General features: G+C 32.8%; 1 protein-coding gene and 1 pseudogene across 1 annotated transcript; one reads left to right on the forward strand and one right to left on the reverse strand.

Annotated features, from left to right (window-relative positions):
- Positions 1-12,938: 12,938 nt before the first annotated feature.
- LOC113298565 (probable DNA helicase MCM8) lies at positions 12,939-18,966 on the forward strand. Its single transcript, XM_026547334.1, has 17 exons — positions 12,939-13,219; positions 13,408-13,548; positions 13,689-13,806; positions 13,998-14,220; positions 14,454-14,617; positions 14,809-15,069; positions 15,562-15,657; positions 15,830-15,982; positions 16,124-16,194; positions 16,284-16,402; positions 16,703-16,832; positions 17,352-17,403; positions 17,477-17,636; positions 17,736-17,910; positions 18,059-18,229; positions 18,316-18,429; positions 18,711-18,966. Exons 1-17 carry the CDS (start codon positions 13,028-13,030, stop codon positions 18,759-18,761), a joined length of 2,391 nt encoding a protein of 796 aa, XP_026403119.1. The 5' UTR covers positions 12,939-13,027; the 3' UTR covers positions 18,762-18,966.
- Positions 18,967-19,039: 73 nt separating this feature from the next.
- On the reverse strand, positions 19,040-21,575 carry LOC113298564 (annotated as a pseudogene).
- Between the last annotated feature and the right edge of the window lie 50,514 nt (positions 21,576-72,089).

Here is a 72,089-nt window from a genome sequence, read left to right on the forward strand (position 1 = left end):
TGAATTCTTTTTAGTGTATGCCCGATTTTGTTAGGGCTTGGAAAAGAGATACTCTAGGTCGATTGATTAGCGAAAAACCTAGTAGTTCTTCTGATTTAAGCAGGGAGCTCGAAGATTCTTCTTTTGAGAGCCCTGTTTTTGGAAAATTCTGTTTTGAGAATCTGTCTCTTTGTGAGGATAGTACCCCTAGTACTTCTGTTGTGCCAGCGATGGCAACCTTGAAAGATTACATGTTCCCAACTAGGACCAACCGAGCTTCATGCATTAAATTGCCAGCCACTACGGCTAATTTCGAGATAAAACCTAGTATTCTTCAAATGATCCCTATATTCTTAGGAAAAGATGATGAGAACCCTTATTTTCATATTAGGGACTTTGAGGAAATCTGTGGGACAATTAGGATAAAGGACCTTACCGATGAAGTCTTGAAACTTAAGATGTTTCCCTTTTCTTTGAGAGACAAAGCCAAGACCTGGCTGAACAACTTACCGTCTGAATCCATAGAAACATGGCAGGAACTTATCGCTGCCTTCTATATGAAATTCTACCCTAAGCATAAAACTGCAGCTGTTAGGCAGAAAATTAGTGCTAGTGTGCAACAAGAGGGAGAGTCTATCTATAGGTTTTTAGAGTGATTCAATGATCTCCTATCTCAGTGTCCTCACCATGGATTTGATAATATGAAACTTGTACAGATTATTTATGATGGTTTAGACTATTCCACCAAAGCCATGGTTGAGTCTATGTGCGCTGGTGAGTTCACTAGTAAAAATGCTGATGATGCTTTTACCTTCTTAGGAGCTATCGCTGAAAAATCTCAACAGTGGGAATCTTGTGTTGAACCCCCTAAAAGACTCTTGGTCAATAGAAGTAGCACCAATATGGTAGATACGAGTTTTGCGTCAGATGCTAAGTTTGCTGCTTTATCTAGAAGGTTAGAAGCTTTGGAAATGGGCCAGACTAAAAATAGGTCCCTTGTTGAACCTAATAGAGCCGCTCAAGTCTCTAGTTGTGGAATAGAGCCCGATAATTCATTTTGGGAAGGTCAGGTTAGTGAAGAGCAAGCCCATGCTTTCTATAACAATGCTAGGTTTGAGAACCGTCAGAAGTTTGACCCATACTCAGAAACCTACAACCCTGGTTGGAGAAACCATCCTAATTTCTCTTGGTCTAAGGGCCAGAGTCAAGGCCAGTCTAGTAATTCTCAGCCTCCCCCAGGTTTTGGTTTTAAGAACTCTTCAGGTCAAACCCAGTTTCAGAACACTTCCGAGAAAAAGATCTCTACCTTAGAGGAAGCTATCACTATGTTAGTAAGTAACCATGACATGCTATCAAAGAACCACATGAGCTTTCAACAAGAAACTAGGCAAGAGTTGAAGAATAATTCCCAGAGTCTTGCCAAATTAGAACTTCAAGTAGGACAAATAGCTAAGTTTATAAGTGAGAGAGAAAATGGAAGGTTCCCTAGTCATACTGATCCTAACCCCAAAGGAGAGAAATCGTACAATCATGTGAATGCTGTCACAACTCTAAGAAGTGGAAAGAAAGTTGACAACAAGGTCGCCATGCCTGATAGTGAACATGTTGTAGTTCACCCTGCTGAGCCAGAAAATGAGGAGACTGATAGAGTCTCCAAAGAGACCAATGAGGGTCCTGTTGAGCCTCACTTTGTTCCCAGAGCCCCGTTTCCCCAGCTGCTAGTTCCGACTAAGAGGGAGTCCAACTTTAATGATATATTGGAGGTTTTTAAGCAGGTTAATATCAACCTTCCATTATTAGATGCAATTAGGCAGATTCCCTCTTATGCCAAGTTCCTTAAGGACTTGTGTACGCGAAAGCGTAAGCTCAGTGTCCAGAAGAAAGACTTCATAGCTAGTCATGTGAGTTCTATTATTCAGAATACCACTACTCCTAAGTATAAAGACCCAGGGTCCCCTACCATTGCTTGTACAATAGGTAAGTACCGTGTTGAGAAAGCGTTGCTTGACTTAGGAGCCAGTGTGAACTTACTGCCATACCATGTGTACCTTAAGCTAGGACTAGGTGAGATGAAACCTACCCAGATAACACTCCAGTTAGCTGATAGGTCCGTTAAAATCCCTCGTGGTGTGATCGAGGATGTTCTTATTGAGGTCGACAAGTTTATTTATCCAGTAGATTTCGTGGTCCTAGATACCCAACCTGTCCCCGACCCAGAGAACCAAATACCTGTGATTTTAGGTCGCCCATTCTTAGCTACGTCTAATGCGATCATAAACTGTCGAAATGGTATCTTGAATCTTTCTTTTGGTAATATGACTATTGAGATGAATATTTTTAATGTAAACAAGCTACATTCTGAGATAGATAGCACATGTATTGAAGAGGTGAACATGATAGGAACCTTAGTTCAGGAGTCATTACCAAACATCGTATCGGAAAATACATTGGAGAGTTGTTTATCCCATTTTAGCCTGGATTTCGACGATAATAGTAACATTGAACAAGTTAATGCTCTGTTGGATTCTGTTCCTATGTTAGATATTGATATATGGAAAAATAGGTTCGAACCATTACTAGCTTCTGAGTCTATCTTAACACCTTATTTAAAAGAGCCTCCTGAGTTGGAGTCTAATTATACATTTTTAGGCCCACCCGAGTCTTTCCCTGTGATTATAGCTTCCGATTTGGATAGTGATCAGGAAAGTAGGCCAGAGACCGTGCTTCAAGAAAATAAGGAAGCCTTAGAGTGGACCATAGAAGATATGAAGCAAGCTGAGGATGAACCACCTGATTATGACTTAGAGAAAGCAATTGACCTTTTTCAAGAACCCGATGGTCTAGAAATTAGGAACATTGTGACTAGTCATTGTAGAGGCACCCAAAATTCTAAGTTTGGGGGTAGAGAACTAGAAGAATCTCTTGAGTATTTTAAGGACTGGGAAGATCCGGAAATTCAAGCAATAATGAGAGGTTTGTGTGAGAGTAGTGAAAACCCTAAGTTTGGGGCTAGTAATGATTCTTGTGATCGTCAATTATCCCCATTAGAAGTCCCTATCTTGGGACTCGATCCTAGTGAGGTATTCCATGAGTCTATTCAGACTCCACAACCCGATCCTCCTGATAATGTCCAGGAAAAAATCCATATATTAGAGACCCGTTTTTCGGATAAAGCTGTTTGCCGAGACACTCATATGAAGCCCAAGTGGGCACCTCAGATAAATCCAGTTGTCTTGCTAGAAACTTTAGATCAGGTTGTGCTCTATCTGCTCATTTTTCTGATCTTGAGCATTTGTCTCCTATTCGTGGCAGTTCTATTTGGTCTTATGGAACCACAATTATTTCGACTATTGGTATACGACTTTGGAAGGTGAAAATTCTTTTTGAGGTATTTGATGTCTAGATAATGACTATAAATTTAGCATTTACTGGGAGGCTCCCGCGTTCATGTGATACGGTAATATCCTTCCTTATTTCTTTTCCCTCCAGTGGTAATAGTTTCTCCTTGTTCATGCTTTTATTTTCATCCTTAGAACATTGAGGACAATGTAAGATTTAAGTTTGGGGGTGGGGAAGAAACTTTTTGTTAGCTTTTAGTTGCAATAAATAAACTCCAGAGCCTAGAAATTTATGCCTATTGAGGATTGCACTAACTAATCTAAGTGGATGGAAGCATTTTGATTGTAGGAGTTTGAGGAACCAATCTGATTAGATGGAAACATCTAAAGAGTCTATTCATAAAAGCACAGAGCTCAGGTGTTAGAAATAACATGATAGTTTCACCATATCTCGTTGAGTCCTTTTCACTTCTATTTTTATTTTATTTTGTTTTTAAACTATGTTTCTCTAAGTGATAGGTGGGGCCCACGATTCAAGTTGTTACCAATGCTAGGGTGAATTAGAGTGATTGAGATACCATGAATTTAAAAAAAAAAAAAAAAAAAATGAGACCAGACCATTTGACCAAAAGGAATAAATTCAATAAAGTCGACCACTGGTACCCTTGTATATGCCAGTTGTCTTGACCTAGAGTTAGGTTATCGACCACTGGTACCCTTGTATATGCCAGTGTGTTGATATTAGTCAGACTAGTATCTCAATCCATTAGGATAGGTTCATTTTGGCGGAGGCCTTCAGACAGATATGGGAAACGCCGTTCGCTTAGTAAACATCAAAACCATACATGTTTTTCTATATCCATCTTCTTGATCTATCCATGTGATTAGTTTTGACTCCGAATATGATGTCCATAGTGCAACTATCTGAGTAGAGCTCTGTCACTTTATATGAATTTTAGTATGCTTGAGTGCAAACTCGTGTACAACAATTGGAAATTCGCATCAGGGTACTTCTTCCTGTAGTCAATAAGTATGCCAACCAAGGAGATTCTTTAGTGCCTTCCAAGGTTCTGCGTAGATAGCTAAGGTCTGGAGTACAGGTTTTGTGGGTATATCTCTGGTAAGCCCTCCCGAGACTATAACTCGGCCACTAGGGCCACCTAGGGGTTTAAAGGCTTATTGCATACGCTAAATGCAATCGACGATGCCTGCGACAGTGAGTTAGAATTTTATTTTGTAGTTTTGATTTGCTCGGGACTAGCAAATAATAAGTTTGGGGGTATTTGATAGACGCATTTATGTGTCTAATATAGCTCATTTGTATATATTGTTAGTGCTCAATTTTGTACTTATTTGGTTATTTTATTTATTTGTAGGTGTTTTTAGAAGAATAAGGATTTGCGGCGAAATTGGCTGAAAATGCGGCGTTTGGACCTCCGTTGATAGAGTACCGGAAGCGCCCCAGAAGTGTACCGGAAGTACCCCAGAAATACCCCGGAGGAACCCCGAAAAAAGTGCGGAAAATGCCCCAGAGGACACTTGCTATACGGATCCTTGATTTTGGATAAGGGGTAACCTAATTACTAAGGGGTGACCCATTTCCAGGCAGCTGCTAAAGGGACACCAGAAATGGATAGGGGGAGGTCTTCTTCAAATTTCAAATACTGGTTTTGGCGGGAAAGGCCATGCATTTCGCTGTTGATTTTTGATCCGATTGTTGGAGCTGTTTTAGGGAGATTAAACACCGGAAATTGATTGGGCTGGACGTGATATGGATATAAAATTCTAGTATGGATGATTTCATGGGCTTAATTGGGCTAGAATATCCGGGAGAAGCAATCAAAGTTAAAACAGAGAGACGTGTCCTGTTGTGCACTTTCAAAGATTTTTGAGAGATTTATGGAGGAATTTGACGATGGATTAACATGTACACGGTCTTATTCAAGTCTAGGGAAGAGTTTGGTAGCTATTTTATAGCTAACAACACGTGAAAAAGCTCAACAGAAGGGATTATTCTCTCAACAGCGCAGAGAAGAAAAAGTCGGAATTTATACGAGTTATTTGGGATTTGAGGGCTATATAAGAGTGGTTTCAAGTCATAGAAAAGTTTAGAGAGAAAGAGGAGAGAGTTCAGAGCCGAAACGAGGAAGATACCATTGATTGTTGCTGCTGCTGCTGCGAGGAGGAAGAACGTGAAGAACAGACTCTCCAAAGCCGTCGTTTATCAACAGTGACATCGACTGTCACTTGTGGGTCGTAGTTCTTCAACGACAACAGCACTTAAGCTTTGTCGTTGATTCTGGACGCCTTCTGTGGGTCGCAAAATTCTGTTTTACATCATTTTCTTGTCTTTCTCTTCATTGTAAAACACTTTTGAGCATCAATGAAATATTTTGAGAGGTTTTCCAACATTATGAGCAGCTAAATTCTTGGTGATTGAGGCAATGGAGGATCTATTCACTCATGATTGATTGGTAAATTCTTTTTATAATTTCTTAATTATTTATTTTATTTAATTCACTTGGATCAATAAAAAAAGAGATAAAAATGGTTTTCTTAATTAGTTGTGAATCAGTTTGATGTTTTATGCTTAGAATTAATTCTTTGATAAATCATGCTTAAGGATTACAATTTAATATTTGGACACCTTATAGATTAATAAGTGATTTAATGGAAAAAGAGCTAGATAATAATTATGAAATATTTTTGTAACCAATCAACTTGAAGTAATAGAGAATCCGGAGCCTTAGTCCATTTTAAATCTTGACATCACTCTTTGAAAATTAATTTGCTTTATTTTTATTAAATCAAAAAAAAAAAAAGGTTACCTTCACAAGTTCGAAAAGAACCCCTTTTACCACTATCTACAATCACTATTTGAAAACTATCAAATTTTTGGCGCCGCTGCCGGGGAACTGCGCTCTCGGTGGACCGGTCCTTTTGTGGTCCGTACTGTTTTTCCTCATGGAGCTGTTGAAATCGAGACACTGGATGGTAGTAGTTCTTCAAAGGTTAACGGTCAGCGATTGAAGCCCTTTTTAGAGCCTTTTCCTACAAGTGATGTTGAGGAGGTCCCTCTGGAGGACCCTGTTTACCATTGATTGACCATCGAGGTGATTTGTATGTTGTATAATTTCTATATTCAGTTTTTGGTTTCACTTCACTCAGGTACTATCTTTCCGAACTCTCTCTTTACTATTTCCTCATGTTACTTATATTCTTGGTACTGTTCTTTCATGAGAAACATTGAGGACAATGTTAGATTTAAGTTTGGGGGTGGGGAAGAAACTTTTTGTTAGCTTTTAGTTGCAATAAATAAATAAACTCCAGAGCCTAGAAATTTATGCCTATTGAGGATTGCACTAACTAATCTAAGTGGATGGAAGCATTTTGATTGTAGGAGTTTGAGGAACCAATCTGATTAGATGGAAACATCTAAAGAGTCTATTCATAAAAGCACAGAGCTCAGGTGTTAGAAATAACATGATAGTTTCACCATATCTCGTTGAGTCCTTTTCACTTCTATTTTTATTTTATTTTGTTTTTAAACTATGTTTCTCTAAGTGATACGTGGGGCCCACGATTCAAGTTGTTACCAATGCTAGGGTGAATTAGAGTGATTGAGATACCATGAAAAAAAAAAAGTTGAAAAAAAAAAGTTGAAAAAAAGTTGAAAAAAAATAAATAAAGAAATTGAGACCAGACCATTTGACCAAAAGGAATAAATTCAATAAAGTCGACCACTGGTACCCTTGTATATGCCAGTTGTGTTGACCTAGAGTTAGGTTATCGACCACTGGTACCCTTGTATATGTCAGTGTGTTGATATTAGTCAGACTAGTATCTCAATCCATTAGGATAGGTTCATTTTGGCGGAGGCCTTCAGACAGATATGGGAAACGTCGTTCACTTAGTAAACATCAAAACCATCTATGTTTTCTATATCCATCTTCTTGATCTATCCATGTGATTAGTTTTGACTCCGAATATGATGTCCATAGTGCAACTATCTGAGTAGAGCTCTGTCACTTTATATGAATTTTAGTATGCTTGAGTGCAAACTCGTGTATAGCAATTGGAATTTCGCATCAGGGTACTTCTTCCTGTAGTCAATAAGTATGCCAACCAAGGAGATTCTTTAGTGCCTTCCAAGGTTCTGCGTAGATAGCTAAGGTCTGGAGTACAGGTTTTGTGGGTATATCTCTGGTAAGCCCTCCCGAGACTATACCTCGGCCACTAGGGCCACCTAGGGGTTTAAAGGCTTATTGCATACGCTAAATGCAATCGACGATGCCTGCGACAGTGAGTTAGAATTTTATTTTGTAGTTTTGATTTGCTCGGGACTAGCAAATAATAAGTTTGGGGGTATTTGATAGACGCATTTATGTGTCTAATATAGCTCATTTGTATATATTGTTAGTACTCGATATTGTACTTATTTGGTTATTTTATGTATTTGTAGGTGTTTTTGGAAAATAATCTCTTGCGGCGAATTTGGCTAAAAATGTGGCATTTGGACCTCCGTTGATAACGTACCGGAAGAGCCTCAGAAGTGTACCGGAAGTATCCCAGAAATACCCCGGAGGAACCCCGAAAAAAGTGCGGAAAATGCCCCAGAGGACACTTGCTATACGGACCCTTGATTTTGGATAAGGGGTAACCTAATTACTAAGGGGTGACCCATTTCCAGGAAGCTGCTAAAGGGACACCAGAACTGGATAGGGGGAGATCACATTTATTCACGTTTTCAAATTAATGTTTTGGCGGGAAACTTCATGCATGTTTACTGGCAGAGTTGGATTCGATTAATGGACGGTTTCTAAAGAGATTCAACCCCTAAAATCAGTTGGGCTGGATGTGAATGGACTAAACAGATATGGTACATGTGTTTTGATCGATCAGATTGGGCTGGAATAGCCGGGAGAAGAAATCAGAGTCCAAATAGGACACGTATGGTTCTGTTTACGTTTCAAAGATTTTTTGAGGAGATTCTGGGAGAGTTTTACGCTAAAGAAAACTCTACTTGGTCATGTTAAAGTCTTGGGAGAGTTTTGGGGCAATAGAATAGCTCATAAACGCGTACAGGGAGATCAGAGAGAGATATTCTCTCAACAGCGCAGAGAAGAAAAAAGAAAAGAAAAAGTCGGATTCAGTAGAGATTTTTGGGGATTAAAAGACTATATAAGAGTTGGTTCAAGTCATAGAAGGGTTAGAAACCCTTAGGAGAGAATTGGGAGTAGAGGATAGAATAAGAAGTTACAGGAGATATTGCTGCTGCTGCTGCCATTGAAGATCCTGAAGAACACGAAGAACAGACTCGCATAGTCAGTCGTTCTTTAGCAGTCTTAAATAACAACACCAGTGTCGTTCGTTTACAGCAGTAATGGCTTATCGTTTACAGCAGTCTTAAAAGCACTTACCCCTTTGTAACAGTGGCGCTGTAACACCATTACAGCGTTGCTAATTCCTATTTCATCATATAATCATCAATAAAAACACCTATTTTAGCCATGAATTTATCTTGTGAGTGTGTTTTTGGGATGAGGAGCTAAACCCATTAGCCGAGACGACGGAGGAAGCCATTGGTAATTTATTGGTATAATTCTAATTTTTATATTTATTTGCAATATTATTATTTGATTATTTGCACGAATTAAAATTGAATTAATAGTTTTTATTGAGTAGTTGTGAATTATTTTGATGAAGCATGCTGGGTTTTAGTAACTTTTGATGTTTTATACTTTTTAATTACAATTATTACTTCAAAAAACTTATTTGAGGCAAATATTAGAATTGATTTTAAAGATAAAATTGCATAAGAACTATTTAGAGTTTACTATTAAAATGGTCATTGGTGGAATCCTAGTCTTGGTGTTTTTCTCCAAAACTTTGAATTATTTTATTTAGTTGCCTGTTTAATTTAAATCTATAAAAATTGTTTTCTTCACAAGTCTGATACGAATCCGTTTTACCACTACAACTACAATCACTTTTGATAAACCATCAGTGTGCGAGGGGCGGTTTCTCAAGTCATAGCCTCCTACAACCCCAGTTGGTTTTATTATACCCGATCGGGTTTGAGATTTCCTCAACAATGTCTCTATCAATATATGAGTCACCTTCATCTGAAAGCTCATCCAACTGTTCTTGTGGGCGTATTTTCCAGTTATCAACAGTTTCTACATCCATAGAATGTTTAGATATTGATCTAGATGTGACAGTTTCCTCAGGTGTTGGATCCAAACTTTGATCAAAATCAACTGGTTGATTCTGAAATGGTGATACATTTCTCGAGATTTCAATCATGTTCATATAGTCAGATTGTTTCAAACACAGACTTGTTAGGTCTTAAACGTGTTTGCCTGCTCTGATACCAATTGAAAACGTGGGGGGTACCAAAATACACCACCAACTTTTTCTTAGGAAATCTGCATGGACAAACACATTACAATTCCGAGAGTTAAACTCAATCAAGGTATAATATCTAGAGTTATATATCTCTCTCTCTTGTGATAATAATGTTTACAAAATCAAATTCGTGAACCTAATCACAAAGAGATTACTTGGACGGTACCAAAGACTAATGTCCAAGAACCAATCAAGTCGTATCCAACAAACTAGGTCGAATGTATCTACTATGATTGATCAACGTACAACCTATGATATTTCAATTATAAATATAAACAATATAATGCGGAAAAGGAAATAACACAAACACCAAAAGTTTTGTTAACAAGGAAACAACAAATGCAGAGAAACCCCGGGACCTAGTCCAGATTGAACACCAAACCGTATTACGCTGCTACAGACACGAGCCTACTACCAATTAAATTCGGACTGGAATGTAGTTCAGCCCTAATAGAGTCTCCCACTGATTATGGTACAATCTCGCTCCTTACACTAGCCTACTACCAATTAATTTCGAGAACTAATTATCAAGATAAACTTGACTCGAAATTCTTGTCTATGCATAATAGTCTAATTAATGCGACATTGTCTCAATGATAGAAAAGTGAATATAACTTGAGAAATTGGTGGTTCAGTCTTCACTTACCTTTTGTTGATGAAGCTCTCCAAAAGCTTTGGTTGATCTTCGCCTTCAAACGGTAGAACACAATGATGACTGTCGTGATCCACTGTTTCTCAACTACATTTCTATTCTACTCCGAGACTTAACTAATTGTAAACTAGAAATCAAGATATAATTTTGACAACTAAATTTGACAACAAGCTCGAGATAGCAACACTTGTGATTTAGACCGAGCAATGCTCTAACAGAACCCACCAAGCGTTGGTATGTCAGGTTTGGTTGTCATATTTTAGTTCCAAAACTCAAGGTCGCTGGATTAGATTACTAGAGTCAACTTTGTTAGGTTAGACTAGGAATTCTATAAATGTTGAGACAAGCTCGTGTTACTCTGAAGAACCTGAAGACGTACCAGCATCAACGAAAACATCATAATTTTGTTCGAGGTTAGTAATACAAGAGTTGACTTGTTTCCATTTGTGTCTACGTTTCTTTCAAGTCGTTTATATTAAAAACATAACATGCGAAGTTATATATATATATGAATCTCTAGTATTGAAGACTTGATCATTACATTATGATCAAAGTGTGAAGGAAGAATATACAAGTTGTATCATAACTTTTGTATATTGAATTATGAAGTATAACGACTATCTTTTAAGCTTCATAATTGCAAGCTATCTTTGTAACTTGTTACTAGATTATGCAATGAAATTTAGGTTGATTCCATGCCTAGAAAACTATGTTCATCTACATGAGTTTGCAAAACTTGTTTCGTAGTTGGAAGGAATCAATGAGATTTGATGGTCCAATTCCTATTGGGGTCTATAGCAAGACTCATCCCTACGTCGGGGATCTATAATAGGACCAATCCGTATTGGGGATCCCTTGCAGACTGGGCCCAATATCAAAACGTATTCCAGTTTGTATTCACTTCAAGGTTTGTATGAATATCGAAATATGAGTTGCTATTTAGGAAAGTTCAAGATGTCCACATAATGAGTAATTAGAACATGTGCTACAATCTTATTTATCAATTATTCAAAGATATTCCTTGATACTCAAGGTGAGATCCCAAACCGAAATATTTGAGAATCTTATTTAGGATTTTCGAATTTATATGTTCAAAGAAGCATCTAGAGGTACCGTTAGTGGGAGACTAGAGTCGTATTGTTATTTTAGTTTTTGGTTATTTATTTGACTTGATAACGGTCGTTGAACATTGATATTTACCTAGTTTGATTATTCTGAGAGCCTTTTCTTCTGACATAACGTCACTCAAACTAGATCAAGGATTGGCAAAGTTCATTTTTGCATCCAAACATGATTTATTTATAAGTTTCTTACTTCTTTTCTAATTCAACTGACTCGTCTGAATCTAAACATGACTTATTACATCATACTAAAAAATGAAAATAATAGAGTTATATAATTTTTTGAATCTTAGCATGACCAAAATACCCCTGAGTCAGACCCAAAATAACACATGGAATAAGAAAAGAAGAAAAGATTTAGCCTAAGTCAAACCCAACCAAACAAGGTGTTGGATGAGAGAATGCTAAAGTCTTGTGGTGGACATGATATGTGATGTCACGTAGATTTTTATGGAGACATTATCAACACACGCCTAGCATGAAAAGTGCATATACGAAAATAGTGGTATGCGTTACTGTTTAGCCTCTCCAGAAATGGGAAGTTTCATACTCTAGTTTATGGTAAAATGAAAAAAACTAAGAACACTCTCCACTGAACTTCTAATAATTATTACCTTCGAACTTACAAAGCATTTGTTTATTCTAACTCAAGCAATACATCAGATGTAATCATAATATTTGAATCTTATAATTATATCCGGCTCAAAAATTATTAAACATTAATTTTAAATTTTGTCAAACATGGGCCAACAATCGAGCCAAAGAGAAAATTGTACCATACACAAATATTTTGGATTTTGGTGTATGAGCGGAATCAGACCTTCACCGAGATATTAGAAAATTAAAAGTATAACGATTTTTTTTTATACCCTAGACTAGTGGTTTCAAGACTACATCCAAACTCCTAAAATTGGAGTGGATTCCGGCAATTACAGGGTTCGAACCCCTACCTTCATAGTGGGAGGGAGCATGAGAACCATCATACCACTTGATGGTTCTCAAAACGATTTTATATTTTGATTCAGACCAAATCAGATGCAGATGCTATGTCAGATTCATACTTGCACCTTGTTTGTTTACTCCTGACTTATCCGAGTCATCTGGATCTGACTGAAATCACCTGACTTGAGTCAGATCTGATTCAATATGTTTGTTTGAGTCAGATCTGACTCAAAAAATGTGAGTCGGTGGTTTGATCCCATGAGTCAGGAGTATTTTGTTACCTGACTCAAACGAGTCTGAGTTAGTGGTTATGTCTGAGTCAAAAATCGAGTCAGATCTGACTCAAAATTGAAAACAAACGGTCTGACATCTGACTCGCGACGAGTCAGGAATTGGCTCAGATTAAGATAGCGAGCCAGATGTAAACCAACATAGTGATATACATGGGGATGCGTCGTTACTATGCCACAAAATTTGGCGGGACAACCTATCCTCGAAATTCATAAGGGAATTCAAATTCACTCCACTACTTTGCCGATTCTTTGGAGAAAGATATACCATGCAATTCCAGTAATCTGAAACCTAAAATGTATCTAACTGAAGGAGCGATAGATGATCTAGGCATACAGAAGCATTCGATAGGATCAAATGACGTATCGAAGATTTGGTCCATGTATTTCCCAGAAACCGAGTTCCCTTCAAATGATCAGCGATTGAAACTCATAACCGACCTTTCTGATTTCTTCTCTTCCACAATCGGAGCAAATCTTGTTTTTCAGGTATAATTCAAAATTGAAATTCATTTTCTGAAAATAATATTGGTGTGGAATGTTCATCTAAGATTTGGGATTTAGGGTTTTAGATTACCTTTTAAAATTGATTCGATTTTCACTAGTACTCCCCTATTAAAACTAGGAATCTTACAATCTAATTACAAGGTACTGAAGTTTGGTTGCCATTTAATTAGGTAAAACATGATGAAGGACCTTTGTATTTGCCGATTGATCTTCAACAGCTTCGAAAGATATGTAGTGTGGAAAGTTTTTATATATTTTTAGAGGATGAACCAAGATTAGCCCTCTCATGTATGGGTGCTGCCGTTCACAAAGTGTGCATACATTAATTACACATATTTCTTTTCTATCTTTTTTAAACATTAGAAGAAATAATTTGTTTCTTTTCTATCTTTTGTAAACATAGAAGAAATAATTTGTTTTGAGTTTATGTATGGTACAACTCTTTAAGCAGGTTTTGCTGCCTAAGGGAATAGAAAGCGAGACAGAGGATGGTATAAAGATAAATATAAGGTTGCATAATTATCCCGAGTCAGTGATTGCTTTAAAGAACCTGAAAGCTGCCTACATAGGTAACCTCGGTTATAACTTCTAACTTCTATCATTGTTATCTTCTGTTCTCCGCTCTACCTCTTTGGGTTTTCTATTGCGCAGGCAGTATCCGATATCAATGATAATATTTAATATATGTTTTAAGTAGTGAAGGAACCAGGATGTTACACTGAGCTGTGCTAATCTATCAAATTTGTTTGTATGATGACAGGCAAACTAGTGTCGGTTCGTGGAACTGTCGTCAAAGTAAGCACCGTCAGGCCTTTAGTCGTGCAAATGACATTTGAATGTCCAAAGTGTAGCTCAAAGATTGCACGCACTTTCCCTGATGGGAAGTTTACTCCGCCAGCCGTTTGTACTCTCCAAGGTTGTAAAAGCAGAAACTTTAATCCAATTAGGAGGACTGCCATACAAATAGATTTTCAGAAAATAAGGCAAGCATTTCCATCTCTATGTCAATTTTTCATTTAATTATGATGAGGGCAATGTTTTAGTTTAACTTTTCTCGATTAGCAAAGAGATTCGTGGTTAGTCATCAGCTAAAGAAGGTGGATTTCGAAACCAAATCACGTAGCAAGTCTACAGGCTTTTCCAAGTCAGCTAGCTGGTAGTTAGGTACTTTCCACAAGTCATTTGGATCTACTAATGTTATGGTTTTGTTTTTCAGGATCCAGGAGCTGTTGAAATCTGAAAATCATGAAGAAGGCAGGGTACCTCGAACTGTAGAATGTGAGTTAAGTGAAGATCTCGTTGATGCTTGCCTACCAGGGGATGTTGTGACTGTGACTGGAATTGTAAAAGTAATTAATAACTACATGGATATCGGAGGAGGTATAGAGATTAAGAATTACTTACAGATGTGCAGCCTTTTTGTTAGTTCTACTTATATCCGTGCGAATTTACACACTTTTGCCTTGTTTGTAGTTACTTCTTATCTCTCTTGATTCCTGATAGTCTTACTTTATTCATACCCTTAATGATTGCCATTATTGGCATCTTCATGCTGATTCAAAATGTTTCAGGGAAATCAAAAAACAAGAACCAAGGTTTATATTATTTATATCTAGAAGCTGTTTCGGTTACAAATTCCAAATCGCAACCGGCACGTGATGCAAAAGATACTAGTGGTGCAGTTAGAACTACAGAGCTGTCTGATTTGTATTCCTTTTCTCCAAGAGATCTAGAATTCATTATTAAGTTCTCGGAGGAGCCTGGGTCCGATGTCTTTCGTCAAATACTTCAATCCATCTGTCCCTCCATTTATGGGCATGAGCTTGTGAAATGTGCTCTTTTTAACATCATATGCTAGAATTTATATCCGTCCAGATAAATGCAAGCTGAAGTGGAAGCACTATTCTTTACTCGTGCTTTTGTTTTATGGTACAAAACTGAAACCATAAAAAGAATTTATCGTCCCCAAAATTTTCCATGACTATTTTTCCCACACCGCAGATATTAAGGTTGTAAGACTCAAATATCGCCATGTGACTTGTGCAATTGAATTGTAACAATAGGACACATAGAGTACCACCGAACTTACTTTAGCCTCTTACATTGTATCTTCACATCTTAGCAAGTCTTTGATTATTTACGAACATAGATTGCACGATTAGCTAGGTCTGGCACTGCATATCTTTGTGATGCACCTACTCCGAGTAACTATTCTTAAACCAAACACCTTTTCAGGTTACGTCTTGTCTTGGTGTCTGTGCTTTTCAAAATTGACCACAGAGTGCATCCAGTTTACTAAGATTTTTATTTATTTATATTCAAAGCGGGAATAACAATGTCACTTTTTGGAGGCGTACGGAAGCATGTGATGGATCAGAATAAGGTACCTGTACGAGGAGACATCCATATCATTGTTGTAGGTAAGCTCCTGAGCTAAATTGTAGTTAACTTCCTCAATAGCTGCTTTTCTTGTAATTATTGTTGAGAACTTAGGTATCTGAAACTTCAAGCAACTGTGTTTAAGATTGTAATTGTTTCTAAACGTTTCGTAAGAAACAGTGACATAACTAATGCTGAATGTCATGTGGTCAGGTGATCCTGGATTAGGGAAGAGTCAACTACTGCAAGCAGCTGCAGCAGTTTCTCCTAGAGGGATTTATGTGTGTGGTAATGGAACAACAAATGCTGGCCTAACTGTAGCTGTTGTAAAGGATCATATGACAAGTGACTATGCCTTTGAGGCTGGTAAGTATGCATAAACCTTATTCCGTGTTTTTCTTCTTTTACTCTCTCTCTCCAAACACACAGATATGATATTCAATAACTGTGAGTTTTTGACATATGCATGAAATGGTTTTCTAATTGCGCTGTATAAATTGTCAACAGGTGCCATGGTACTTGCAGATCGTGGGTTATGTTGTATCGACGAGTTCGATAAAATGTCTGCTGAACATCAGGTTATTTTCTTTATCCTTTAGTACCATTTAATTCTTGAAGTTTGTAACGTGCTTAAAGATACTTTGGGGGTATTGATTACTTGGCTTAGTCACTTCTAGAAGCAATGGAGCAACAGTGTGTCTCTGTTGCAAAGGCTGGATTGGTAGCAAGTTTATCGGCACGAACGTCTGTTCTAGCTGCCGCAAATCCCGTTGGTGGTCACTATAAGTAACAACTTTAATATCTTATGTCTGTACTTTGTTACGATTTATTAATTATTCTTTTCACAGAGCACTGTGAGACTACTGGTAGCTAATATCTAATATCGTTCCCTTTAAAAATATATAAAATTGTAAAGATACTTCTGGTGTGCCACTTATAATACTACCCACCAGTACTAATATCCTTAAATTTTCTCAACTATTTAATATTTATAGTGTTATTGCTGCTGTCCCATTATTCATTTGTTTGCTTGTTCATATACCAGATAATGTCTTTAAGAGTTCACATCTTCAATTCCATTTTCAGTCGTGCAAAAACCGTCAACGAAAATTTGAAAATGAGTGCTGCCCTCCTTTCAAGATTTGATTTGGTCTTCATTTTACTAGACAAACCGGATGAAGCGTTGGATAAGCGATTGTCAGAGCACATAATGTCAGTAAGTTAACCTATCTGAGACCCTGCACATTAGCATGTATTGTGGCCAATGCTAACGCGTAATGATATGTTAGCTTTTCAAGGACTTAATCCAACCCATTAATTGGGTTGGATTTTTTTTGTTGCATGGATATCTGATTGTTGTGAAACTTTATCTTGCTCATTCTTTTCCATTTTTTAAACTGCTTCTGTAAGAGCAAATGCTTTAACTGGCTACTTTTGAGACCCTATATGCTTTGAACATTGTATGAATGGGTGACCCCAAGCACTTTGGAATTTTGTATGCATACACATAGTTTGTGGTCTTTGAAAGTATGTGGTATGCCATGTACTTACAGTGTAAGACTGTAAGTAATCGATTCAGTAATCCATGTCAGAGCCATCAAATCCTCAATCCTGAAAATTTTACATGATTATCTACATACGGAATAGGTGGAACCTAAATAATTGTTTTTGCATAACTCTATATCAATTTAATTGCACGACGAACAGAGCATGAATGTTACTGTGTCTTTTACAGCTTCATGCGGGATATGGAGAGCATTTGCCTGCCCCGAAACGGCTCTGTAGAGGTAATGTTTTGATACTTAATAGTGGCTCATATTAAAGATGAAAACTTATGTCAAATAAGATTCATCTTCCTAGGATATCCAGCTTCTGAAGGTGATAGGGACACGGCTGCACAACATGGTTCACTAGCTTCACGGCTGAGACTTGACCTTAGCAAAGACAAAGACTTTGTTCCCTTGCCAGGTCCGCTTCTTCGCAAATATATTGCTTATGCAAGGACTTTCATATTCCCCAAGTGAGTTCATAGTTTGCAACTAATCATTCTGATAACCTTAAACACGTCTATATGAACTTGAACTTTTCTTATCCTCTGTTTGATTTTTTCTCGGTATAGGATGTCTAGACCTGCAGCAGAAATTATACAGAAGTTTTACTTGCGACTAAGAGACCATAGTAATTCCGCCGACGGTACACCAATAACAGCAAGGCAGTTGGAGAGTCTCGTAAGGCTTGCAGAAGCGCGAGCAAGGTTAGAGTTAAGAGACGAAATTACAGTTCAAGATGCTTTGGTAAGTTCAAAAGCATAGAGAATGTTTTAACCAATCCTTGACTAGCTGTGCATTAGCTTTCAAAAGTTTCAGTGTATTATAACTAGATTTTGAACTTTTTAAGCTGTGTAGGGGTTAATGATTCCTTAATCCCTACTTTTTTTCTCAGGACGTGGTTGAAATAATGAATGAATCCTTGTACGATAAATATGTCGATGAGAATGGCCGTGTTGACTTCGGTCGAAGTGGTGGAATGAGTCAACAGAATGAAGCTAAACGGTTTTTAAGTGCTCTGAATAAACATTCAGAATTGCAGCAAAAAGATACCTTTTCAATTTCTGTGAGGATTGTTGTTTCTCTTAATATTTTGGCGAAATTTATTGCCTCTTACAGTTTAGCTGATGGCAGGTTACCATTATGTATCAGGAAATATACAGTTTGGCAGACAAAATTGACTTGAAAGTTCCAGACATCGACACATTAGTGGATAATATGAACACTGCTGGTTACCTACTAAAGAAAGGTCCGAAGATGTATCAGGTAATACATGAATGATCATTTGAGAAACGAAGAAAGATATATATAAGCACATATTTAAGCAATCTCTTAACGAGTCTCAGGTTTGTTCGACAAACAAATATAAATCCCACACACACACAGCAATGAAATAAGTTACCTGAATGTCTGTAGGAATCAGATTTTGAGTATTATTCCGATGAATAGCAGCAGTTTGTACAGTTCTCTAATCAAGGGTAACATGTTAGGTTTACATGTTTTGGTCCCTAAACATTTGTTTACATAGAGCAAATGTGTTCTTGCAGGTTTTGTCATCATCTTATTCTCGGAGTCAGACCTCATTATCTAGGTGCTGAGGTCTTATCACCTAAGTTTCAACAGCATGAAGCCAGGGTCCTTACTTTTTCCAAGTTTCTACTATCCCGTAGTTTGTGTAAGACCTTCGTGTAATAGTGAGCAACTGTGGTAAGGAAAGTTCAGTTTTGTTGGTATCGAATTTTCAAGTACTGCACCAGAGGTGGTCTGTCTTTGCTTATTTTCATTTTGGCCGAGCTATGCACATTAAATTATTGGGTTGAAATTGAGGAAGCCATTGGTGGTTATAGAAGATAACATTTGAGACTCTAGATGACTATGAAAGAAAATATATCAGATTTATATCGGTGTGTATGGTATGAATTTTTCCATCAATACATATATATAGAGGACATTTCTACTGAACAACAACAGGCTTCATTTGAAATTACGTTTATACTTTTCTACCGCATCTTTAGTAAATCTTCTACAGTTCTGAACTCAACCACATGTTATCAATCGGTGGCATAAAAACTATCAGCCTCGAGCCTCCATTCACTCCCATAGTAAGAGTTGGGAAGTCCCAGCCAAAACTTAAAAGCCTCGGCAGCTTTTTTCCTGTCGCTCCTATCTTGTCTGGCCTTCGAAGCATGCTTACTCGTGAACATTCTTGAATGCATTTCCACATAAATCCTTGTGTATTTGGTCTTATTTGGGGATATCCCATACTCCTCCATGCAAACAACTATCTCCAAGGCTTTCTTAAAGAAAGCAGCTCTCACACATACATCAGCTAGAGTATCAAGGAGCCCTTCATCTGGTATCAACGGCGGAAGTGAAGTAGCAGAAGAAACTCCTTCCTTTTCTACCTTGCACCTTCCTTTTACTTCATTCCATAGCAAAAGAGCCTCTCCTGGTTTTCTAGCAACTGCAATCCCATTCGCAAGACTACGGTAAGTAGCGACGTTCGGGTAAAATCCGTTCTCTCTCATCCTCTGAACAGTTTTTTTTGCTTCTTCAACTAATCCCAGTTTACAGTACCCTTCAACCAACATATTCCATGCAACCTGATCAACTTTCACTCTTGGGTCTTTCAGCATCTCATCAAAAACCTTTTGAACTAGCCTTGGTTGACCACTTGAAGCAAAAGCTTTCATCAAGGTGGTATAACTGACTTTACTTGGTGCAATTCCCTTGGCTCTCATCTCGTTGAAATATTCAAGAGCTCCCGCACTATCATCAATAAGTATGAGTCCATCAATCAAGATGTTGTATGAAACAACATCCGGTTCAATTCCAGCACTACTAGACATTTCTTTAATTAACTCCTTCGCATTTTCTATTTGAATTTGCTGACAGTATCCTTTGAGCAGGATATTATAGGTAATTCTGTTTGCAGGAACACCGACCCGAGCCATCTCTGTAAGAACTTGTCGAGCTCGTTCCATTGCTCCAACTTTGACCAATGCAGAGATAACAGTGGTATATGTTACATGATCAGGATGACTAGAACTGTCAGTCTGCTGCCTCATTGCCTCAAGCATTCTAACGACATCACTGATACGTCCTTCTTTCATGTACCCTTTCATCAATGTGGTGTAAATTCTAGAATCTGGTTTATACACTTTTGGTAACAATGGTGGTTCGTAATTACTCAGAGTTGTAGGCTTAGGTAGTAACAACTGTTCGAATACTTCTCCTTCTATCTGAATAGGATTGTCTTAAGTTACAGTCTCTGAGGATTTTACACAGATCATTTCGACCTTCTCTCATGGCCTGAACCATTTTCTCTGCAGTTTCTAAATCATTAAAACCAACATAAGCTGCAAGGAGAGAGTGTAAAGTAGTGACACAGGGCACAATTCCTTCATCAAGAATCCTTTCCAACACACGAACAAGTAAGTCCTTTCGATTAGCTCTTGCACTAAGCTTAATCACGATATTGTAAGTAAGAACATCTGGTTTAGCACTAAACTCAGGCATTTCATCGAACAGTTGACGGAATTTCTCAGTATCACCAAGATTAGCACAAGCATTAAGTACTGCATTGAATGCCGCCGTATCTGGCCGAGCCTCAGTAGCTACTGAAGGATCCGAAAGACTCCGGATTCGCCTTGTGACAGAAGTGAACAATTTCAGGGCTTCTAAAGGACCATCATCCGCAGAGGCAGCGAGACGACTAGTAACAGCACTCCATGCTTTAACATGAGGAAGATAACCAGAATGAAGCATGGATTTGATAATTGGGGTAGCATAGAGGGTCTGACCTGCTTTGCCAGCGGCAACAGCGAGGAGCCCTAGAGCATTAGCATCGAGACGGTGAAGTTGGCGTAAGTCACGGAGACGACGAAGGACCGATTGAGCTCGAGTTAGGGATTCTTTGGTGTTTTGGTAGGATAACTGAGAGACTAATCGACTTAGACATTGGGAATTTGGGAGATGAGGTGAGTGAAAGTAGGTTAACCATGCTTCTTCTGTTTTCCTCTGTCTCAAAAGTGTTAAAAGTGCTTGGTCGGCGTTGATTGATGCGTCAGTGGTGGTGGTAGTGATAGAAAGAGATTGTTCAGCGTGATTGGCACCGTGACTTCGAACTGGGTTTTTAGGTTTTGAGTTGCTGGTGGTGGAAAGAGAGTGTTCAGTTTGATTGGCACTGTGATTTCGAAGTGGGTTTTTGTATTTTGAATGGCTGGTGGCGGAGGCGATGGAGGTGGGAAGTGGTGTTGGGGGATGGCACTGGAATGAAAGTGGATTTGTTACTAAAAATTGGTTTCTTGATGATGCTGTTGTTGTTATTATCATGGTAGCTCCATATGAGAAAGAAGCAGGGACAAGAGTGAGAGAGTGAGGAAATCTTATCTTGAAAATGAATCTATAGTGAGCCTTTTAGGGTACTACAACTGTCCATAACCATCGAGAAAGATGGAGATATTTAGGTGTCAGAAGTGGAGTCTTTTGTTTTGGATTGGTTTGCGGTGGGAACTAAACCGTTTACGTGAAGGTATTGCATCCTAAGTTTTTTTTTTTTGAACCATCCTTCGGGACATACAAGAAAATTTTGGGGCATATTAAACAAGACAAAAACAGGATTGGAAATAGTGTTTTCAGGGTATCTCTTATCCAACCTATTTTCATAAATGTGAAAATACTCCTGACTGATTAGTGTTAAATTGATGTTGATTTAATTAATTAGTTGTTAATGATTGTAGTTAGTTTAGTGTTAATTTAGGATAATAATTTTCTTTTAGTGAGTTATTTTAGAAAAAGAAGAAGAGGAGGAATTTTTTTTTTCCTTTTTCTTTGAGATCTTTGTGATTATTGAGAGATGTGTGATCCAAATTCGAGTGAGAAAGGTGAATCTTCATCACGTAAAGCTAAGAAAATACATATCAATTACGATAGAGATCCAGAGATGGCTTATTTGTTGGATTATGAAAACGATTTTACCCAAATTCAATCTCAAACTCAAGATGGTGATTTTGTGGAGCCAAATCCCGAAGATGAGTACATGGATGAGGAACTCAATGTTAATAATACACAAGTTTGGTTGTAGACGTTGTTTAATGTCCGTTTTGTAGCTTGAATTCACCAAAAGGTTGGATTTTTATATGTAGTTCGGCGTAACAGGGTTAGGTTCGGCAAATATAATGTATGCCGAACCTTAATAAATAAGAACAGTTCGGTTTGTGCGATTGAAATATTTATACGCCGAACTGTCATTCAATTATTTTCCCGCCAAATAATTATCATGGTTCGGCTTGAATAGGATGTGCTAATATCAGCCGAACCGTATACAAAAAATTTATGAGTTACAGTGTAATGTTCGGCTCACACGTGATCCAGCCGAACATATATTTTTTGTTTTCATAAATTTCAAGTCTTATGGTTCGGCTTATAATATTAGTGGCCAATAAGCCGATTCCATGTATGACAAGTTGTTCGGCTTTATAAGTCAAACACGAATGAGCCGAACCCTTGAGCTCTGCTTTCAAATAGTACCGCGGGTGAGCCGAACCTAACCCAAAACCTGTATGATATTGTTGTAGATTGTTCCTGAAATGGAAACTATGGAGGATCAACCACCGCCTGTTGATGTCATTCATGAAGATACTAAAGATCGCTTCCAAACTGACTTGGTAGGTAACGTAATTTATGTTTTTATTAGTTTTCAAGTATGTTGTATTCGAAATCATTAAGAAAACTTAACTTTTGTACTTGTGGATATGAAGACGTGGAAAACTAAAGATGAAGGTGTTAAATGGGCTGAGGAACATGGTTGGAAAATCAATTGCGTCCTAGTTAAAGATAGACAAAGCAGAAATGAACGGTTTGAGATGGTTTGTGAGAGAGGAGGGAAGAAAGTAAGCAAGAAGAAAAAAGGTGGGGTGCATATTGGGAAAACCGGGAAAAAATATAAGACTAAAACAAGGAAGATAAATTGTCCCTTCAAAATCGTCTTCAATTGGATCATAAATGAAAGATTTTTCACATTGAATAAAGATATGGATTGTCGTCATAACCACCCACGTCCAAAGGATCTTCATGGACATTATAGAGACGGGAGACTCAAAGCTAATGAATATGCGGAGGTAGATAAAATGATACGGGCACGTACGCCACCAAGAAAAATTCTTAGCAAGTTGAAGGCGAATGATAAGAACAACAAGACTATGTTGCAACAAATCTATAACGCGAGAAGTACTCTGAGAAGAAAGGATTTGCAAGGTAGGTTGGTGATACAACAGTTATTGTGGTTGGAGCAAAAGAAGAACTATGCTTGCCAAAAGAAATTGTTATGAATTCGGCCATGTGACGCTCCTTTTTATTGACCATCCGGAATGCGTAAAGTTGGCGTTATGCTTCCCACAAGTTCTGATATTGGATTGCACTTACAAGACCAATAAGTATGAGATGCCCTTGATGAATGTGGTTGGTCATACGTCAACCAAGTCACCTTTCACCTTTGCTTTTTGTTTTTTGCATGATGAGTTGAAAGAAAACTATGTTTGGGCATTGGAACAAGTGAAGTTAATCTTACGGGAGGATGCTCTTCCAAAGGTCATGGTAACCGACCAAGAGGCGGCATTGATGTTTGCTATAAGGAAGGCATCCCCGAACGCGCAAAACTTTTTTTGTACCTTTCATGTATGGAATATTATTAGGAAAATATGCCAACGGATAATTCAACCACTCAAGTTGAAAGAGCTAGAGGTGATTGCTAAATTACCGGATGGATAACGAGAAGTGAATAAGAAAAAATTCAAGAAAGCATATGAGGCTAATGAAAGGATATGGGCATGTTTCTCCAATGATTGGGATGCTTTGCAATGGTCAATCACGGAAGAAGTGTGCGAAGAAAATGTTGCAAAACTCATTGCGAATTGGGGCGTCAAATACCCGGAAATCATTATATATTTACGCAAGCAATTCTTGGATACCAACAAACATAGATTTTTTAGTGCATTTAAAAACCACCACAAGCACTTCGACAACCAAGCTACAAGTATGGTAGAGTCGACTCACTATCGTTTGAAGAGGAATCTACTTGGGTTCGGCTTATATGGAAAACACAATAACAAGCCGAACCAGATAAGTTTATCAAATATAGTGTTATGATGCTTAGGTTCAGCTTAAACAATTAAATTCGTAAAAGTCGAACCCTAATAAAACTAAGTTCGGCGTAAAACTAAAACCTAATATTGAGCCGAGTTTAGTCATGAAAATAGAACTAAAGTGTGTAAACTTACCTGAAGCATGGTGAAATAACCTCCAATATTTGTACTTGCTAACCTAGAGGCAGTTCCAAGTTGCTCGAATAGGAAACAAAGGGTCGCGATTCCCCAAGAGTACTTGTGGCAGCTTTTCAAATCCCTTAACAACTGAAGGTATTGAGCATTAACCTTGTTCCCACTGTTATCGGGAAATAACACTTCCTGAAGTATACAACAAATACGCGGTAGCAGTGCGCCTAGCTGTGACCTCGTCCATAACCATCGCTCCCTTTGAAATTTTCTCTTTTGTGTCTCCAAAATACTTTTTCAAAGAGGTGAACTTGATTTTATTCAAATGCTTTGTGCTAGAATCCACAAACTTCACCTCTTTATCAGCGCAGGCAAACTCCAATTCTGTCTTGTCTTTTGGCCAACCTAGAGTTTCCTCAGCAAGTAAATACAACTCATCCCAAGTCATTTCATAAACCGCTGAGTTCACATTTTTCCCCTTCATTCCAAGACCTCTAATCTTCTGTGCATCATCGGGAGTAATTGACATCTCGCCAAAGGGGAGATGAAATGTGTAAGTCTCCGGACAAAATCTCTCACAAAATGCTGAGTTTGTAACTGCATCAAATTCCTCTTGTGCATAGAAAATAACATGCCATAAACCAGAACCTTGTACTAAAGCCACTACCTTAGGAGCTTCTTTGAAAATATCTCAATATGCGGCACTCTGGTGTCTAAGTACGCGTACTGCACCTCTGTGATCCGGAATCTCATAGATTCTCTTCGCCCATGACTCCTTGTAGCCAATCAACACTCTTCCACCATCTTCCGGAAGACCATGGGGCAAACCATCCTCGCGTTCACGTATAACATAATCATCACTAGGAATGTGCTTACTTGTCTACCTTGATGTATCATCTTTCTTCTTCCCCTTCTCTTGTTTTTGTTGGGTTTCTTGTTGTAGTTCTTCTTGTGGTTCTTCCTCTTCATCACCATCATCCTTATCTTCATCACTGTCACCCTCTTGTTGTACAGGCAAAGAACAAGTCGTATCAATTTCCCTTTTCCCTACATGCAAGTTCTTAGTGCCACCACCTCGAGGTTTGGGAGTTTTTGAATTAGAAGGAGTCACTTCCATTGTTCTCCTTTTATGCTTGTCTTTGAATTTTCCCGGATGGGTGCTAAAACAAATGATAAACCTTAATTAATTTTCCAAAATAAACAATTACGATTCTACTAAACAATGTGATAAGTCACCTATAAATGCACAAGTTTATAGGAAGCTATTACCATACACAGAGTCAAGTTCGGCACATTCGATATTTATCAAAATGAGCCGAACAATGTGCTGAACAGTGTAAGGTAGATTATTCAAGCTCGGATAATCATAAAAATATTTATAAGCCGAATATATAGATTCGGCTGATTCGATACTCGAAACACAACATGTTTTTCAGCCGAACTATTCTTCATCTGTAGAAAAAAATTAAGTTCGACTTCTAAATTTGAGCCGAACACTGCTCTGGAACTACCAAAACCTAGAGAAATCTTCGATTACATGTCATAAATCAACGTAATACGAAAAACCAAGCAATGGTTTGTGTTAAATACCTTTCTATGTGCAATTTTATAGAATCAAGGTTTATTTCTCGCTCTCCAACACCAATCAATCCACTATCTTCTTCATCTCCATCTTTTCCAAAAACCCTAGATTGAGATGCTACAGAAGCAACACCATGATTCGTCACTGTATTTCTAGGACATCGCTTAACACGAGGTGCCATGTATGTGTTTAATCGAGAACTTAATCGAACAAAGAAATTTTCAAAATTTTCAGAAATTTTGGAGAAGAGGATGAGAAAAGGAGAGAGAGAAGGGTTTTTGGTTTTTAAAACTTTAATATTTTTTCTTTTCTTAAGTAACGGTTTTAAGATTAATTAGTGGGTTAATTAGTGGGTAATGATTAATTAGTGGGAGGGTAGTTAATTAGGAGATGGGTTAATTAGTGGGATAGTTTTAGGAATAAAATTTAATTAAGTGGAAGGGTAGTAGTGTAATTTAAACTATGAAAGGGTATTACAGTAACTTAAGCATCACTAGGACATCCCTTAGCATCTTGCATTGGATGGCATAATAAGTCTGTATGCCCCAAAATTATCTTGTATACCCCAAATGAGGGTTTTTTTTTTTACTAAAATTGGAAGCCCACGAGCAAGCATGTGACTTGTGTGGTAGAACGCCATTTTAGGTCTGGGAATGAGCCAACGAGGTCGTTGCCGGGAAATACCTGAGGCTTAGGTTTGTGCACTCATGAGAGTGAATGACAAGTGCATCGAGTATCCAATTATCAAAACTTATTTCATGCGTAAGATGTAACTCACAAAAGGTTTTCTCATGCTTGGAATTTGTAAGTTGTAACTGATGGAAGATCGTAACTGCTGCAGTCACAAGATATCCTGTTAGAAATTCGGGTAACAAAAAAGAATTGCGGAAAAATTAAATTAAGGCCCCCAAAAGAAATATTATTCTTTTTGTCAGGTCCAAGATATAAAATTTTGAAATTTGTCTGTATAATGGATTGTGCATCTTAATTATTCGGGGGTATAATTGTCAAACAAACTAGAATATAACATATCTAATAAACCGCGTATTGGAATTTTACAAATTTTATATCGTTGTAAAGCTTTTAAAGAGAGCTACACAACGAGTACAAACAATAATATCCAATTTTTGTTTTTCACGAAAAAATCGGAGGTGATCATCATTTCAGACAAAATTTTCGAAAATTTGATACATAACCATTATGCAGCCACCAAAAAAGATGCATAATACATTATGCAGACACAACAAAAAGATGCATAAAACGTTATGCAACCATATTTTGGTTCATGCATTTACTAATTTAGCTATGTAACCATTAGAACGATGTATAAGCCTAAAAAAATAACATCACAAAAAATAAGAGACACATAACGAATTATGCAGTAATTCTCTCGACTAGATAACAAGTTACGCATCAATTGTTTTGGTTAATTTCAGTGCTTGTAAAAAAAAGTTCATGCATAATGCATTATGCAGCCATATTTTTGGATGCATATCAAGTTATGCATCAATTTTTTTTATTTCAGTGCTTACAAAAAAAGTGGTTGCATAATGCGTTATGCATCCATTTTCACGATTGCATAACATGTTATGCAGATATTATTATAGGTGCATGACAAGTTATGCAGTTTTTGTGTATATTGGTTTCAATAGTAACAAAAAAGTTGTTGCATAACGTGTTATGCAACCGTCTTCTGGACTGCATAACAAGTTATGCAACAACTTTTGTAGATGCATAACAGGTTATGCATACACTTTCACAGTTGCATAACAAATTATTCAACTATTATGACCAACACCAATACATCCATAGCTTTCCAACCAACAACGCCAACTCATTGTTCATGTAACAAATTTATATGCCGCATCTTGTCCCGCTGCAAGCACACCGAAGCGTAGAGATGCCTGACTAAGAGACCCGAAAATACGTTGAAACACCAAAGATTTACAAGTGCACATTTTTAGTTTGGTTTTCAACCATCACAGTGCAAAATGTGAATGAGTGCCGGAAAATTAGTCAAATGAACCACCATGAGTTCAGATAAAATAAGGTAAATATGAAGGAAAAGAATATATAACTCACATAAAACCAGTCAGAACAACAATCATAACATTAATAACATCTCCTCCGATGTAGCCTTTCTCGACTATCCAATTTCCACCATACCATACAACCAGACCATAACTAGCGAACATGACAAACATAACAACGCCTATCCCAGTAGCCAATCTCTCTTGAACAACATATTTATATGTTTTTTTTATAGATTTGTTATAATTATAGACTGCTTGGTTCTCCCCAATAAATGATGCACCATGTACAGAAACCACTTGTTTCACATGTTGAAAGAACTAATGCATCAAAAAAAATGATCACTCTAGTAAAAATAGTCCTCACCGTTCTGATCGAGCCGATTGTTTGTTCTACAACATTCACTGCTACCGAGTAAGCATCTTGTCCTCGAGATGCCATCTTGGAAACAACAATCGATATAGCCGCAGCTGATGCCACCATAGGTGGAATAGAGGTTAACATCACAAGGGTCATAAGCCATCCCTTGATGAATGCAATCACAAAGTATCCTATGAGTGTTGCAACTAGCTGTATAAACTTGACAACCTGTAAATGAGTCGGTCATAAGTAGGTTGTTCTTTATCAAACTTTAAACATTCTTCGAGCCTAAATAATGTTAGAAGTTTGCGAGAGCCAAACACCTTTTCACCCATAGCATCCTGAATAAGAACAGTATCACCCGACATCCTTCCAACGACTTCTCCTGTGTTTGTTTCCATATCAAAGAAAGCAACATCTTGCCTCAATATAATTTTCAAGTATAAACTCCTAACCCGCGAAGCCTGCCTCACCCTGTAACCATCCAACAAGCGACCTCTGCACGAACACATGATTGAATTGAATTTTAGGTTATGTCTCCTAGGGATTTGATTGAATTAGATAGAAAGATATCAAAAGAAAGATGTTGTTAATGGTGTTCTCGTCGTCATATTTCTTGTGACCATTTCCAAAGATTGAATCTTTAAAGTTAACAGTAGATGATGATCTTCAACTGAAAATTGAATTTCAGAAAACCGATCTCCGATCTCTTCCTCTTTTTGCATCTCGCTTTATGAAGAAAGAAAATAATCTCGGTGTGGGAGAAATTTTCACCGAGAAAATGGGTGCGAGCGTGAAATTTTCTGACAGTGGGTTTGAGGGTGTGAAAAAAACTGAAAAATGGGTGTGGTGGTAGTTTTCACAAAGAATATTGTACCACTAACTTCAGGCCTTTGCGATTCTTTAGCAATTATTTCGACCCTTCTTAAAAAATTGGCGAGTACAATTGGCCAATTGAATGTTGCTTTCAGGATACAATAAATCCCTAACAACTTGTTGTAATCAAGAGTTGTACTCTCTTAACCCAACCAAGAACACACAATATGAGATTCTGGTGATGCTTAGAGAGAATAAAACTGAGATTTTGATGTTGTGAATTGGGAGAAAGCCTTCTCAATTTATAGAGGGACGCATGCCTTTTGAAGATGTCTCTTCATATCCAATAGACGCTTTCAAAAGGCATCCATTAATGGGAAGAGACGCGTCTGTTGAAAATTCTGGAAAAATGAATTAAGTTTTAAATTTCAAAACCAGAAAAAAATTCTACGAGACGTTGTCTCGCACTCTGCTAAGGGGCGTTGTCCCCTGGACCCTCGCGATCTGACCTGTCAGGTCGAAGCCGGTGGGGCTGTCGCCCCGGATTCCCCTTTCGTAGCGGCAAACATATATTGAAAATATCCAACATTTCTCCCCCTATATTCAAAATGAAAAAACACAAAAACAAAATAAGAAACTTTTAAATCAGAGAGGCTGCAGCATCACAAAGTAACTGCCTACGTACCCGAGTGGTCTCAAGCCAACATAATTCACGCTTATTTGGAAGTAAGCATCGTCATAGAAACCAATACATAAATGATAAGCATATTTTAGATTCGAACCTTCACTTAGTGTAGGAATTTAAAAGCTTTATCGGGGTTCAGAGCTGACAGTTTTGAACCAAGTACCCCATATGATAAAACCAGAATCTCAACACATAATGATTTCAAGGATTGTGTGTCCCGTAGCCCAGAACGTTATTGTCCATGTGCTTATCCTGGTTTCATGAGTGTTCTTTAGAGAACAATCTTTTTCTCTTAGGAAATGATCTGATTTCCATACTCATGTAGGTGAGTCTCTAAGGTGCTTGTGCGATACACTTGTAAACAACTATAGACTCATTAAGGATTTACGTCCATCCTCTTTCTTACAGAACCACTGCACTAATTTGAAATGAGAAATTCATAATACACCGTAACCACATCCATAACTTGTTGGTACCACATTGAACCTTGTTTATCTTTTTCAAAAAATAGGTTTCGTTTTCTCTATAGGTGATCAACTTTCTTTCACAGACTTTATCCCCATTTTCCCACATTTTATTTAAAATATTGGTTTTGGTAGACTCTTTGTGAATGGGTCTGCCAAGTTCTTCTTTGATTCAATAAAGTTAACCGTAACAAATCCTCTCCTGAGTGATTGTCTTACAATTTGATGTCAAATACTCGCGTGTCTTGACTTCCCATTATATGTCTTGTTAGTGACATTAAAAATCGTAGTCTGATTATTATAATCGATCGAGACTGCTGGAGTTGGCTAATTCCAAAGTGGGATCTCAACAAGTAAGTTTCTAGGCCATTCTGTCTACCTACATGCATCTGTAAGCGCTATCAATTATAAAAACATTGTTGAATCAGAAATACAGGTTTACAATAAACAAAACTCGTTTTATAAGAAAAAACCTAAACCTAACTTGATTTGCAAGTTAATTTTCCTATAAATACAACTCGAAAAATCTCTTTTCAAAACACACAACTCGAAAAATACATGTTTCGACCCATGCCCATGCGCAATGTACCAAGCACCAAGTCCGTGTCTACTTGAAATTATTTTTTGCAAGTTTTTAACTTGATAAATAATTTATTTAAGAGTTTTATTTATGGAAAAAATTCTTTTTTTGTGTTTAATTGTTTTACAAGAAACAAAACTCGTTTTATAAAAAAAACCTAAACCTAACTTGATTTGCAAGTTAATTTTCCTATAAATACAACTCGAAAATCTCTTTTCGATACACAAAACTCGAAAAATACATGTTTCGACCCATGCCCATGCGCGTGTACCAATCACCAAGTCCGTGTCTACTTAAAATTATTTTTTGCAAGTTTTTAACTTGATAAATAATTTATTTAAGAGTTTTATTTATGGAAAAAATTCCTTTTTTGTTTTTAATTATTTTACAAGAAACAAAACTCGTTTTATAAGAAAAAACCTAAACCTAACTTGATTTGCAAGTTAATTTTCCTATAAATAAAACTCGAAAATCACTTTTAAAAACACACAAGCAGCGACCATCTCAAGTAGACATGTTTCGACCCATGCCCATGTACGTGTACCAAGCACCAAGTCCGTGTCTACTTGAAATTATTTTTTGCAAGTTTTTAACTTGATAAATAATTTATTTAAGAGTTTTATTTATGGAAAAAATTCTTTTTTTGTGTTTAATTGTTTTACAAGAAACAAAACTCGTTTTATAAGAAAAAACCTAAACCTAACTTGATTTGCAAGTTAATTTTCCTATTAATACAACTCGAAAAATCTCTTTTCAAAACACACAACTCGAAAAATACATGTTTCGACCCATGCCCATGCGCGTGTACCAAGCACCAAGTCCGTGTCTACTTGAAATTATTTTTTTTTCAAGTTTTTAACTTGATAAATAATTTATTTATGGAATTTTTTTTTTGTGTTTAATTGTTTTACAAGAAACAAAACTCGTTTGATAAGAAAAAACCTAAACCTAACTTGATTTGCAAGTTAATTTTCCTAGAAATACAACTCGAAAATATCTTTTCAAAACACACAACTCGAAAAATACATGTTTCGACCCATTCCCATGCGCGTGTACCAAGCACCAAGTCCGTGTCTACTTGAAATTATTTTTTGCAAGTTTTTAACTTGATAAATAATTTATTTAAGAGTTTTATTTGTGGAAAAAATTCTTTTTTTGTGTTTAATTGTTTTACAAGAAACAAAACTCGTTTTCTAAGAAGAAACCTAAACCTAACTTGATTTGCAAGTTAATTTTCCTATAAATACAACTCGAAAATCTCTTTTCAAAACACACAACTCGAAAAATACATGTTTCGACCCATGCCCATGCGCGTGTACCAAGCACCAAGTCCGTGTCTACATGAAATTATTTTTTGCAAGTTTTTAATTTGATAAATAATTTATTTAAGATTTTATTTATTGAAAAAATTCTTTTTTTGTGTTTAATTGTTTTACAAGAAACAAAACTTGTTTGATAAGAAAAAACTTAAACCTAACTTGATTTGCAAGTTAATTTTCCTATAAATACAACTCGAAAATCTCTTTTAAAAACATGCAACTCGAAAAATACATGTTTCGACCCATCCCATGCGCGTGTACCAAGCACCAAGTCCGTGTCTACTTGAAATTATTTTTTGCAAGTTTTTAACTTGATAAATAATTTATTTAAGAGTTTTATTTATGGAAAAAATTCTTTTTTTGTGTTTAATTGTTTTACAAGAAACAAAACTCGTTTTATAAGAAAAAACCTAAACCTAACTTGATTTGCAAGTTAATTTTCCTATAAATACAACTCGAAAATCTCTTTTCAAAACACACAACTCGAAAAATACATGTTTCGACCCATGCCCATGCGCGTGTACCAAGCACCAAGTCCGTGTCTACTTGAAATTATTTTTTGCAAGTTTTTAATTTGATAAATAATTTATTTAAGAGTTTTATTTATGGAAAAAATTCCTTTTTTTGTGTTTAATTGTTTTACAAGAAACAAAACTCGTTTTATAGGAAAAACCTAAACCTAACTTGATTTGCAAGTTAATTTTCCTATAAATACAACTCGAAAATCTATTTTCAAAACACACAACTCGAAAAATACATGTTTCGACCCATGCCCATGCGCGTGTACCAAGCACCAAGTCCGTGTCTACTTGAAATTATTTTTTGCAAGTTTTTAATTTGATAAATAATTTATTTAAGAGTTTTATTTATGGAAAAAATTCGTTTTTTGTGTTTAATTGTTTTACAAGAAACAAAACTCGTTTTATAAGAAAAAACCTAAACCTAACTTGATTTGCAAGTTAAATTTCCTATAAATACAACTCGAAAATCTCTTTTCAAAACACACAACTCGAAAAATACATGTTTCGACCCATGCCCATGCGCGTGTACCAAGCACCAAGTCCGTGTCTACTTGAAATTATTTTTTGCAAGTTTTTAATTTGATAAATAATTTATTTAAGAGTTTTATTTATGGAAAAAATTCTTTTTTTGTGTTTAATTGTTTTACAAGAAACAAAACTCGTTTTATAAGAAAAAACCTAAACCTAACTTGATTTGCAAGTTAATTTTCCTATAAATACAACTCGAAAATCTCTTTTCAAAACACACAACTCGAAAAATACATGTTTCGACCCATGCTCATGCGCGTGTTTCAAGCACCAAGTCCGTGTCTACTTGAAATTATTTTTTGCAAGTTTTTAACTTGATAAATAATTTATTTAAGAGTTTTATTATGGAAAAAATTATTTTTTTGTGTTTAATTGTTTTACAAGAAACAAAACTCGTTTTATAAGAAAAAACCTAAACCTAACTTGATTTGCAAGTTAATTTTCCTATAAATACAACTCGAAAATCTATTTTCAAAACACACAAGCAGCGACCATCTCAAGTAGACATGTTTCGACCCATGCCCATGTCTACTTTTCTTCATCTTCTTGCTTTATTTTCGTGCGGCGTTTTACTTCCATCCCCGTTGCTGAGTTTCAGAGTGGGTAACTTGTATTGTGCTAATACAAGTTATATCGGGCAGTCTTATCCTGGACACATGTTTCGACCCATGCCCATGCGCGTGTACCAAGCACCAAGTCCGTGTCTACTTGAAATTATTTTTTGCAAGTTTTTAACTTGATAAATAATTTATTTAAGAGTTTTATTTATGGAAAAAATTCCTTTTTTGTTTTTAATTGTTTTACGAGAAATAAAACTCGTTTCATAAGAAAAAAACCTAAACCTAACTTGATTTGCAAGTTAATTTTCCTATAAATACAACTCGAAAATCTCTTTTCAAAAGACACAAGCAGCGACCATCTCTAGGTCTACTTTTCTTCATCTTCTTACTTTTATTTTCGTGCGGCATTTTACTTCCATCCCCGTTGCTGAGTTTAAGAGTGGGTAACTTGTATTGTGCTAATACAAGTTATATCGGGCAGTCTTATCCTGGACACATGTTTCGACCCATGCCCATGCGCGTGTACCAAGCACCAAGTCCGTGTCTACTTGAAATTATTTTTTGCAAGTTTTTAACTTGATAAATAATTTATTTAAGAGTTTTATTTATGGAAAAAATTCCTTTTTTGTGTTCAATTGTTTTACAAGAAACAAAACTCGTTTTATAAGAAAAAACCTAAACCTAACTTGATTTGCAAGTTAATTTTCCTATAAATACAACTAGAAAATCTCATTTCAAAACACACAAGCAGCGACCATCTCTAGGTCTACTTTTCTTCATCTTCTTGCTTTTATTTTCTTCTGGCGTTTTACTTCCATCCCTGTTGCTGAGTTTAAGAGTGGGTAACTTGTATTGTGCTAATACAAGTTATATCGGGAAGTCTTATCATGGACACATGTTTCGACCCATGCCCATGCGCGTGGACCAAGCACGAAGTCCGTGTCTACTTGAAATTATTTTTTGCAAGTTTTTAACTTGATAAATAATTTATTTAAGAGTTTTATTTATGGAAAAAATTCTTTTTTTGTGTTTAATTGTTTTACAAGAAACAAAACTCGTTTTATAAGAAAAAACCTAAACCTAACTTGATTTGCAAGTTAATTTTCCTATAAATACAACTCGAAAATCTCACTTCAAAACACAAAAGCAGCGACCATCTCTAGGTCTACTTTTCTTCATCTTCTTGCTTTTTATTTTCGTATGGAGTTTTACTTCCATCCCCGTTGCTGAGTTTAAGAGTGGGTAACTTGTATTGTGCTAATACAAGTTATATCGGGAAGTCTTATCATGGACACATGTTTCGACCCATGCCCATGCGCGTGGACCAAGCACGAAGTCCGTGTCTACTTGAAATTATTTTTTGCAAGTTTTTAACTTGATAAATAATTTATTTAAGAGTTTTATTTATGGAAAAAATTCTTTTTTTGTGTTTAATTGTTTTACAAGAAACAAAACTCGTTTTATAAGAAAAAACCTAAACCTAACTTGATTTGCAAGTTAATTTTCCTATAAATACAACTCGAAAATCTCTTTTCAAAACACACAACTCGAAAAATACATGTTTCGACCCATGCCCATGTGCGTGTACCAAGCACCAAGTCCGTGTCTACTTGAAATTATTTTTTGCAAGTTTTTAACTTGATAAATAGATTATTTAAGAGTTTTATTAAACACAAAAAATTCCTTTTTTGTGTTTAATTGTTTTACAAGAAACAAAACTCGTTTTATAAGAAAAAACCTAAACCTAACTTGATTTGCAAGTTAATTTTCCTATAAATACAACTCGAAAATCTCTTTTCAAAACACACAACTCGAAAAAATACATGTTTCGACCCATGCCCATGCGCGTGTACCAATCACCAAGTCCGTGTCTACTTGAAATTATTTTTTTCAAGTTTTTAACTTGATAAATAATTTATTTAAGAGTTTTATTTATGGAAAAAATTCCTTTTTTGTGTTTAATTGTTTTACAAGAAACAAAACTCGTTTTATAAGAAAAAACCTAAACCTAACTTGATTTGCAAGTAAATTTTCCTATAAATACAACTCAAAAATCTCTTTTCAAAACACACAAGCAGCGACCATTTCTAGGTCTACTTTTCTTCATCTTCTTGCTTTTATTTTTGTGCGGCGTTTTACTTCCATCCCCGTTGCTGAGTTTAAGAGTGGGTAACTTGTATTGTTCTAATACAAGTTATATCGGGCAGTCTTATCCTTGACACACGTTTCGACCCATGCACATGCGCGTGTACCAAGCACCAAGTCCGTGTCTACTTGAAATTATTTTTTGCAAGTTTTTAACTTGATAAATAATTTATTTAAGAGTTTTATTTATGGAAAAAATTCCTTTTTTGTGTTTAATTGTTTTACAAGAAACAAAACTCGTTTTATAAAAAAAACCTAAACCTAACTTGATTTGCAAGTTAATTTTCCTATAGATACAACTCGAAAATCTCTTTTCAAAACACACAAGCACCGACCATCTCTAGGTCTACTTTTCTTCATCTTCTTGCTTTTATTTTCGTGCGGCGTTTTACTTCCATCCCCGTTGCTGAGTTTAAGTGTGGGTAACTTGTATTGTGCTAATACAAGTTATATCGGGTAGTCTTATCCTGGACACATGTTTCGACCCATGCCCATGCGCGTGTACCAAGCACCAAGTCCGTGTCTACTTGAAATTATTTTTTGCAAGTTTTTAACTTGATAAATAATTTATTTAAGAGTTTTATTTATGTAAAAAATTCCTTTTTTGTGTTTAATTGTTTTACAAGAAGCAAAACTCGTTTTATAAGAAAAAACTTAAACCTAACTTGATTTGCAAGTTAATTTTCCTATAAATACAACTCGAAAATCTCTTTTCAAAACACACAACTCGAAAAATACATGTTTCGACCCATGCCCATGCGCGTGTACCAAGCACCAAGTCCGTGTCTACTTGAAATTATTTTTTGCAAGTTTTTTACTTGATAAATAATTTATTTAAGACTTTTATTTATGGAAAAAATTCCTTTTTTGTGCTTAATTTTTATAAGAAACAAATCTCGTTTTAAAAGAAAAAACCTAAACCTAACTTGATTTGCAAGTTAATTTTCCTATAAATACAGCTCGAAAATCTCTTTTCAAAACACACAACTCGAAAAATACATGTTTCGACCCATGCCCATGCGCGTTTACCAAGCACCGAGTCCGTGTCTACTTGAAATTATTTTTTGCAAGTTTTTAACTTGATAAATAATTTATTTAAGAGTTTTATTTATGGAAAAAATTCCTTTTTTTGTGTTTAATTGTTTTACAAGAAACAAAACTCGTTTTATAAGAAAAAACCTAAACCTAACTTGATTTGCAAGTTAATTTTCTTATAAATACGACTCGAAAATCTCTTTTCAAAACACACAACTCGAAAAATACATGTTTCGACCCATGCCCGTGCGCGTGTACCAAGCACCGAGTCCGTGTCTACTTGAAATTATTTTTTGCAAGTTTTTAACTTGATAAATAATTTATTTAAGAGTTTTATTTATGGAAAAAATTCTTTTCTTTGTGTTTAATTGTTTTACAAGAAACAAAACTCGTATTATAAGAAAAAACCTAAACCTAACTTGATTTGCAAGTTAATTTTCCTATAAATACAACTCGAAAATCTCTTTTCAAAACACACAACTCGAAAAATACATGTTTCGACCCATTCCCATGCGCGTGTACCAAGCACCAAGTCCGTGTCTACTTGAAATTATTTTTTGCAAGTTTTTAATTTGATAAATAATTTATTTAAGAGTTTTATTTATGGAAAAAATTCGTTTTTTGTGTTTAATTGTTTTACAAGAAACAAAACTCGTTTTATAAGAAAAAACCTAAACCTAACTTGATTTGCAAGTTAAATTTCCTATAAATACAACTCGAAAATCTCTTTTCAAAACACACAACTCGAAAAATACATGTTTCGACCCATGCCCATGCGCGTGTACCAAGCACCAAGTCCGTGTCTACTTGAAATTATTTTTTGCAAGTTTTTAACTTGATAAATAATTTATTTAAGAGTTTTATTTATGGAAAAAATTCTTTTTTTGTGTTTAATTGTTTTACTAGAAACAAAAGTCGTTTTATAAGAAAAAAACCTAAACCTAACTTGATTTTCAAGTTAATTTTCCTATAAATACAACTCGAAAATCTCTTTTCAAAACACACAACTCGAAAAATACATGTTTCGACCCATGCCCATGCGCGTGTACCAAGCACCAAGTCCGTGTCTACTTGAAATTATTTTTTGCAAGTTTTTAACTTGATAAATAATTTATTTAATAGTTTTATTTATGGAAAAAATTCTTTTTTTGTGTTTAATTGTTTTACAAGAAACAAAAGTTGTTTTATAAGAAAAAACCTAAACCTAACTTGATTTGCAAGTTAATTTTCCTATAAATACAACTCGAAAATCTCTTTTCAAAACACACAACTCGAAAAATACATGTTTCGACCCATGCCCATGCGCGTGTACCAAGCACCAAGTCCGTGTCTACTTGAAATTAATTTTTTTTTCAAGTTTTTAACTTGATAAATAATTTATTTATGGAATTTTTTTTTTTGTGTTTAATTGTTTTACAAGAAACAAAACTCGTTTGATAAGAAAAAACCTAAACCTAACTTGATTTGCAAGTTAATTTTCCTATAAATACAACTCGAAAAATACATGTTTCGACCCATGCCCATGCGCGTGTACCAAGCACCAAGTCCGTGTCTACATGAAATTATTTTTTGCAAGTTTTTAACTTGATAAATAATTTATTTAAGAGTTTTATTTATGGAAAAAATTCTTTTTTTTTTGTGTTTAATTGGTTTACAAGAAACAAAACTCGTTTTATAAGAAAAAACCTAAACCTAACTTGATTTGCAAGTTAATTTTCCTATAAATACAACTCGAAAATCTCTTTTCAAAACACACAACTCGAAAAATACATGTTTCGACCCATGCCCATGCGCGTGTACCAAGCACCAAGTCCGTGTCTACTTGAAATTATTTTTTTCAAGTTTTTAACTTGATAAATAATTTATTTAAGAGTTTTATTTATGGAAAAAATTCTTTTTTTGTGTTTAATTGTTTTACAAGAAACAAAACTCGTTTTATAAGAAAAAACCTAAACCTAACTTGATTTGCAATTTAATTTTCCTATAAATACAACTCGAAAAATACATGTTTCGACCCATGCCCATGCGCGTGTACCAAGCACCAAGTCCGTGTCTACTTGAAATTATTTTTTGCAAGTTTTTAACTTGATAAATAATTTATTTAAGAGTTTTATTTATGGAAAAAATTTTTTTTTTGTGTTTAATTGTTTTACAAGAAACAAAACTCGTTTTATAAGAAAAAACCTAAACCTAACTTGATTTGCAAGTTAATTTTCCTATAAATACAACTCGAAAATCTCTTTTCAAAACACACAACTCGAAAAATACATGTTTCGACCCATGCCCATGCGCGTGTACCAAGCACCAAGTCCGTGTCTACTTGAAATTATTTTTTGCAAGTTTTTTACTTGATAAATAATTTATTTAAGAGTTTTATTTATGGAAAAGAATTTCCTTTTTTGTGTTTAATTGTTTTACAAGAAACAAAACTCGTTTTATAAGAAAAAACCTAAACCTAACTTGATTTGCAAGTTAATTTTCCTATAAATACAACTCGAAAATCTCTTTTCAAAACACACAACTCGAAAAATACATGTTTCGACCCATGCCCATGCGCGTGTACCAAGCACCAAGTCCGTGTCTACTTGAAATTATTTTTTGCAAGTTTTTAACTTGAGAAATAGTTTATTTAAGAGTTTTATTTATGGAAAAAATTTCTTTTCTGTGTTTAATTGTTTTACAAGAAACAAAACTCGTTTTATAAGAAAAAACCTAAACCTAACTTGATTTGCAAGTTAATTTTCCTATAAATACAACTCGAAAATCTCTTTTCAAAACACACAACTCGAAAAATACATGTTTCGACCCATGCCCATACGCGTGTACCAAGCACCAAGTCCGTGTCTACTTGAAATTATTTTTTGCAAGTTTTTAACTTGATAAATAATTTATTTAAGAGTTTTATTTATGGAAAAAATTCTTTTTTTGTGTTTAATTGTTTTACAAGAAACAAAACTCGTTTTATAAGAAAAAACCTAAACCTAACTTGATTTGCAAGTTAATTTTCCTAACTCGAAAAATACATGTTTCGACCCATGCCCATGCGCGTGTACCAAGCACCAAGTCCGTGTCTACTTGAAATTATTTTTTGCAAGTTTTTAACTTGATAAATAATTTATTTAAGAGTTTTATTTATGGAAAAAATTCTTTTTTTGTGTTTAATTGTTTTACAAGAAACAAAACTCGTTTTATAAGAAAAAACCTAAACCTAACTTGATTTGCAAGTTAATTTTCCTAACTCGAAAAATACATGTTTCGACCCATTCCCATGCGCGTGTACCAAGCACCAAGTCCGTGTCTACTTGAAATTATTTTTTGCAAGTTTTTAACTTGATAAATAATTTATTTAAGAGTTTTATTTATGGAAAAAATTCTTTTTTTGTGTTTAATTGTTTTACAAGAAACAAAACTCGTTTTATAAGAAAAAACCTAAACCTAACTTGATTTGCAAGTTAATTTTCCTAACTCGAAAAATACATGTTTCGACCCATGCCCATGCGCGTGTACCAAGCACCAAGTCCGTGTCTACTTGAAATTATTTTTTGCAAGTTTTTAACTTGATAAATAATTTATTTAAGAGTTTTATTTATGGAAAAAATTCTTTTTTTGTGTTTAATTGTTTTACAAGAAACAAAAGTCGTTTTATAAGAAAAAACCTAAACCTAACTTGATTTGCAAGTTAATTTTCCTATAAATACAACTCGAAAATCTCTTTTCAAAACACACTACTCGAAAAATACATGTTTCGACCCATGCCCATGCGCGTGTACCAAGCACACCAAGTCCGTGTCTACTTGAAATTACTTTTTGCAAGTTTTTAACTTGATAAATAATTTATTTAAGAGTTTTATTTATGGAAAAATTCTTTTTTTGTGTTTAATTGTTTTACAAGAAACAAAACTCGTTTTATAAGAAAAAACCTAAACCTAACTTGATTTGCAAGTTAATTTTCCTATAAATACAACTCGAAAATCTCTTTTCAAAACACACAACTCGAAAAATACATGTTTCGACCCATGCCCATGCGCGTGTACCAAGCACCAAGTCCGTGTCTACTTGAAATTATTTTTTGCAAGTTTTTAACTTGATAAATAATTTATTTAAGAGTTTTATTTATGGGAAAAATTCTTTTTTTGTGTTTAATTGTTTTACAAGAAACAAAACTCGTTTTATAAAAAAAACCTAAACCTAACTTGATTTGCAAGTTAATTTTCCTATAAATACAACTCGAAAATCTCTTTTCAAAACACACAACTCGAAAAATACATGTTTCGACCCATGCCCATGCGCGTGTACCAATCACCAAGTCCGTGTCTACTTGAAATTATTTTTTGCAAGTTTTTAACTTGATAAATAATTTATTTAAGAGTTTTATTTATGGAAAAAATTCCTTTTTTGTTTTTAATTGTTTTACAAGAAACAAAACTCGTTTTATAAGAAAAAACCTAAACCTAACTTGATTTGCAAGTTAATTTTCCTATAAATAAAACTCGAAAATCACTTTTAAAAACACACAAGCAGCGATCATCTCAAGTAGACATGTTTCGACCCATGCCCATGTGCGTGTACCAAGAACCAAGTCCGTGTCTACTTGAAATTATTTTTTGCAAGTTTTTAACTTGATAAATAATTTATTTAAGAGTTTTATTTATGGAAAAAATTCTTATTTTGTGTTTAATTGTTTTACAAGAAACAAAACTCGTTTTATAAGAAAAAACCTAAACCTAACTTGATTTGCAAGTTAATTTTCCTATAAATACAACTCGAAATCTCTTTTCAAAACACACAACTCGAAAAATACATGTTTCGACCCATCCCCATGCGCGTGTACCAAGCACCAAGTCCGTGTCTACTTGAAATTATTTTTTGCAAGTTTTTAACTTGATAAATAATTTATTTAAGAGTTTTATTTATGGAAAAAATTCTTTTTTTGTGTTTAATTGTTTTACAAGATACAAAACCGTTTTATAAGAAAAAAACCTAAACCTAACTTGATTTGCAAGTTAATTTTCCTATAAATACAACTCGAAAATCTCTTTTTAAAACACACAGCTCGATAAATACATGTTTCGACCCATGCCCATGCGCGTGTACCAAGCACCAAGTCCGTGTCTACTTGAAATTATTTTTTGCAAGTTTTTAACTTGATAAATAATTTATTTAAGAGTTTTATTTATGGAAAAAAATCTTTTTTTGTGTTTAATTGTTATAAAGAAAAACACATGTTTCGACCCATGCCCATGCGCGTGTACCAAGTACCAAATCCGTGTCTACTTGAAATTATTTTTTGCAAGTTGTTAACTTGATAAATAATTTATTTATGAAAAAAATTCTTTTTTGTGTTTAATTGTTTTACAAAATAAATACATGTTTCAACCCATGTCCATGCGCGTGTACCAAGCACCAAGTCCGTGTCTACTTGAAATTATTTTTTGCAAGTTTTTAATTTGATAAATAATTTATTTAAGAGTTTTATTTAAGGAAAAATTCTTTTTTTTGTGTTTAATTGGTTTACAAGAAAAAGACATGTTTCTACCCATGCCATGCGCGTGTACCAAGCACCAAGTCCGTGTCTACTTGAAATTATTTTTTGCAAGTTTTTAACTTGATAAATAATTTATTTAAGAGTTTTATTTATGGAAAAAATTCTTTTTTTGTGTTTAATTGTTTTACGAGAAACAAAAGTCGTTTTATAAGAAAAAACCTAAACCTAACTTGATTTGCAAGTTAATTTTCCTATAAATACAACTCGAAAATCTCTTTTCAAAACACACAACTCGAAAAATACATGTTTCGACCCATGCCCATGCGCGTGTACCAAGCACCAAGTCCGTGTCTACTTCAAATTATTTTTTGCAAGTTTTTAAATTGATAAATAATTTATTAAAGAGTTTTATTTATGGAAATTCTTTTTTTGTGTTTAATTGTTTTACAAGAAACGAAAGTCGTTTTATAAGAAAAAACCTAAACCTAACTTGATTTGAAAGTTAATTTTCTATAAATACAACTCGAAAATCTCTTTTCCAAACACACAACTCGAAAAATACATGTTTCGACCCATGCCCATGCGCGTGTACCAAGCACCAAGTCCTTGTCTACTTGAAATTATTTTTTGCAAGTTGTTAACTTTATAAATAATTTATTCAAGAGTATTATTTATGGAAAAAATTCTTTTTTTGTGTTTAATTGTTTTACAAGAAACAAAACTCGTTTTATAAGAAAAAACCTAAACCTAACTTGATTTGAAAGTTAATTTTCTATAAATACAACTCGAAAATCTCTTTTCCAAACACACAACTCGAAAAATACATGTTTCGACCCATGCCCATGCGCGTGTACCAAGCACCAAGTCCTTGTCTACTTGAAATTATTTTTTGCAAGTTGTTAACTTTATAAATAATTTATTCAAGAGTTTTATTTATGGAAAAAATTCTTTTTTTGTGTTTAATTGTTTTACAAGAAACAAAAGTCGTTTTATAAGAAAAAACCTAAACCTAACTTGATTTGCAAGTTAATTTTCCTATAAATACAATTCGAAAATCTCTTTTCAAAACACACAACTCGAAAAATACATGTTTCGAACCATGCCCATGCGCGTGTAATTAGCACCAAGTCTGTGTCTACTTGAAATTATTTTTTGCAAGTTTTTAACTTGATAAATAATTTATTTAAGAGTTTTATTTATGGAAAAAATTCTTTTTTTGTGTTTAATTGTTTTACAAGAAACAAAAGTCGTTTTATAAGAAAAAACCTAAACCTAACTTGATTTGCAAGTTAATTTTCCTATAAATACAACTCGAAAATCTCTTTTCAAAACACACAACTCGAAAAATACATGTTTCGACCCATGCCCATGCGCGTGTACCAAGCACTAAGTCCGTGTCTACTTGAAATTATTTTTTGCAAGTTGTTAACTTGATAAATAATTTATTTAAGAGTTTTATTTATGGAAAAAATTCTTTTTTTGTGTTTAATTGTTTTACAAGAAACAAAAGTCGTTTTATAAGAAAAAACCTAAACCTAACTTGATTTGCAAATTAATTTTCCTATAAATACAACTCGAAAATCTCTTTTCAAAACACACAACTCGAAAAATACATGTTTCGACCCATGCCCATGCGCATGGACCAAGCACCAAGTCCGTGTCTACTTGAAATTATTTTTTGCAAGTTTTTAACTTGATAAATAATTTATTTAAGAGTTTTATTTATGGAAAAAATTCTTTTTTTGTGTTTAATTATTTTACAAAAAACAAAAGTCGTTTTATAAAAAAAAACCTAAACCTAACTTGATTTGCAAGTTAATTTTCCTATAAATTCAACTCGAAAATCTCTTTTCAAAACACACAACTCGAAAAATACATGTTTCGACCCATGCCCATGCGCGTGTACCAAGCACCAAGTCCGTGTCTACTTGAAATTATTTTTTGCAAGTTTTTAACTTGATAAATAATTTATTTAAGAGTTTTATTTATGGAAAAAATTCTTTTTTTGTGTTTAATTGTTTTACAAGAAACAAAACTCGTTTTATAAGAAAAAACCTAAACCTAACTTGATTTTCAAGTTAATTTTCATATAAATACAACTCGAAAATCTCTTTTCAAAACACACAACTCGAAAAATACATGTTTCGACCCATGCCCATGCGCGTGTACCAAGCACCAAGTCCGTGTCTACTTGAAATTATTTTTTTTTCAAGTTTTTAACTTGATAAATAATTTATTTATGGAATTTTTTTTTTGTGTTTAATTGTTTTACAAGAAACAAAACTCGTTTTATAAGAAAAAACCTAAACCTAACTTGATTTGCAAGTTAATTTTCCTATAAATACAACTCGAAAATCTCTTTTCAAAACACACAACTCGAAAAATACATGTTTCGACCCATGCCCATGCGCGTGTACCAAGCACCAAGTCCGTGTCTACTTGAAATTATTTTTTGCAAGTTTTTAACTTGATAAATAATTTATTTAAGAGTTTTATTTATGGAAAAAATTCTTTTTTTTTGTTTTTAATTGTTTTACAAGAAACAAAACTCGTTTTATAAGAAAAAACCTAAACCTAACTTGATTTGCAAGTTAATTTTCCTATAAATACAACTCGAAAAATACATGTTTCGACCCATGCCCATGCGCGTGTACCAAGCACCAAGTCCATGTCTACTTGAAATTATTTTTTGCAAGTTTTTAACTTGATAAATAATTTATTTAAGAGTTTTATTTATGGAAAAAATTCCTTTTTTGTGTTTAATTGTTTTACAAGAAACAAAACTCGTTTTATAAGAAAAACCTCAACCTAACTTGATTTGCAAGTTAATTTTCCTATAAATACAACTCGAAAATATCTTTTCAAAACACACAAGCAGCGACCATTTCTAGGTCTACTTTTCTTCATCTTCTTGCTTTTATTTTTGTGCGGCGTTTTACTTCCATCCCCGTTGCTGAGTTTAAGAGTGGGTAACTTGTATTGTTCTAATACAAGTTATATCGGGCAGTCTTATCCTTGACACACGTTTCGACCCATGCACATGCGCGTGTACCAAGCACCAAGTCCGTGTCTACTTGAAATTATTTTTTGCAAGTTTTTAACTTGATAAATAATTTATTTAAGAGTTTTATTTATGGAAAAAATTCCTTTTTTGTGTTTAATTGTTTTACAAGAAACAAAACTCGTTTTATAAGAAAAACCTCAACCTAACTTGATTTGCAAGTTAATTTTCCTATAAATACAACTCGAAAATATCTTTTCAAAACACACAAGCAGCGACCATTTCTAGGTCTACTTTTCTTCATCTTCTTGCTTTTATTTTTGTGCGGCGTTTTACTTCCATCCTCGTTGCTGAGTTTAAGAGTGGGTAACTTGTATTGTTCTAATACAAGTTATATCGGGCAGTCTTATCCTTGACACACGTTTCGACCCATGCACATGCGCGTGTACCAAGCACCAAGTCCGTGTCTACTTGAAATTATTTTTTGCAAGTTTTTAACTTGATAAATAATTTATTTAAGAGTTTTATTTATGGAAAAAATTCCTTTTTTGTGTTTAATTGTTTTACAAGAAACAAAACTCGTTTTATAAGAAAAAACATAAACCTAACTTGATTTGCAAGTTAATTTTCCTATAAATACAACTCGAAAATCTCTTTTCAAAACACACAACTCGAAAAATACATGTTTCGACCCATGCCCATACGCGTGTACCAAGCACCAAGTCCGTGTCTACTTGAAATTATTTTTTGCAAGTTTTTAACTTGATAAATAATTTATTTAAGAGTTTTATTTATGGAAAAAATTCTTTTTTTGTGTTTAATTGTTTTACAAGAAACAAAACTCGTTTTATAAGAAAAAACCTAAACCTAACTTGATTTGCAAGTTAATTTTCCTAACTCGAAAAATACATGTTTCGACCCATGCCCATGCGCGTGTACCAAGCACCAAGTCCGTGTCTACTTGAAATTATTTTTTGCAAGTTTTTAACTTGATAAATAATTTATTTAAGAGTTTTATTTATGGAAAAAATTCTTTTTTTGTGTTTAATTGTTTTACAAGAAACAAAACTCGTTTTATAAGAAAAAACCTAAACCTAACTTGATTTGCAAGTTAATTTTCCTAACTCGAAAAATACATGTTTCGACCCATTCCCATGCGCGTGTACCAAGCACCAAGTCCGTGTCTACTTGAAATTATTTTTTGCAAGTTTTTAACTTGATAAATAATTTATTTAAGAGTTTTATTTATGGAAAAAATTCTTTTTTTGTGTTTAATTGTTTTACAAGAAACAAAACTCGTTTTATAAGAAAAAACCTAAACCTAACTTGATTTGCAAGTTAATTTTCCTAACTCGAAAAATACATGTTTCGACCCATGCCCATGCGCGTGTACCAAGCACCAAGTCCGTGTCTACTTGAAATTATTTTTTGCAAGTTTTTAACTTGATAAATAATTTATTTAAGAGTTTTATTTATGGAAAAAATTCTTTTTTTGTGTTTAATTGTTTTACAAGATACAAAACCGTTTTATAAGAAAAAAACCTAAACCTAACTTGATTTGCAAGTTAATTTTCCTATAAATACAACTCGAAAATCTCTTTTTAAAACACACAGCTCGATAAATACATGTTTCGACCCATGCCCATGCGCGTGTACCAAGCACCAAGTCCGTGTCTACTTGAAATTATTTTTTGCAAGTTTTTAACTTGATAAATAATTTATTTAAGAGTTTTATTTATGGAAAAAATTCCTTTTTTGTGTTTAATTGTTTTACAAGAAACAAAACTCGTTTTATAAGAAAAAACCTAAACCTAACTTGATTTGCAAGTTAATTTTTCTATAAATACAACTCGAAAATCTTTTTTCAAAACACACAAGCAGCGACCATCTCAAGTAGACATGTTTCGACCCATGCACATGTGCGTGTACCAAGCACCAAGTCCGTGTGTACTTGAAATTATTTTTTGCAAGTTTTTAACTTGATAAATAATTTATTTAAGAGTTTTATTTATGGAAAAAATTCGTTTTTTGTGTTTAATTGTTTTACAAGAAACAAAACTCATTTTATAAGAAAAAAACTAAACCTAACTTAATTTGCAAGTTAATTTTCCTATAAATACAACTCGAGAATCTCTTTTGAAAACACACAAGCAGCGACCATCTTAAGTAGACATGTTTCGACTCATGCCCATGTGCGTGTACCAAGCACCAAGTCCGTGTCTACTTATAATTATTTTTTGCAAGTTTTTAACTTGATAAATAGATTATTTAAGAGTTTTATTTATGGAAAAAATTCTTTTTTTGTGTTTAATTGTTTTACAAGAAACAAAACTCGTTTTATAAGAAAAAACCTAAACCTAACTTGATTTGCAAGTTAATTTTCCTATAAATACAACTCGAAAATCTCTTTTCAAAACACACAACTCGAAAAATACATGTTTCGACCCATGCCCATGCGCGTGTACCAAGCACCAAGTCCGTGTCTACTTGAAATTATTTTTTTCAAGTTTTTAACTAGATAAATAATTTATTTATGGAAAAAATTCGTTTTTTGTGTTTAATTGTTTTACAAGAAACAAAACTCGTTTTATAAGAAAAAACTTAAACTTAACTTGATTTGCAAGTTAATTTTCCTATAAATACAACTCGAAAATCTCTTTTCAAAACACACAACTCGAAAAATACATGTTTCGACCCATGCCCATGCGGGTGTACCAAGCACCAAGTCCGTGGCTACTTGAAATTATTTTTTGCAAGTTTTTAACTTGATAAATAATTTATTTAAGAGTTTTATTTATGGAAAAAATTCTTTTTTTGTGTTTAATTGTTTTACAAGAAACAAAACTCGTTTTATAAGAAAAAACCTAAACCTAACTTGATTTGCAAGTTAATTTTCCTATAAATCCACTCGAAAACCTCTTTTCAAAACACACAACTCGAAAAATACATGTTTCGACCCATGCCAATGCGCGTGTACCAAGCACCAAGTCCGTGTCTACTTGAAATTATTTTTTGCAAGTTTTTAACTTGATAAATAATTTATTTAAGAGTTTTATTTATGGAAAAAATTCCTTTTTTGTGTTTAATTGTTTTACAAGAAACAAAACTCGTTTTATAAGAAAAAACCTAAACCTAACTTGATTTGCAAGTTAATTTTCCTATAAATACAACTCGAAAATCTCTTTTCAAAACACACAACTCGAAAAATACATGTTTCGACCCATGCCCATGCGCGTGTACCAAGCACCAAATCCGTGTCTCCTTGAAATTATTTTTTGCAAGTTTTTAACTTGATAAATAATTTATTTAAGAGTTTTATTTATGGAAAAAATTCATTTTTTGTGTTTAATTGTTTTACAAGAAACAAAACTCGTTTTATAAGAAAAACCATAAACCTAACTTGATTTGCAAGTTAATTTTCCTATAAATACAACTCGAAAATCTCTTTTCAAAACACACAACTCGAAAAATACATGTTTCGACCCATGCCCATACGCGTGTACCAAGCACCAAGTCCGTGTCTACTTGAAATTATTTTGTGCAAGTTTTTAACTTGATAAATAATTTATTTAAGAGTTTTATTTATGGAAAAAATTCCTTTTTTGTGTTTTATTGTTTTACAAGAAACAAAACTCGTTTTATAAGAAAAAACCTAAACCTAACTTGATTTGCAAGTTAATTTTCCTATAAATACAACTCGAAAATCTCTTTTCAAAACACACAACTCGAAAAATACATGTTTTAACCCATGCCCATGCGCGTGTACCAAGCACCAAGTCCGTGTCTACTTGAAATTATTTTTTGCAAGTTTTTAACTTGATAAATAATTTATTTAAGAGTTTTATTTATGAAAAAAATTCATTTTTTGTGTTTAATTGTTTTACAAGAAACAAAACTCGTTTTATAAGAAAAAACATAAACCTAACTTGATTTGCAAGTTAATTTTCCTATAAATACAACTCGAAAATCTCTTTTTTAAAACACACAACTCGAAAAATACATGTTTCGACCCATGCCCATGCGCGTGTACCAAGCACCAAGTCCGTGTCTACTTGAAATTATTTTTGCAAGTTTTTAACTTGATAAATAATTTATTTAAGAGTTTTATTTATGGAAAAAATTCCTTTTTTGTGTTTAATTGTTTTACAAGAAACAAAACTCGTTTTATAAGAAAAAACCTAAACCAAACTTGATTTGCAAGTTAATTTTTCTATAAATACAACTCGAAAATCTCTTTTCAAAACACACAAGCAGCGACCATCTCTAGGCCTACTTTTCTTCATCTTCTTGCTTTTATTTTCGTGCGGCGTTTTACTTCCATCCCCGTTGCTGAGTTTAAGAGTGGGTAACTTGTATTGTGCTAATACAAGTTATATCGGGCAGTCTTATCCTGGACACATGTTTCGACCCATGCCCATGTGCGTGTACCAAGCACCAAGTCCGTGTCTACTTGAAATTATTTTTTGCAAGTTTTTAACTTGATAAATAATTTATTTAAGAGTTTTATTTATGGAAAAAATTCCTTTTTTGTGTTTAATTGTTTTACAAGAAACAAAACTCGTTTTATAAGAAAAAAACCTAAACCTAACTTGATTTGCAAGTTAATTTTCCTATAAATACAACTCGAAAATCTCTTTTCAAAACACACAACTCGAAAAATACATGTTTCGACCCATGCCCATGCGCGTGTACCAAGCAGCAAGTCCGTGTCTACTTGAAATTATTTTTTGCAAGTTTTTAACTTGATAAATAATTTATTTAAGAGTTTTATTTATGGAAAAAATTCTTTTTTTGTGTTTAATTGTTTTACAAGAAACAAAAGTCGTTTTATACAAAAAACCTAAACCTAACTTGATTTGCAAGTTAATTTTCCTATAAATACAACTCGAAAATCTCTTTTCAAAACACACAACTCGAAAATACATGTTTCGACCCATGTCCATGCGCGTGTACCAAGCACCAAGTCCGTGTCTACTTGAAATTATTTTTTGCAAGTTTTTAACTTGATAAATAATTTATTTAAGAGTTTTATTTATGGAAAAAATTCTTTTTTTGTGTTTAATTGTTTTACAAGAAACAAAAGTCGTTTTATACGAAAAAACATAAACATAACTTGATTTGCAAGTTAATTTTCCTATAAATACAACTCGAAAATCTCTTTTCAAAACACACAACTCGAAAAATACATGTTTCGACCCATGCCCATGCGCGTGTACCAAGCACCAAGTCCGTGTCTACTTGAAATTATTTTTGCAACTTTTTAACTTGATAAATAATTTATTTAAGAGTTTTATTTATGGAAAAAATTCTTTTTTTGTGTTTAATTGTTTTACAAGAAACAAAAGTCGTTTTATAAGAAAAAACCTAAACCTAACTTGATTTGCAAGTTAATTTTCCTATAAATACAACTCGAAAATCTCTTTTCAAAACACACAACTCGAAAAATACATGTTTCGACCCATGCCCATGCGCGTGTACCAAGCACCAAGTCCGTGTCTACTTGAAATTATTTTTTGCAAGTTGTTAACTTGATAAATAATTTATTTAAGAGTTTTATTTATGGAAAAAAATATTTTTGTGTGTTTAATTGTTTTACAAGAAAACAAAAGTCGTTTTATAAGAAAAAACCTAAACCTAACTTGATTTGCAAGTTAATTTTCCTATAAATACAACTCAAAGATCTCTTTTCAAAACACGCAACTCGAAAAATACATGTTTCGACCCATGCCCATGCGCGTGTACCAAGCACCAAGTCCGTGTCTACTTGAAATTATTTTGTGCAAGTTGTTAACTTGATAAATAATTTATTTAAGAGTTTTATTTATGGAAAAAATTCTTTTTTTGTGTTTAATTGTTTTACAAGAAACAAAAGTCGTTTTATAAGAAAAAACCTAAACCTAATTTGATTTGCAAGTTAATTTTCCTATAAATACAACTCGAAAATCTCTTTTCAAAACACACAACTCGAAAAATACATGTTTCGAACCATGCCCATGCGCGTGTAACAAGCACCAAGTCCTGTCTACTTGAAATTATTTTTTGCAAGTTTTTAACTTGATAAATAATTTATTTAACAGTTTTATTTATGGAAAAAATTCTTTTTTGTGTTTAATTGTTTTACAAGAAACAAAAGTCGTTTTATAAGAAAAAACCTAAACCTAACTTGATTTGCAAGTTAATTTTCCTATAAATACAACTCGAAAATCTATTTCAAAACACACAACTCGAAAAATACATGTTTCGACCCATGCCCATGCGCGTGTACCAAGCACCAAGTCCGTGTCTACTTGAAATTATTTTTTGCAAGTTTTTAACTTGATAAATAATTTATTTAAGAGTTTTATTTATGGAAAAAATTCTTTTTTTTGTGTTTAATTGTTTTACAAGAAACAAAACTCGTTTTATAAGAAAAAACCTAAACCTAAACCTAACTTGATTTGCAAGTTAATTTTCCTATAAATACAACTCGAAAATCTATTTCAAAACACACAACTCGAAAAATACATGTTTCGACCCATGCCCATGCGCGTGTACCAAGCACCAAGTCCGTGTCTACTTGAAATTATTTTTTGCAAGTTTTTCACTTGATAAATAATTTATTTAAGAGTTTTATTTATGGAAAAAATTCTTTTTTTGTGTTTAATTGTTTTACAAGAAACAAAACTCGTTTTATAAGAAAAAACCTAAACCTAACTTGATTTGCAAGTTAATTTTCCTATAAATACAACTCGAAAATCTCTTTTCAAAACACACAACTCGAAAAATACATGTTTCGACCAATTCCCATGCGCGTGTACCAAGCACTAAGTCCGTGTCTACTTGAAATTATTTTTTGCAAGTTTTTAACTTGATAAATAATTTATTTAAGAGTTTTCTTTATGGAAAAAATTCTTTTTTTGTGTTTAATTGTTTTACAAGAAACAAAAGTCGTTTTATAAGAAAAAACCTAAACCTAACTTGATTTGCAAGTTAATTTTCCTATAAATACAACTCGAAAATCTCTTTTCAAAACACACAACTCGAAAAATACATGTTTCGACCAATTCCCATGCGCGTGTACCAAGCACCAAGTCCGTGTCTACTTGAAATTATTTTTTGCAAGTTTTTAACTTGATAAATAATTTATTTAAGAGTTTTATTTATGGAAAAAATTCTTTTTTGTGTTTAATTGTTTTACAAGAAACAAAACTCGTTTGATAAGAAAAAACTTAAACCTAACTTGATTTGCAAGTTAATTTTCCTATAAATACAACTCGAAAATCTCTTTTAAAAACATGCAACTCGAAAAATACATGTTTCGACCCATCCCATGCGCGTGTACCAAGCACCAAGTCCGTGTCTACTTGAAATTATTTTTTGCAAGTTTTTAACTTGATAAATAATTTATTTAAGAGTTTTATTTATGGAAAAAATTCTTTTTTTTGTGTTTAATTGTTTTACAAGAAACAAAACTCGTTTTATAAGAAAAAACCTAAACCTAACTTGATTTGCAAGTTAATTTTCCTATAAATACAACTCGAAAAATCTCTTTTCAAAACACACAACTCGAAAAATACATGTTTCGACCCATGCCCATGCGCGTGTACCAAGCACCAAGTCCGTGTCTACTTGAAATTATTTTTTTTTCAAGTTTTTAACTTGATAAATAATTTATTTATGGAATTTTTTTTTTTGTGTTTAATTGTTTTACAAGAAACAAAACTCGTTTGATAAGAAAAAACCTAAACCTAACTTGATTTGCAAGTTAATTTTCCTATAAATACAACTCGAAAATCTCTTTTCAAAACATGCAACTCGAAAAATACATGTTTCGACCCATCCCATGCTCGTGTACCAAGCACCAAGTCCGTGTCTACTTGAAATTATTTTTTGCAAGTTTTTAACTTGATAAATAATTTATTTAAGAGTTTTATTTATGGAAAAAATTCTTTTTTTGTGTTTAATTGTTTTACAAGAAACAAAACTCGTTTTATAAGAAAAAACCTAAACCTAACTTGATTTGCAAGTTAATTTTCCTATAAATACAACTCGAAAATCTCTTTTCAAAACACACAAGCAACTCGAAAACTAAAGAGGTGCTCCACTATATTACCATGTTCTCATGGATATGTTGTAAAACAATGTGGGTGGAGAAGGTGGGGAGAAAAATACATGTTTCGACCCATGCCCATGCGCGTCTACCAAGCACCAAGTCCGTGTCTACTTGAAATTATTTTTTGCAAGTTTTTAAATTTATAAATAATTCATTTAAGAGTTTTATTTATGGAAAAAATTCTTTTTTTGTGTTTAATTGTTTTACAAGAAACAAAACTCGTTTTATAAGAAAAAACTTAAACCTAACTTGATTTGCAAGTTAATTTTCCTATAAATACAACTCGAAAATCTCTTTTCAAAACACACAAGCAACTCGAAAACTAAAGAGGTGCTCCACTATATTACCATGTTCTCATGGATAAGTTGTAAAACAATGTGGGTGGAGCGGGTGGGGCGAAAATTACATGTTTCGACCCATGCCCATGCGCGTCTACCAAGCACCAAGTCCGTGTCTACTTGAAATTATTTTTTGCAAGTTTTTAAATTTATAAATAATTTATTTAAGAGTTTTATTTATGGAAAAAATTCTTTTTTTGTGTTTAATTGTTTTACAAGAAACAAAACTCGTTTTATAAGAAAAAACCTAAACCTAACTTGATTTGCAAGTTAATTTTCCTATAAATACAAGTCGAAAATCTCTTTTCAAAACACACCAGCAACTCTAAAACTAAAGAGGTGCTCCACTATATTACCATGTTCTCATGGATATGTTGTAAAACAATGTGGGTGGAACGGGTAGGACGAAAAATACATGTTTCGACCCATGCCCATGCACGTGTACCAAGCACCAAGTCCGTGTCTACTTGAAATTATTTTTTGCAAGTTTTTAAATTTATAAATAATTTATTTAAGAGTTTTATTTATGGAAAAAATTCTTTTTTTGTGTTTAATTGTTTTACAAGAAACAAAACTCGTTTTATAAGAAAAAACCTAAACCTAACTTGATTTGCAAGTTAATTTTCCTATAAATACATGTTTCGACCCATGCCCATGCGCGTGTACCAAGCACCAAGTCCGTGTCTACTTGAAATTATTTTTTGCAAGTTTTTAACTTGATAAATAATTTATTTAAGAGTTTTATTTATGGAAAAAATTCTTTTTTTGTGTGTTTAATTGTTTTACAAGAAACAAAACTCGTTTTATAAGAAAAAACCTAAACCTAACTTGATTTGCAAGTTAATTTTCCTATAAATACAACTCGAAAAATACATGTTTCGACCCATGCCCATGCGCGTGTACCAAGCACCAAGTCCGTGTCTACTTGAAATTATTTTTTGCAAGTTTTTAACTTGATAAATAATTTATTTAAGAGTTTTATTTATGGAAAAAATTCTTTTTTTGTGTTTAATTGTTTTACAAGAAATAAAACTCGTTTTATAAGAAAAAACCTAAACCTAACTTGATTTGCAAGTTAATTTTCCTATAAATACAACTCGAAAAATACATGTTTCGACCCATGCCCATGCGCGTGTACCAAGCACCAAGTCCGTGTCTACTTGAAATTATTTTTTGCAAGTTTTTAACTTGATAAATAATTTATTTAAGAGTTTTATTTATGGAAAAAATTCTTTTTTATTGTTTAATTGTTTTACAAGAAACAAAACTCGTTTTATAAGAAAAAACCTAAACCTAACTTGATTTGCAAGTTAATTTTCCTATAAATACAACTCGAAAAATACATGTTTCGACCCATGCCCATGCGCGTGTACCAAGCACCAAGTCCGTGTCTACTTGAAATTATTTTTTGCAAGTTTTTAACTTGATAAATAATTTATTTAAGAGTTTTATTTACGGAAAAAATTATTTTTTTATTGTTTAATTGTTTTACAAGAAACAAAACTCGTTTTATAAGAAAAAACTTAAACCTAACTTGATTTGCAAGCTAATTTTCCTATAAATACAACTTGAAAAATACATGTTTCGACCCATGCCCATGCGCGTGTACCAAGCACCAAGTCCGTGTCTACTTGAAATTATTTTTTGCAAGTTTTTAACTTGATAAATAATTTATTTAAGAGTTTTATTTATGGAAAAAATTCTTTTTTTTTGTGTTTAATTGTTTTACAAGAAACAAAACTCGTTTTATAAGAAAAAACCTAAACCTAACTTGATTTGCAAGTTAATTTTCCTATAAATACAACTCGAAAAATACATTTTTCGACCCATGCCCATGCGCGTGCACCAAGCACCAAGTCCGTGTCTACTTGAAATTATTTTTTGCAAGTTTTTAACTTGATAAATAATTTATTTAAGAGTTATTTATGGAAAAAATTCTTTTTTTTGTGTTTAATTGTTTAACAAGAAACAAAACTCGTTTTATAAGAAAAAAACTAAACCTAACTTGATTTGCAAGTTAATTTTCCTATAAATACAACTCGAAAAATACATGTTTCGACCCATGCCCATGCGCGTGTACCAAGCACCAAGTCCGTGTCTACTTGAAATTATTTTTTGCAAGTTTTTAACTTGATAAATAATTTATTTAAGAGTTTTATTTATGGAAAAAAATTCTTTTTTTTGTTTTTAATTGTTTTACAAGAAACAAAACTCGTTTTATAAGAAAAAACCTAAACCTAACTTGATTTGCAATTTAATTTTCCTATAAATACAACAAGAAAAATACATGTTTCGACCCATGCCCATGCGCGTGTACCAAGCAAAATACATGTTTCGACCCATGCCCATGCGCGTGTTCCAAGCACCAAGTCCGTGTCTACTTGAAATTATTTTTTGCAAGTTTTTAACTTGATAAATAATTTATTTAAGAGTTTTATTTATGGAAAAAATTCTTTTTTTGTGTTTAATTGTTTTACAAGAAACAAAACTCGTTTTATAAGAAAAAACCTAAACCTAACTTGATTTGCGAGTTAATTGTCCTTTAAATACAACTCGAAAAATACATGTTTCGACCCATGCCCATGCGCGTGTACCAAGCACCAAGTCCGTGTCTACTTGAAATTATTTTTTGCAAGTTTTTAACTTGATAAATAATTTATTTAAGAGTTTTATTTATGGAAAAAATTCTTTTTTTGTGTTTAATTGTTTTACAAGAAACAAAACTCGTTTTATAAGAAAAAAACCTAAACTTAACTTGATTTGCAAGTTAATTTTCCTATAAATACAACTCGAAAAATACATGTTTCGACCCATGCCCATGCGCGTGCACCAAGCACCAAGTCCGTGTCTACTTGAAATTATTTTTTGCAAGTTTTTAACTTGATAAATAATTTATTTAAGAGTTTTATTTATGGAAAAAATTCTTTTTTTTGTGTTTAATTGTTTTACAAGAAACAAAACTCGTTTTATAAGAAAAAACCTAAACCTAACTTGATTTGCAACTTAATTTTCCTATAAATACAACTCGAAAAATACATGTTTCGACCCATGCCCATGCGCGTGTACCAAGCACCAAGTCCGTGTCTACTTGAAATTATTTTTTGCAAGTTTTTAACTTGATAAATAATTTATTTAAGAGTTTTATTTATGGAAAAAATTCTTTTTTTTTGTTTTTAATTGTTTTACAAGAAACAAAACTCGTTTTATAAGAAAAAACCTAAACCTAACTTGATTTGCAAGTTAATTTTCCTATAAATACAACTCGAAAAATACATGTTTCGACCCATGCCCATGCGCGTGCACCAAGCACCAAGTCCGTGTCTACTTGAAATTATTTTTTTAACTTGATAAATAATTTATTTAAGAGTTTTATTTATGGAAAAAATTCTTTTTTTTGTGTTTAATTGTTTTACAAGAAACAAAACTCGTTTTATAAGAAAAAACCTAAACCTAACTTGATTTGCAAGTTAATTTTCCTATAAATACAACTCGAAAAATACATGTTTCGACCCATGTCCATGCGCGTGTACCAAGCACCAAGTCCGTGTCTACTTGAAATTATTTTTTGCAAGTTTTTAACTTGATAAATAATTTATTTAAGAGTTTTATTTATGGAAAAAATTCTTTTTTTGTGTTTAATTGTTTTACAAGAAACAAAAGTCGTTTTATAAGAAAAAACCTAAACCTAACTTGATTTGCAAGTTAATTTTCCTATAAATACAACTCGAAAATCTCTTTTCAAAACACACTACTCGAAAAATACATGTTTCGACCCATGCCCATGCGCGTGTACCAAGCACACCAAGTCCGTGTCTACTTGAAATTACTTTTTGCAAGTTTTTAACTTGATAAATAATTTATTTAAGAGTTTTATTTATGGAAAAATTCTTTTTTTGTGTTTAATTGTTTTACAAGAAACAAAACTCGTTTTATAAGAAAAAACCTAAACCTAACTTGATTTGCAAGTTAATTTTCCTATAAATACAACTCGAAAATCTCTTTTCAAAACACACAACTCGAAAAATACATGTTTCGACCCATGCCCATGCGCGTGTACCAAGCACCAAGTCCGTGTCTACTTGAAATTATTTTTTGCAAGTTTTTAACTTGATAAATAATTTATTTAAGAGTTTTATTTATGGAAAAAATTCTTTTGTTGTGTTTAATTGTTTTACAAGAAACAAAACTCGTTTTATAAGAAAAAACCTAAACCTAACTTGATTTGCAAGTTAATTTTCCTATAAATACAACTCGAAAATCTCTTTTCAAAACACACAACTCGAAAAATACATGTTTCGACCCATGCCCATGCGCGTGTACCAAGCACCAAGTCCGTGTCTACTTGAAATTATTTTTTGCAAGTTTTTAACTTGATAAATAATTTATTTAAGAGTTTTATTTATGGAAAAAATTCTTTTTTGTGTTTAATTGTTTTACAAGAAACAAAACTCGTTTTATAAGAAAAAACCTAAACCTAACTTGATTTGCAAGTTAATTTTCCTATAAATACAACTCGAAAAATACATGTTTCGACCCATGCCCATGCGCGTGTACCAAGCACCAAGTCCGTGTCTACTTGAAATTATTTTTTGCAAGTTTTAACTTGATCAATAATTTATTTAAGAGTTTTATTTATGGAAAAAATTCTTTTTTTTGTGTTTAATTGTTTTACAATAAACAAAACTCGTTTTATAAGAAAAAACCTAAACCTAACTTGATTTGCAAGTTCATTTTCCTATAAATACAACTCGAAAAATACATGTTTCGACACATGCCCATGCGCGTACACCAAGCACCAAGTCCGTGTCTACTTGAAATTATTTTTTGCAGGTTTTTAAATTGATAAATAATTTATTTAAGAGTTTTATTTATGGAAAAAATTCTTTTTTTTGTGTTTAATTGTTTTACAAGAAACAAAACTCGTTTTATAAGAAAAAACCTAAACCTAACTTGATTTGCAAGTTAATTTTCCTATAAATACAACCCATGCCCATGCGCGTGTACCAAGCACCAAGTCCGTATCTACTTGAAATTATTTTTTCCAAGTTTTTTAACTTGATAAATAATTTATTTAAGAGTTTTATTTATGGAAAAATTCTTTTTTTGTGTTTAATTGTTTTACAAGAAACAAAACTCGTTTTATAAGAAAAAACCTAAACCTAACTTGATTTGCAAGTTAATTTTCCGATAAATACAACTTGAAAATCTCTTTTCAAAACACACAACCCGAAAAATACATGTTTCGACCCATGCCCATGCGCGTGTACCAAGCACCAAGTCCGTGTCTACTTGAAATTATTTTTTGCAAGTTTTTAACTTGATAAATAATTTATTTAAGAGTTTTATTTATGTAAAAAATTCCTTTTTTCTGTTTAATTGTTTTACAAGAAGCAAAACTCGTTTTATAAGAAAAAACCTAAACCTAACTTGATTTGCAAGTTAATTTTCCTATAAATACAACTCGAAAATCTCTTTTCAAAACACACAACTCGAAAAATACATGTTTCGACCCATGCCCATGCGCGTGTACCAAGCACCAAGTCCGTGTCTACATGAAATTATTTTTTGCAAGATTTTAACTTGATAAATAATTTATTTAAGAGTTTTATTTATGGAAAAAATTCTTTTTTTTTTGTGTTTAATTGGTTTACAAGAAACAAAACTCGTTTTATAAGAAAAAACCTAAACCTAACTTGATTTGCAAGTTAATTTTCCTATAAATACAACTCGAAAATCTCTTTTCAAAACACACAACTCGAAAAATACATGTTTCGACCCATTCCCATGCGCGTGTACCAAGCACCAAGTCCGTGTCTACTTGAAATTATTTTTTTGCAAGTTTTTAACTTGATAAATAATTTATTTAAGAGTTTTATTTATGGAAAAATTCTTTTTTTGTGTTTAATTGTTTTACAAGAAACAAAACTCGTTTTATAAGAAAAAACCTAAACCTAACTTGATTTTGCAAGTTAATTTTCCTATCGAAAAATACATGTTTCGACCCATGCCCATGCGCGTGTACCAAGCACCAAGTCCGTGTCTACTTGAAATTATTTTTTGCAAGTTTTTAACTTGATAAATAATTTATTTAAGAGTTTTATTTATGGAAAAATTCCTTTTTTTGTGGTTAATTGTTTTACAAGAAACAAAACTCGTTTTATAAGAAAAAACCTAAACCTAACTTGATTTGCAAGTTAATTTTCCTATAAATACAACTCGAAAATCTCTTTTCAAAACACACAAGCAGCGACCATCTCTAGGTCTACTTTTCTTCATCTTCTTTCTTTTATTTTCGTGTGGCGTTTTACTTCCATCCCCGTTGCTGAGTTTAAGAGTGGGTAACTTGTATTGTGCTAATACAAGTTATATCGGGCAGTCTTATCCTGGACACATGTTTCGACCCATGCCCATGCGCGTGTACCAAGCACCAAGTACGTATCTACTTGAAATTATTTTTTGCAAGTTTTTAACTTGATAAATAATTTATTTAAGAGTTTTATTTATGGAAAAAATTTCCTTTTTTGTGTTTAATTGTTTTACAAGAAACAAAACTCGTTTTATAAGAAAAAACCTAAACCTAACTTGATTTGCAAGTTAATTTTCTTATAAATACAACTCGGAAATCTCTTTTCAAAACACACAAGCAGCGACCATCTCTAGGTATACTTTTCTTCATCTTCTTGCTTTTATTTTCGTGCGGCATTTTACTTCCATCCCCGTTGATGAGTTTAAGAGTGAGTAACTTGTATTGTGCTAATACAAGTTATATCGGGCAGTCTTATCCTGGACACATGTTTCGACCCATGCCCATGCGCGTGTACCAAGCACCAAGTCCGTGTTTACTTGAAATTATTTTTTGCAAGTTTTTAACTTGATAAATAATTTATTTAATAGTTTTATTTATGGAAAAAATTCCTTTTTTGTTTTTAATTGTTTTACAAGAAATAAAACTCGTTTTATAAGAAAAAAACCTCAACCTAACTTGATTTGCAAGTTAATTTTCCTATAAATACAACTCGAAAATCTCTTTTCAAAAGACACAAGCAGCGACCATCTCTAGGTCTACTTTTCTTCATCTTCTTGCTTTTATTTTCGTGCGGCATTTTACTTCCATCCCCGTTGCTGAGTTTAAGAGTGGGTAACTTGTATTGTGCTAATACAAGTTATATCGGGCAGTCTTATCCTGGACACATGTTTCGACCCATGCCCATGCGCGTGTACCAAGCACCAAGTCCGTGTCTACTTGAAATTATTTTTTGCAAGTTTTTAACTTGATAAATAATTTATTTAAGAGTTTTATTTATGGAAAAAATTCCTTTTTTGTTTTTAATTGTTTTACAAGAAATAAAACTCGTTTCATAAGAAAAAAACCTAAACCTAACTTGATTTGCAAGTTAATTTTCCTATAAATACAACTCGAAAATCTCTTTTCAAAAGACACAAGCAGCGACCATCTCTAGGTCTACTTTTCTTCATCTTCTTGCTTTTATTTTCGTGCGGCATTTTACTTCCATCCCCGTTGCTGAGTTTAAGAGTGGGTAACTTGTATTGTGCTAATACAAGTTATATCGGGCAGTCTTATCATGGACACATGTTTCGACCCATGCCCATGCGCGTGTACCAAGCACCAAGTCCGTGTCTACTTGAAATTATTTTTTGCAAGTTTTTAACTTGATAAATAATTTATTTAAGAGTTTTATTTATGGAAAAAATTCCTTTTTTGTGTTCAATTGTTTTACAAGAAACAAAACTCGTTTTATAAGAAAAAACCTAAACCTAACTTGATTTGCAAGTTAATTTTCCTATAAATACAACTAGAAAATCTCATTTCAAAACACACAAGCAGCGACCATCTCTAGGTCTACTTTTCTTCATCTTCTTGCTTTTATTTTCTTCTGGCGTTTTACTTCCATCCCTGTTGCTGAGTTTAAGAGTGGGTAACTTGTATTGTGCTAATACAAGTTATATCGGGAAGTCTTATCATGGACACATGTTTCGACCCATGCCCATGCGCGTGGACCAAGCACGAAGTCCGTGTCTACTTGAAATTATTTTTTGCAAGTTTTTAACTTGATAAATAATTTATTTAAGAGTTTTATTTATGGAAAAAATTCTTTTTTTGTGTTTAATTGTTTTACAAGAAACAAAACTCGTTTTATAAGAAAAAACCTAAACCTAACTTGATTTGCAAGTTAATTTTCCTATAAATACAACTCGAAAATCTCACTTCAAAACACAAAAGCAGCGACCATCTCTAGGTCTACTTTTCTTCATCTTCTTGCTTTTTATTTTCGTATGGAGTTTTACTTCCATCCCCGTTGCTGAGTTTAAGAGTGGGTAACTTGTATTGTGCTAATACAAGTTATATCGGGAAGTCTTATCATGGACACATGTTTCGACCCATGCCCATGCGCGTGGACCAAGCACGAAGTCCGTGTCTACTTGAAATTATTTTTTGCAAGTTTTTAACTTGATAAATAATTTATTTAAGAGTTTTATTTATGGAAAAAATTCTTTTTTTGTGTTTAATTGTTTTACAAGAAACAAAACTCGTTTTATAAGAAAAAACCTAAACCTAACTTGATTTGCAAGTTAATTTTCCTATAAATACAACTCGAAATCTCTTTTCAAAACACACAACTCGAAAAATACATGTTTCGACACATGCCCATGCGCGTGTACCAAGCACCAAGTCCGTCTCTACTTGAAATTATTTTTTGCAAGTTTTTAACTTGATAAATAATTTATTTAAGAGTTTTATTTATGGAAAAAATTTCTTTTTTGTTTTTAATTGTTTTACAAGAAACAAAACTCGTTTTATAAGAAAAAACCTAAACCTAACTTGATTTGCAAGTTAATTTTCCTATAAATAAAACTCGAAAATCACTTTTAAAAACACACAAGCAGCGATCATCTCAAGTAGACATGTTTCGACCCATGCCTATGTGCGTGTACCAAGCACCAAGTCCGTGTCTACTTGAAATTATTTTTTGCAAGTTTTTAACTTGATAAATAATTTATTTAAGAGTTTTATTTATGGAAAAAATTCTTTTTTTGTGTTTAATTGTTTTACAAGAAACAAAACTCGTTTTATAAGAAAAAAACCTAAACCTAACTTGATTTGCAAGTTAATTTTCCTATAAATACACTCGAAAAATACATGTTTCGACCCATGCCCATGCGCGTGTACCAAGCACCAAGTCCGTGTCTACTTGAAATTATTTTTTGCAAGTTTTTAACTTGATAAATAATTTATTTAAGAGTTTTATTTATGGAAAAAATTCTTTTTTTTGTGTTTAATTGTTTTACAAGAAACAAAACTCGTTTTATAAGAAAAAACCTAAACCAAACTTGATTTGCAAGTTAATTTTCCTATAAATACAACTCGAAAAATACATGTTTCGACCCATGCCCATGCGCGTGTACCAAGCACCAAGTCCGTGTCTACTTGAAATTATTTTTTGCAAGTTTTTAACTTGATAAATAATTTATTTAAGAGTTTTATTTATGGAAAAAATTCTTTTTTTTGTGTTTAATTGTTTTACAAGGAACAAAACTCGTTTTATAAGAAAAAACCTAAACCTAACTTGATTTGCAAGTTAATTTTCCTATAAATACAACTCGAAAAATACATGTTTCGACCCATGCCCATGCGCGTGTACCAAGCACCAAGTCCGTGTCTACTTGAAATTATTTTTTGCAAGTTTTTAACTTGATAAATAATTTATTTAAGAGTTTTATTTATGGAAAAAATTCTTTTTTTATTGTTTAATTGTTTTACAAGAAACAAAACTCGTTTTATAAGAAAAAACCTAAACCTAACTTGATTTGCAATTTAATTTTCCTATAAATACAACTCGAAAAATACATTTTTCGACCCATGCCCATGCGGGTGCACCAAGCACCAAGTCCGTGTCTACTTGAAATTATTTTTTGCAAGTTTTTAACTTGATAAATAATTTATTTAAGAGTTTTATTTATGGAAAAAATTCTTTTTTTTTGTGTTTAATTGTTTTACAAGAAACAAAACTCGTTTTATAAGAAAAAACCTAAACCTAACTTGATTTGCAAGTTAATTTTCCTATAAATACAACTCGAAAAATACATGTTTCGACCCATGCCCATGCGCGTGTACCAAGCACCAAGTCCGTGTCTACTTGAAATTATTTTTTGCAAGTTTTTAACTTGATAAATAATTTGTTTAAGAGTTTTATTTATGGAAAAATTCCTTTTTTGTGTTTAATTGTTTTACAAGAAACAAAACTCGTTTTATAAGAAAAAACCTAAACCTAACTTGATTTTTCAAGTTAATTTTGCTATCGAAAAATACATGTTTCGACCCATGCCCATGCGCGTGTACCAAGCACCAAGTCCGTGTCTACTTGAAATTATTTTTTGCAAGTTTTTAACTTGATAAATAATTTATTTAAGAGTTTTATTTATGGAAAAATTTCTTTTTTGTGTTTAATTGTTTTACAAGAAACAAAACTCGTTTAATAAGAGAAAACCTAAACCTAACTTGATTTGCAAGTTAATTTTCCTATAAATACAACTCGAAAAATACATGTTTCGACCCATGCCCATGCGCGTGTACCAAGCACCAAGTCCGTGTCTACTTGAAATTATTTTTTGCAAGTTTTTAATTTGATAAATAATTTATTTAAGAGTTTTATTTATGGAAAAAATTCTTTTTTTGTGTTTAATTGTTTTACAAGAAACAAAACTCGTTTTATAAGAAAAAACCTAAACCTAACTTGATTTGCAAGTTAATTTTCCTATAAATACAACTCGAAAATCTCTTTTCAAAACACACAACTCGAAAAATACATGTTTCGACCCATGCCCATGCGCGTGTACCAAGCACCAAGTCCGTGTCTACTTGAAATTATTTTTTGCAAGTTTTTAACTTGATAAATAATTTATTTATGGAAAAAAATCGTTTTTTGTTTTTAATTGTTTTACAAGAAACAAAACTCGTTTTATAAGAAAAAACCTAAACCTAACTTGATTTGCAAGTTAATTTTCCTATAAATACAACTCGAAAATCTCTTTTCAAAACACACAACTCGAAAAATACATGTTTCGACCCATGCCCGTGCGCGTGTACCAAGCACCGAGTCCGTGTCTACTTGAAATTATTTTTTGCAAGTTTTTAACTTGAGAAATAATTTATTTAAGAGTTTTATTTATTGAAAAAATTCCTTTTTTGTGTTTAATTGTTTTACAAGAAACAAAACTCGTATTATAAGAAAAAACCTAAACCTAACTTGATTTGCAAGTTAATTTTCCTATAAATACAACTCGAAAATCTCTTTTCAAAACACACAACTCGAAAAATACATGTTTCGACCCATACCCATGCGCGTGTACCAAGCACCAAGTCCGTGTCTACTTGAAATTATTTTTTGCAAGTTTTTAACTTGATAAATAATTTATTTAAGAGTTTTATTTACGGAAAAATTCCTTTTTTGTGTTTAATTGTTTTACAAGAAACAAAACTCGTTTTATAAGAAAAACCTAAACCTAACTTGATTTGAAAGTTAATTTTCCTATAAATACAACTCGAAAATCTCTTTTCAAAACACACAACCCGAAAAATACATGTTTCGACCCATGCCCATGCGCGTGTACCAAGCACCAAGTCGGTGTCTACTTGAAATTATTTTTTGCAAGTTTTTAACTTGATAAATAATTTATTTAAGAGTTTTATTTATGTAAAAAATTCCTTTTTTGTGTTTAATTGTTTTACAAGAAACAAAACTGGTTTGATAAGAAAAAACCTAAACCTAACTTGATTTGCAAGTTAATTTTCCTATAAATACAACTCGAAAATCTCTTTTCAAAACACACAACTCGAAAAATACATGTTTCGACCCATGCCCATGCGCGTGTACCAAGCACCAAGTCCGTGTCTACTTGAAATTATTTTTTGCAAGTTTTTTACTTGATAAATAATTTATTTAAGACTTTTATTTATGGAAAAAAATTTCCTTTTTTTGTGTTTAATTGTTTTACAAGAAACAAAACTCGTTTTATAAGAAAAACCTAAACCTAACTTGATTTGCAAGTTAATTTTCCTGTAAATACGACTCGAAAATCTCTTTTCAAAACAAACAACTCGAAAAATACATGTTTCGACCCATGCCCATGCGCGTGTACCAAGCACCAAGTCCGTGTCTACTTGAAATTATTTTTTGCAAGTTTTTAACTTGATAAATAATTTATTTAAGAGTTTTATTTATGGAAAAAATTCCTTTTTTGTGTTTAATTTTTATAAGAAACAAAACTCATTTTATAAGAAAAAACCTAAACCTAACTTGATTTGCAAGTTAATTTTCCTATAAATACAGCTCGAAAATCTCTTTTCAAAAGACACAACTCGAAAAATACATGTTTCGACCCATGCCATGCGCGTGTACCAAGCACCGAGTCCGTGTCTACTTGAAATTATTTTTTGCAAGTTTTTAACTTGATAAATAATTTATTTAAGAGTTTTATTTATGGAAAAAATTCCTTTTTTGTGTTTAATTGTTTTACAAGAAACAAAACTCGTTTTATAAGAAAAAACCTAAACCTAACTTGATTTGCAAGTTAATTGTCCTATAAATACAACTCGAAAATCTCTTTTCAAAACACACAACTCGAAAAATACATGTTTCGACCCATGCAAGCGCCGAGCCGTGTCTACTTGAAATTATTTTTTGCAAGTTTTTAACTTGAGAAATAATTTATTTAAGAGTTTTATTTATTGAAAAAATTCCTTTTTTGTGTTTAATTGTTTTACAAGAAACAAAACTCGTTTTATAAGAAAAAACCTAAACCTAACTTGATTTGCAAGTTAATTTTCCTATAAATACAACTCGAAAATCTCTTTTCAAAACACACAACTCGAAAAATACATGTTTCGACCCATGCCCATGCGCGTGTACCAAGCACCAAGTCCGTGGCTACTTGAAATTATTTTTTGCAAGTTTTTAACTTGATAAATAATTTATTTAAGAGTTTTATTTATGGAAAAAATTCCTTTTTTGTGTTTAATTGTTTTAAAGAAACAAAACTCGTTTTATAAGAAAAAACCTAAACCTAACTTGATTTGCAAGTTAATTTTCCTATAAATACAACTCGAAAATCTCTTTTCAAAACACACAACTCGAAAAATACATGTTTCGACCCATGCCCATGCGCGTGTACCAAGCACCAAGTCCGTGTCTACTTGAAATTATTTTTTGCCAGTTTTTAACTTGATAAATAATTTATTTAAGAGTTTTATTTATGGAAAAAATTCTTTTTTTGTGTTTAATTGTTTTACAAGAAACAAAACTCGTTTTATAAGAAAAAACCTAAACCTAACTTGATTTGCAAGTTAATTTTCCTATTAACAAAACTCGAAAAATCTCTTTTCAAAACACACAACTCGAAAAATACATGTTTCGACCCATGCCCATGCGCGTGTACCAAGCACCAAGTCCGTGTCTACTTGAAATTATTTTTTTTTCAAGTTTTTAACTTGATAAATAATTTATTTATGGATTTTTTTTTTTTGTGTTTAATTGTTTTACAAGAAACAAAACTCGTTTGATAAGAAAAAACCTAAACCTAACTTGATTTGCAAGTTAATTTTCCTATAAATACAACTCGAAAATCTCTTTTCAAAACACACAACTCGAAAAATACATGTTTCGACCCATCCCATGCGCGTGTACCAAGCACCAAGTCCGTGTCTACTTGAAATTATTTTTTGCAAGTTTTTAACTTGATAAATAATTTATTTAAGAGTTTTATTTGTGGAAAAAATTCTTTTTTTTGTGTTTAATTGTTTTACAAGAAACAAAACTCGTTTTCTAAGAAGAAACCTAAACCTAACTTGATTTGCAAGTTAATTTTCCTATAAATACAACTCGAAAATCTCTTTTCAAAACACACAACTCGAAAAATACATGTTTCGACCCATGCCCATGCGCGTGTACCAAGCACCAAGTCCGTGTCTACATGAAATTATTTTTTGCAAGTTTTTAATTTGATAAATAATTTATTTAAGATTTTATTTATTGAAAAAATTCTTTTTTTGTGTTTAATTGTTTTACAAGAAACAAAACTCGTTTTATAAGAAAAAACCTAAACCTAACTTGATTTGCTAGTTAATTATCATATAAATACAACTCTAAAAATACATGTTTCGACCCATGCCCATGCGCGTGTACCAAGCACCAAGTCCGTGTCTACTTGAAATTATTTTTTGCAAGTTTTTAACTTGATAAATAATTTATTTAAGAGTTTTATTTATGGAAAAAATTCTTTTTTGTGTTTAATTGTTTTACAAGAAACAAAACTCGTTTGATAAGAAAAAACCTAAACCTAACTTGATTTGCAAGTTAATTTTCCTATAAATACAACTCGAAAATCTCTTTTAAAAACATGCAACTCGAAAAATACATGTTTCGACCCATCCCATGCGCGTGTACCAAGCACCAAGTCCGTGTCTACTTGAAAATATTTTTTGCAAGTTTTTAACTTGATAAATAATTTATTTAAGAGTTTTATTTATGGAAAAAATTCTTTTTTTGTGTTTAATTGTTTTACAAGAAACAAAACTCGTTTTATAAGAAAAAACCTAAACCTAACTTGATTTGCAAGTTAATTTTCCTATAAATACAACTCGAAAAATCTCTTTTCAAAACACACAACTCGAAAAATACATGTTTCGACCCATGCCCATGCGCATGTACCAAGCACCAAGTCCGTGTCTACTTGAAATTATTTTTTGCAAGTTTTTAACTTGATAAATAATTTATTTAAGAGTTTTATTTATGGAAAAAATTCTTTTTTTGTGTTTAATTGTTTTACAAGAAACAAAACTCGTTTTATAAGAAAAAACCTAAACCTAACTTGATTTGCGAGTTAATTGTCCTTTAAATACAACTCGAAAACTACATGTTTCGACCCATGCCCATGCGCGTGTACCAAGCACCAAGTCCGTGTCTACTTGAAATTATTTTTTGCAAGTTTTTAACTTGATAAATAATTTATTTAAGAGTTTTATTTATGGAAAAAATTCTTTTTTTTGTGTTTAATTGTTTTACAAGAAACAAAAGTCGTTTTATAAGAAAAAACCTAAACCTAACTTGATTTGCAAGTTAATTTTCCTATAAATACAACTCGAAAATCTCTTTTCAGAACACACAACTCGAAAAATACATGTTTCGACCCATGCCCATGCGCGTGTACCAAGCACCAAGTCCGTGTCTACTTGAAATTATTTTTTGCAAGTTTTTAACTTGATAAATAATTTTTCTAAGAGTTTTATTTATGGAAAAAATTCTTTTTTTGTGTTTAATTGTTTTACTAGAAACAAAAGTCGTTTTATAAGAAAAAACCTAAACCTAACTTGATTTGCAAGTTAAGTTTGCTATAAATACAACTCGAAAATCTCTTTTGAAAACACACAACTCGAAAAATACATGTTTCGCCCCATGCCCATGCGCGTGTACCAAGCACCAAGTCCGTGTATACTTGAAATTATTTTTTACAAGTTGTTAACTTGATAAATAATTTATTTAAGAGTTTTATTTATGGAAAAAATTCTTTTTTTGTGTTTAATTGTTTTACAAGAAACATAAGTCGTTTTATAAGAAAAAACCTAAACCTAACTTGATTTGCAAGTTAATTTTCCTGTAAATACAACTCGAAAATCTCTTTTCGAAACACACAACTCGAAAAATACATGTTTCAACCCATGCCCATGCGCGTGTACCAAGCACCAAGTCCGTGTCTACTTGAAATTATTTTTTGCAAGTTTTTAACTTGATAAATAATTTATTTAAGAGTTTTATTTATGGAAAAAATTCTTTTTTTGTGTTTAATTGTTTTACAAGAAACAAAAGTCCTTTTATAAGAAAAAACCTAAACCTAACTTGATTTGAAAGTTAATTTTCCTATAAATACAACTCGAAAATCTCTTTTCAAAACACACATCTCGAAAAATACATGTTTCGACCCATGCCCATGCGCGTGTACCAAGCACCAAGTCCGTGTCTACTTGAAATTATTTTTTGCAAGTTTTTAACTTGATAAATAATTTATTTAAGAGTTTTATTTATGGAAAAAATTCTTTTTTTTGTGTTTAATTGTTTTACAAGAAACAAAAGTCGTTTTATAAGAAAAAACCTAAACCTAACTTGATTTGCAAGTTAAGTTTCCTATAAATACAACTCGAAAATCTCTTTTGAAAACACACAACTCGAAAAATACATGTTTCGACCCATGCCCATGCGCGTGTACCAAGCACCAAGTCCGTGTATACTTGAAATTATTTTTTACAAGTTGTTAACTTGATAAATAATTTATTTAAGAGTTTTATTTATGGAAAAAATTCTATTTTTGTGTTTAATTGTTTTACAAGAAACGTAAGTCGTTTTATAAGAAAAAACCTAAACCTAACTTGATTTGCAAGTTAATTTTCCTGTAAATACAACTCGAAAATCTCTTTTCGAAACACACAACTCGAAAAATACATGTTTCGACCCATGCCCATGCGCGTGTACCAAGCACCAAGTCCGTGTATACTTGAAATTATTTTTTACAAGTTGTTAACTTGATAAATAATTTATTTAAGAGTTTTATTTATGGAAAAAATTCTTTTTTTGTGTTTAATTGTTTTACAAGAAACGTAAGTCGTTTTATAAGAAAAAACCTAAACCTAACTTGATTTGAAAGTTAATTTTCCTATAAATACAACTCGCAAATCTCTTTTCGAAACACACAACTCGAAAAATACATGTTTCGACCCATGCCCATGCGCGTGTACCAAGCACCAAGTCCGTGTATACTTGAAATTATATTTTACAAGTTGTTAACTTGATAAATAATTTATTTAAGAGTTTTATTTATGGAAAAAATTCTTTTTTTGTGTTTAATTGTTTTACAAGAAACGTAAGTCGTTTTATAAGAAAAAACCTAAACCTAACTTGATTTGAAAGTTAATTTTCCTATAAATACAACTCGAAAATCTCTTTTCAAAACACACGACTCGAAAAATACATGTTTCGACCCATGCCCATGCGCGTGTACCAAGCACCAAGTCCGTGTCTACTTGAAATTATTTTTTGCAAGTTTTTAACTTGATAAATAATTTATTTAAGAGTTTTATTTATGGAAAAAATTCTTTTTTTGTGTTTAACTGTTTTACAAGAAACAAAACCCGTTTTATAAGAAAAAACCTAAACCTAACTTGATTTGCAAGTTAATTTTCCTATAAATACAACTCGAAAATCTCTTTTCAAAACACACAACTCGAAAAATACATGTTTCGACCCATGCCCATGCGCGTGTACCCAGCACCAAGTCCGTGTCTACTTGAAATTATTTTTTGCAAGTTTTTAAATTGATAAATAATTTATTAAAGAGTTTTAGTTATGGAAATTCTTTTTTTGTGTTTAATTGTTTTACAAGAAACAAAAGTCGTTTTATAAGAAAAAACCTAAACCTAACTTGATTTGCAAGTTAATTTTCCTATAAATACAATTCGAAAATCTCTTTTCAAAACACACAACTCGAAAAATACATGTTTCGAACCATGCCCATGCGCGTGTAATTAGCACCAAGTCTGTGTCTACTTGAAATTATTTTTTGCAAGTTTTTAACTTGATAAATAATTTATTTAAGAGTTTTATTTATGGAAAAAATTCTTTTTTTGTGTTTAATTGTTTTACAAGAAACAAAAGTCGTTTTATAAGAAAAAACCTAAACCTAACTTGATTTGCAAGTTAATTTTCCTATAAATACAACTCGAAAATCTCTTTTCAAAACATACAACTCGAAAAATACATGTTTCGACCCATGCCCATGCGCGTGTACCAAGCACCAAGTCCGTGTCTACTTGAAATTATTTTTTGCAAGTTTTTAAATTGATTAATAATTTATTAAAGAGTTTTATTTATGGAAATTCTTTTTTTGTGTTTAATTGTTTTACAAGAAACGAAAGTCGTTTTATAAGAAAAAACCTAAACCTAACTTGATTTGAAAGTTAATTTTCTATAAATACAACTCGAAAATCTCTTTTCCAAACACACAACTCGAAAAATACATGTTTCGACCCATGCCCATGCGCGTGT

Source organism: Papaver somniferum, chromosome 7 (assembly GCF_003573695.1).
Source record: "Papaver somniferum cultivar HN1 chromosome 7, ASM357369v1, whole genome shotgun sequence".
Classification (NCBI taxonomy): Eukaryota; Viridiplantae; Streptophyta; class Magnoliopsida; order Ranunculales; family Papaveraceae; genus Papaver; species Papaver somniferum.

Excerpts from the sequence above, each read along its gene's own strand:
- LOC113298565 (XM_026547334.1), top strand. The coding sequence starts at position 13,028 with ATGTATCTAACTGAAGGAGCGATAGATGATCTAGGCATACAGAAGCAT. Across the intron at positions 14,618-14,808 it reads CTACATGGATATCGGAGGAG|GGAAATCAAAAAACAAGAAC; the intron begins GTATAGAGATTA and ends AAAATGTTTCAG. Across the intron at positions 15,070-15,561 it reads TGGGCATGAGCTTGTGAAAT|CGGGAATAACAATGTCACTT; the intron begins GTGCTCTTTTTA and ends TTATATTCAAAG.